The 60948-nt window shown below is 37.3% G+C and overlaps 1 protein-coding gene across 1 annotated transcript; it reads left to right on the forward strand.

Moving 5' to 3' along the window:
• Window positions 1-28990: 28990 nt before the first annotated feature.
• Window positions 28991-57484, forward strand: TMEM26 (transmembrane protein 26). The gene is made up of 6 exons (XM_053450311.1): window positions 28991-29381; window positions 42055-42130; window positions 50312-50410; window positions 50668-50882; window positions 52120-52196; window positions 56761-57484. The coding sequence occupies exons 1-6, from the start codon at window positions 29191-29193 to the stop codon at window positions 57186-57188; spliced, it is 1086 nt and encodes a 361-aa protein (XP_053306286.1). The 5' UTR covers window positions 28991-29190; the 3' UTR covers window positions 57189-57484.
• Window positions 57485-60948: the final 3464 nt, after the last annotated feature.

A 60948-nucleotide genomic window follows, 5' to 3' on the forward strand; every position in this document is an offset into this window, starting at 1 on the left:
AATAATAGCCGCCATTCTCGGGGTGATCCCGAGGGGACGGCGGTGGTCCTCCGGTACCGATGGGCCGAAGGGCCCCCCAGCGGCAAGAGTTCAAAGTTTTCCCAGGACGGACCGCGAGATAGCCGGCGTGCGTACAACAACAACGGTGGGGTCGATGGTGTCCAGGATACCAGGGATTAAAGTCCGGGGGTAGGGCATGTGAAACACGGACAGGGTAGGACGTGAGGGAGAACAACGCACAAACAATAATCACCACATATACTGAGAAATACAGAAATCAAACAATAACTAATATAAGCAGCACTTATTAACCCAGGATTGTCAAAATAACTACTACAGACGGCACCTATTAACCTATTAACCGTCACAGAGATCCCCTTTAAAAAAACCAAATTTTAATAGAAGAATCCAGATTACTAGAAGCTAAAATATTGTATAGTGAAAGAATAGTAATACCACATAGTGGAGTTGTAATACACTATGTACATTTTGTGGGTGCAACATTTTCTATCTATGTTACTATAACAATGAGTTTATTTAACCTGGAATTGATTACTTTAAACTACAATCTGGCATTATGTTAAATTATGTACTGGAGTATTAAAACACTATGGGAATTTTATAGCTGTAACATTTGTGTTTTTACAACAAAGGGGTTTATTTAGTTTGGCAAGAAGTTTTGCAACTTCTGTTATACAATATCGTGTCTTATTGACTGGTCTTTCAAGAATGGTAACAAGAAACTTTAAGCTACAAACAAAACCCTTACATAAACTGAAGGAAATCCAAAGAATAAACAAACTATAAAATACAGATATTTATATTCCATGAAATATTCCAAACAAAATAGCCAACTACCCACAGGCCCTAAACTTCTTTAAACTCAAACAATATCAAGCTGAGAAGGTTAGGTATTTCATTTCACTTTTTTTGTCCCCAAGGTAATAACTACTTGGCACAAAAAACTGTGGTTAATAATATGGAGGACAAATCAAATGCACACAAATCACAACATCTGTGTCTATGCTAGATACAATGATCTGTATTTTTATGGCAATACAGGGTAAAGTTCTACACACCGCTAACCAATGGAACGGTGCTGCTGCATCACCAGAATTGCCCATTATGTTTATATTGGTCCTTCTGAATCTAGAACAATGAAGTGGACCTCCGGACCGTGAAGTCCATACAACCAGGAAATTGCTACATCCTGTCTTGAACACAGGTAGTTTAATACATTTAATCATTGTAGTTGAAACCCCTGTGATCAAGATGGCATATCCATTCTTACTTATTTGCAGTAAGACACCTCTGTTCCAGAATAAAAAACCCATACTCAGAACATCATATTCCATCACATTCCACAGGGTTGTACAATGGACATTCTTCACGTAACAATTTGGATTTATAAAAATAAAAAATGAGGAGGACCAGGTCCGAAAAAGCTTACAGTCTAGAAATTTAAGGATTCCTGATTCATTTTCTGAATATTTCTGTGGGACTAATGATGTAGGTTTATGACATCTGGGGCGATAAATATGCTGTCACTTGTCTCTGACGCATTTTCCTGAGAGATAACAGCCAGTAAAGTATTGTTATTTCAGTGTGTTCTGTATGTCCTCAGGGTTGGCATTATAATCAATAGCAGGACAATGGTATGACCTTCCTGTAGAATGTAAACACTGTTATCTTTGTGACTTCCAAAGTAAGGTGTTCTTGCCACAATGATCACACTCTTGGACCGTGAGCAGGTTAATCCCAACCAGGAAATTTCACTTGCAATTCCTATAATATTCTGTAAGGATGGGACGGTTCTTTATTGCTTTTGAATAGTAGTGCTTAGAGTTTTGCTTCATTATAATTTGTGAATGCCAAAAAAGAACCCTTACGAAAAATTACTGCAGTTTTTCTGAAGTAATACTGCAGTTTTTTGGACATGAAAAAACTGCAATACTGCACTTTTACTGCACATTTACTGCATTTGTACTTCACTGTACTGCAGTTTTACTGCACATTTACTGCACTTTTTTTATTGCAAAGCTACAGTTGTACTTCAATGTACTGCAGCTTTATTGAATTTGTACTTCCGTACAAAAATAACTGCAGTACAACTGCAGTACAGTGAAGTACAAATGCAGTAAAACTGCAGTAAATGTGCAGTAATACTGCAGTAAAAGTGCAGTATTGCAGTTTTTTCATGTCCAAAAAACTGCAGTATTACTTCACAAAAAGCTGCAGTAATTTTTTCGTAAGGGAACTGTAGCTAAAATACTAGTTTCATCTCTGGAAATATATTGTAACCTCAACAAATGTTCCTTTCAATGGTTAAACATGGGAAATGTTATAGTGCATTTCTGTTTATCTGCTGGTTTTGGAACAGATGTCATTTACAATTCTTTTATTAGATTTCAAAATAGAAATGTACTAAAATACAATATAACAAGAATTACAAAAGATATACAATGTATTTTATATGAGATATAAAAATGTTAGGATCAGGCGTCTTTTAGAAGGCTGGACTGGTGATCATGAGGTAGCCTTGACACTTTAAGGTCAGAGGTTGTCTGATGACGTAAGTGTGGCTGATGGTTGGATATGCACAGCCACACGCTACATTGTTATGCTCATGTAGCATACGGGCATATGCAGCTGCTGGTCGCACGGCGCACCACGTGGTCTGCAGCGTAATCAGATCTCCAGCAGCCCAGTGTGCCGAGCATTTCCTGGTGTGCCAAATGGCTAGCCCCGGCCTGTCTTTCAGCAGTTGGGATACCTTTGCTTTAGCAAGAAAAAATGTTTTAGTCACTAATGATAATTCTTTTTAATGACTAAAACAGTGGATTAAAGGGACACTTTTGTGAGTAAACAATCATGAATAGATTAGGACATAATGATGTTGGTTCAGACAGTGTACTGTACATGGCTTCTTGCATCATTACTTTGTGTCTGTTGCAAACTGTGAGAACAGTCACACGCTTGTGTTTTCTGCACTATTCACAACAAACAGATGGTGTGGGCTAACTTTAAAGCAGTTTATGGCAGGAAATTATAACAGAAACAGATCAGATTGTTTATATGTTCATCTAATCATACTCGCATTTTAAAGTTATTGTTGTTCAAGCATGATGAGTACCATCAGACACATAACTAACCAGGTTCCCCACTGGATGTGCACTTTTTTTGTATTAAAGTTACTGGTAAAATATGACATCCTCACCAATACCAATTAAATGGTGTTGACCCTCTTGCATGCAATAGGCGTATAGTGGCGCCTCATTGATAAATATGCCTCAGGTATATTTTACTAGTATTTGCTGGGTGTGTGACGATCTCTTGCTTTGTTGTGAGCACATGTTGGTCATTTCAGCGCACCCTGGAATCTGAATGTGTATGCTTTTTATGGTGTGCTCCCCTTTCTGCCTATTTTCTAGGCATAAAGGTAAGAGAGGACCAATTGCTATGTTTCTGTGTTTTTCATTAACTTATTTTCATTGTCCAATTTGCTACTTTATTCTGTGCTAAACTAATGTTTAAGTTTCAGCATTGAGGCAAAAATTCCCCATTGCATGGTAATTATGAAAGCTGTAGGAAAGCTTTCTGAATCACATATTACTTATAGACATTCTATATTAACATTCTGAATAATTAAAAAGTAAAATCTACTAGAATGAATAATGGTTTGTAGTCACCCACTGATACCATTAAAGCTGTGAATAATACAGCATCACAATATTAATGAATATTAGGTTAAGTGTAACCTATAATTCTAAAATGTATTTTATTACAAGAACGTTTTAGAATTTTGATTTACAAAGATTCGATTTTTCATGCTTTTTTTCTGGAGTATTGTGTCGTTCATTCAAACCTGAGATAACAAATCACAATCTACACATTATTAAACCCCTCTGGAGTTATTACCATTCATGATAGTCACATAAGAATTTGGAAGCAGAGGTACATTCTTTAACACGTGTATTTACTCCTTACTAGGGTGCAAGGTACAAAAGGGAATACTGGAAAAACCCACATCATCCATGATTAATTTGCGCTTACAAGCCACATTTGGTCCTTAAATATCATTACTTAATAGGCTAAAGCCCATCGCAGTATATTCAGAGTATATATATATTCAGATTACATCTTCTTTTTCTCTTGATCCTTGATGCTGTTTTTTTTACCTCAGTTCTTTCTATCCCCTTCCGGGTTTCTCATGAGGATTGAGGTGATAAGTAAAGCAAAGGATTACTAAATATAAGTTTTGACAAGATTATTTACAGAAAAGCCCAGAAAACATATAAAGCCATAGTGAGGCTCACTCCTCAGGCTATCCACTTGGGAGGGCCCCATCGTGCCGCTATTTACCTCACCTCTCCCTTATACTTGTGGTCTTTGAGGCAGATCCCAAATTCGAGGGACATCCAAAACCCCACTTGCCCTTTCCTAAGAAAGAAACAAAGGGGGCCTGCAAAACCCCATTGCCTCAAACATCACAAAACCTTAGGGCAGTCCAATACACAATATACAGTTTTGAATAGTTTACAAAAAAGGTTAAGCTTTCTAGTGTAGGTTGCGGTCATGCTCTGAAAAACCCAGGAAGCTCTGGTGTGTGCAGGGTGCTTGGGTAGGGGTTCTTCAACATATTATGTAGAATTTCTATTTTAAGTCAACAAAAATACTGTTAATTTAAGTGCATTCTCATTAAAATGTTTGACTGAAGACATTTCCACTGAGGTGATATGAATTTTATGAATTAGTGCGACCAAGTAAGTATGACTCATGAACTATTAAGGTAATTAGTGGATTATATTTTTTCATTGTTAGGTTCCCTGTTGGCACATTACATTTGAAAATGATTGTCATTTGTTTCACTTTTAATATCTTATTAAAATGCCCTTTTGAAGTACAATGTAAAAATATGGGTCCCATGCCAACCAGTCTCATTAAAATGCTGTTTAACTATTTAAAAAATGTAGGTGAACATACTGTTAACTTGTTATAAAGATAACTCACCAGTCACCACAAAATTATTTATATATAAAGTACAGACACTTGCTGAATTCTCATTTTACAGAGCCTGACTTGGCTCACGGAGTCCATGCTCAAGCGAAGCTGCTTTTTCTCCAGAGCCACAGGTCCTGGTTTGACATCATTTCTTATTCCTCACCTTCTGTGTAGCCAGGTCAAGCTAGGCATCAGAGTGGAACATCCACCACCAATTCTAACTCTAGGAGCTGGATTAAAGCACATGTGTACGTCTGTCTCTTCTTCAAAGTCTAACAGGTAGGGGTCTATTGGAATAAATGAGACCATCCACATAAATATATTTACAGAACCACCTTTACCTTCAAAATCTCTTTTGTTTGGTATGATGGCTAAATAACCTACCAATTTTAGGACAAACGGCCGGGGAAGGCAGAATTCTTCTCAAAACCATGTATCAAATGATGTTTGGTGGCAGCCCAAGCCACAAGTCAACCCCAGGTCAAAAATACAGCTAATCAGTAAGTCACACCCAAAAGATCACTAAAAACTCACTACATGTGCAGTTATACGCATTTAGGCAATAACATAGGGTGCAAAGTGGTAGATGTCTGCATGGAGCGGGGCCAGAAACCCGAGATCCAGCCCTGGCTATGCTATGTGTCTTTCTGGGTATGTCTTTTCCTTTTGGTTACCTGACCTTAATGCTATAATTAGGATGAAATACGTTGTCCTGTTTTCACCTCACGCTATGAATGAACTGCATGATTTGTGCAAATTTCCATTAATAAACAGGTCCATAGAACGGACTGGAATTTGTAAAACGGAAACAGTAAATATATTTCTGGTATATGCCATAAACCAGTTGTATTGATGTTCTTTGTTTAAGAATATTGTTCCCTTTCCTACTGAAATATGTATTACTTTCATTTTTCAAATCTATACACATAAAATACTCATAAGTTACAGAAAGTGACAAATGAAGTGAAGAAATGTTACTGAACAAAGCAATAATTACTTAGTGTGAGAATAATGGATTGTCAACAGCGGTTCAATGACAGTACAAGTCTATTATTTTCAGTTCAACAAATCTTATTAATATCCTACCAATGGTCAGTAAAAGTACTGACATTATAAAAGGGTAAATATTTTACGGTGGAATGTGGCCAATGCTTTTAGTGCAGAGCCATCCTTATATAAAAAATAAATGTCAAATGCAAACCACTGAAATATGGTTCAAAACACTATGAGAAATTACAATGTGTACAATGTAAAGGAATGTCTGATCACAATTTTTGATGCAAAGAACAGTGTTGGTGCATTACATGGCCTGAGAAAATATTGTTACATACTGCATAATTTTCTCCCAACATCGAATGACATCATGCAAAAAAATCATAATCATTACAGTTGTCACTGGTTATTTGGAGCATATGTTTTTTTGGCATATGGGGTAGGGGCACCGATGGTGGTGGGAGGGCCTTACATATTTTAATATATCAATATTTTATGCTCTTATGCTCTAGGTTACCCAGCCGCGGTCATGGAACTCTGGTCTGGCTACCACACAAACTATTCCTGGGGAAGTTTCCGACGCTGTTCAATGGTACCCCGGGATTGACGCCTCTGGTTCACCCCAAAATATTGACTCTTTGTCGGATGGGCATTGCTGGCCATAGAACTGTATGGAGGCGCCGGGCTGTCTGGGAGGTGTCTGTCTAGTGCTTGGGGTAATATGAAGGGTTAATCCCTTGAGCAATTAAGCTTTCAGCGGACAGGGAAGATCTCTACGGCGGAGCTACTCAGTCCGAGTACGGGTCTCCATCCCACAATGTATGCTAAGTAAGATATTACTTAAAATAGAAAAGTGGGAAAACGCACAGGTAAATAACTTTCAGTAAATACGTTATTAGCTACAGCTATGTGTCTCCTTTCTGAAGGAGACTTTGGACAAGGGATGACACTAGTCTGCACTGATGTCTAATGCCTGATACGCAAAGTCACATAGTGTACAAAATAAAGCCGCCATTTTGTGGCTTTTTTCCATATTTGTGTAAGGAACGTTGGACGCCATCTATATTTACATAGCTGCATGTTAGTTGCATGTGATATAACGATCTCCAGAAGGATTTTAAAGTCGTGAGGACTGGCTTCAAAAGTATAAGAGGGTTATGGATAGGTGAGTATTCACATGAAACAAAAGTAAGTGATAAACATTAAATGACCAATGATAATTGTAGTAGTTCTAGCAAAAGCATTAAGTATGTCTTAATAAAAAATCATATTTAAACATTTTTAATGTATGAATCAATTCTTGCCCCTTTTTAACTGAAAACAAGTCTTTTCAGGTCTAGTATGATTCTTCTTATTTACAGGTATATTTTTTTGTTTCTCATCTGCATTGCAAATTTATATTAATAATATGGAAAAAAAACCTTAAGCCCATCGAGTTTAACCTCTCCAAGAAAAGTAATTAATTTATATGGTAGCTGTTAGCTGTTAATCCCCAATTAAATTGCAACAGAAGGGTTTATACTGTAAAAACACATTAGTAAATAAAAGCGGCCTTGTATGTCATTTCGATGAGAAAGCTTCACTGGGCATTTTCTTCTGACATTTTCTAGGTGCCAGTAGCAACATGACAAGATGAATATACCAATAAAGATTAATGTACTGTATCTGTAGTGTATATGACACGCTTTTTGTGTTTGTATGAAAAATTGTGTTACATATAGTATTGTTTATTAAAACATTTTGAGTCCAATTTAAGAGAATAACTGTGTGGATTCTGGACTATATTCTATTCAATTTTCTTCAAGGGAATTATCTGCTAATATGCACTTACACTTTTAGAATTGCTGAAGTAGCAGCTATTTCTTAGCAATTGTAATTACCACATAGATCTGTCTCATTAAAGCTAATTTAGCATTATACAAGCGTCAATAAGTCATACAGTATCTGCTGCTTTCATCATTAAATTGCACACAATTGTGTGTTACAGCAAAAAAAAGACTATCTAGCAGGCTTGAACATAACCACAAGGGATACTACCATATTATTTATCAAGTATTTAAAAAAGTGCCATTCTAATACCCGTCTGCATGCGTTTTACTATAATGAATATAATATTCACACATATGGTTAAATCAGAAAAAGATATATCAAGATAAATATTAGTATTTTTTAGATTGATCTATAGATCTATAGTCAAATAAGTTGTATGCAGTATCCTATAAACATAGAACTTGACAGCAGATCTGCCCATTTTCCTGATGTAAAGACTCAAACCTTAATCAGTTCCTTGGGCTTGTCTTAGATTCAGGATAGCCGTATGTCTACCCCATGCATGTCTAACCTCTACCACTTCTGCTGGGAGTCCGTTCAACTTACCTAACATGTATATACATGTGACAGGTGAATGCATCGGTGCCAGATACCACAGCACACCTTCTAGCGGAGTCCATGCCTCGTCGAGTGAGGGCTCTTTTGGCAATATTAGGCAGGTGGTCATAAAGTTATGACTGAACGGTGTATGTATTGTATATTATATGTATAATATTCTTAATATATTCAAATTGGGACATGATATGTAGTAATTGCTGAAATTAATTGCCATAAGTAATTGCTATAGCAATTATATATCATAGCAGAGCAATATAATGTTTTTGCTCATTTGCTATGCCCAAAATGTAGAAATAAGCACCCATGTCTGCATATTACTAACTGTACTGCAAGTATTTTCTGTATTTTTTTAAACAATAAATATGTTAAAAATCTCTGTACAAACAGTCTTGAAATATGATTTTATAGTATTTGAGATATACATGGGGTGATACTACCAGGTATCCTCTACTTATCTTATGTATGTTGTAAAATCTAGCTTTGCAAAGACTATTAGTTAAAATATTCCAAGTGTGATTTAAAATCAGCTGTACACAATTTGTCAGTTGCCATTAATTACATTTCTGAGGTTATAGGCAATTTAAAAGATATTCTTATGATTGCATAAAGTACTCATAACATTTTATTTTATTTATATATTTTATTTATATTGAAAAATATATTTATTAAAACTACCTACAGTTTTTGGTGTTTGTTGGTCAGTGTAGCTATTTTGGAGAATCAAAGGTTGGTTTAAAAGTAATAGGCTAGGTTACTTATCACATATAATTAATCGGTGTATGTAAAAAAAAAGATGTGCTTTCTAATATAGAACCGAAGATTAGTAAAAGATAAAGGTAAGATTTTTTTATATATGGCAAAACACATTATAAAACCAACATTTAAATTGCTTTTTAGAATTAAAGATGCACAAGAGAAAACAAAAAGACTAAAAAAAATAATAACAGCAGGAACAATTTTAAACGTGTAATAATATATGATTGTATTGAAGGATTGTCTTCATTATTCTGCAGCATAGAGCAGTTCTATTAAGAATACATGGAATTTCATTTAAATAACAGACACATTGTTACTATTTTGTTTACACAATACATATAATTTGTTAACATATTCTGTCCAGTTAAAAGAAATCTACAGAATAATGCTTGACTGATTTGCTTTGAAATGGCCCATAACAATGGCATGGAGCTGTTCTATTCCAGTAGAAAATTATCCAGCCTTCATTGCTACAGCTATCTTTTCTCTGCAACACCATTTGTGTTGTTATTATTCAAAAGCATTGAGTGAACATTCTTCCTCAATATAATTTCCCATATTGTTTGTAAAGTGCCTTTTTTGTGTTGCTGTCAAAGTATGATGAACATGGCAATAAAAAGAATTGTGTCTTGTATTTTTAATAATGTTTTTAAAACCTATATTAAGGAAGACTGGATGTTGACCTCCATAGGGTAAAGCAACGATCTTTGATAAATCCTAGATACAAGATATACAAGAAATGTAACCTTTATTAATAGGAAGTAAGTATTCAACATTCAAGTATAATTATATTATATATTATAGTCCAGAGCAAGACTGAGCAAATGTATGGTGCTCTACAAAGTCAAAGAGAAGAATAATAGAAGGTTTAGGTGCAACAAAGATCTGACCCACCCATCTGACCTGTACTGTGTGAAGTAACCATATGAACTGGAGCCAATGAAGTATTTATGTTGCCTCCCCCTTTACTACTATCCTTACTGCTGAATGCCGGGATATGAGGTCATATTGACTAAGTCTTTTGAATACTTTTAAAGTCTAATTGTGCACTGATTCAGGGCTCCATTATGTAAATTAGACCACTGAGTAGTAGCACACCGGGAAGTCTGATCACCCATATGCCTGCTTTTGTGGCTCAACAGATAGAAAATGCAAGTGATTGCAGCTAGAGTTGCAGATACATAAATTTCACATATTCTTGGGCAGGACATGTAGCAAGTGAAGGCTTGCATTATGCAAAATAAGTACACTCACAGGAGGGAAGCAGTTACTCAGTTAAGTATTTTTCATCTTTACTGGCCAGCAATGTGAAAAAAAGCTGATTTGACAATCCTAATTGCAAGAAATGCATCCATGATCAGGCCCAATTTCCAAAGGGGCTTGGTCACTTTGCATCCTCTTGGACCCATGTGCCCGGTGGTCTAGCTATAAATGAGAGTGATTTGTGCAACAGCTCAGACAGATCTCTTTTCATGCTCTATGTGGGATGCTGGAGACTCAAGTTACCATAATATCAGCAAACTCTATATTCCAGGGGTGTCCAACGTGCAGCCCGATGGACTTCGAGGTGTGGCCCGCGTGAGCAGGGTGGGAGTGGTCCCCGGGACATTTCTTGATGGGCTGGTTGGTCCGTGGGCCCGGATGTTCAAAGCAGCTGCCGCGCAGCCGCTTTCAGAGCAGCAGTTGTGCGGCTGTAAGACCGCCTCCGCCGTCCTCCGTGCCGCCCAGTGGCAGCAGTGCCTCAGCTCTTCCTCCCGCCCCTTTTAAGACGTGATGTTCAAGTAAGTGATGTAAGTATTACCAAAAAAATTGTTAGGGGTTATAGGAAAGTGGGGGTAATACACATGGCAGTGGGGGCATTAATAGACAAGAGATTGGTTGGGCATCACATTAGCCAATACAAAAAGGGGACTGGGCTGGGGCATCAATACACAAGGGGGCAAAAATACAAAAGGGGCACTTAATGACAAAGCAGTGTAAAAAATATTTATTTTTATGCTTCAGAGAGGCAGAGCCTGTCCTGGTGTGTATGTTTGGGTGTCGGTGTGGCAGAGCCTGTCCTGGTGTGTGTGTGTTTGGGTGTCAGTGTGACAGAGCCTGTCCTGGTGTGTGTGTTTGGGTGTCGGTGTGGCAGAACCTCTCCTCGTGTGTGTGTGTTTGGGTGTCGGTGTGACAGAGCCTGTCCTGGTGTTTGTGTTTGGGTGTCGGTGTGGCAGAGCCCTTCCTGGTGTGTGTGTTTGGGGGTAAGTGTGGCAAAGCCTGTCCTGGTGTGTGTGTGTTTGGGTGTCGGTGTTGCAGAGCCTGTCCTGGTGTATGTGTGTTTGGGTGTCGGTGTTGCAGAGCCTGTCCTGGTGTATGTGTGTTTGGGTGTCAGTGTGGCACAGCCTGTCCTGGTGTGTGTGTTTCTCCCTTTCATATGGCCTAAGGAGTGGTGCTATAGGGAGCCTGATCACCTCTGTTATGTGGCAAAGGGGCTGCCCTACCACAGTTTTGCTTAGAAGGCGAAACTTAACTAAAAGTAAATTAGATTAGGACCTAATTTAGAAAGAGGCTAAATGTTCAATTGCTTTTTAACCATAAACAATTTTACTATATTTGTAATGAGTACGTAAAAAAATGTATTAATGTTGATTAAAATGTAGATATTAGCCACACAATGGCTCTATTGATATGCAAATTATTATGCATACAATAAGCAAACTAATATTATAAATATAAATATTCCAAGGGATTATTGTATTGAGCCACATATGTGAAATGACCGAAAACAGATAGCACGTGCTTTATACTACTTATCATTGCAGACTTCTTACGAAGAGATTTACTACAATGTTATCAAGGATAATTAACATGTACCAGAAACAATTTCTAACTCTTTTAATAACAACTGGTTACAAAGATAACCCTATCTATCTAGTTTTGAAAGATCCATAACCAGGAAACAGTCTTTGAATGTGATATCTTCAGATGTCAGCTGTGAACATTTCTCATTTTTAAATCCATTTTTTTCTTTTGTCTTTTGTTTTAAGCCACCGATTCATCACTTGGCCATATCAATTACTAGACAGCTTCAATTCTTCTTTTTTTGAAGTTGTGTTGTTTTAATTTAACTTTTTTCCTGTGCATTAAAAAAAAGGTACCGTAATTAAAACAGAAACCAGAGTTTATGTTGAAAATGTTTATAGTTTCACAGAATTTGTCATCTCAGTATTATGCAACTATACTAATATTTAAATACAGTTACAATGTGGCTAACTATTTAACTAGGGATTTAACTACTTGTTAAATCTCTAGTTAAATCTTCCTCTGTTAAAAGTTCCGTATTACACTTTTTATCCTAAAAAGTATAAACAGGCCAGCTGGCACACTGGACAAATGCCAGTGGACTGCCGCTTCAGCTACGTGAGCATAAAAGTGAGCCTTAAAGTGCCAGGGCCACCAGTCCGGCCCTAAGAATAATTCACTTTGTTATTGGTAATTAGCATAATTTTGTTGTGGTTATCCTAGCCTGTTACTTGATGGCTTGGTTTGTCTCGTGTTTCTTGAATAGATATATAAAGGGTTTTGAGAAGGTTTGCTCCCTTATATCTCAATTAAAAAAACAAACAAACAAGGGGAACAGTTTGTATTTGAACAAAATATGTCACTAATGTTTTTATTTTATGCATACCCCTATATGATCTGATGTTAGATAAAAACGTTTAACTTTGTTAATATTTATCTAAAATAAAAATATTAAACTTTGTTAAATATGAAAATCTCTCCATCCTTATCATATGCATGCCTATCTGCAAACAGTATGCGGCTACCCAAAAGGTAAAACACCTGGAATGTTTTGTTGAGTCAGTTACGGATTTTGTTTTTTCCCTTCATGAGAATGGGTCATTGGGTTTAAAAAATGGAATATAAAATAAATATTGGGAAAGGAACACAAGTAATGTTTGTTTCTCATAATGGAAAGATTGCTGTTCTATTTCTTAGTGAGTCATAGATTCAGTCAATGATCAAACAAAACTATAGGGAGTTTCATGGATTGTGACTTTAATAATGCATTAGAAATATGTTTTAAAATATAACTAATAAAAAATATTGGTAACACATTTTGTACAAGTATAAATGGCCTCCTTCTTTTTTGAGAGAGATATAAGGGAGCAAATTGTCTTAATTTATTTGTCCTGTTGTGTCACTTTTTCCTGCTTGTTCATTCTCATGGCTGCCAGCAAGTTGAATGTGTGTATTTACATAACTAGTCATTAGCTGTGTTCCAAACAATCTTCCACAGTAGAACAGCAAGCAGAACAGCAAGCAGTGTTAGACCCCAGTAAACCTATAGCTCTTTTACCATTGACATCATTTATATGTCCTGTTTCTCATACTCCAATGGGCTTGTCCAAGCATTGCATTCATAAATTCTTAGTTACAATCATATTATTCCAGTCGATCACACTGACCTTCCTGCGGTATGTAACCTGGAGCAGAATATGATTGTGTAATAGCAACTTCAAGATTTGGGTCCACCACTAGTATGACAAGATTCAGGGCAACCAGTACCCATGTACGGAACCTGGGCAAGCCAGGGGCTTAGTCTCCATCTCACTCTGAAAAGATTTGTTGCTCGTGATTAAAATTAGTCTATAAAAGTTCATTTTGTTGGCAGGAAATGGGCTAGATGCGGATCTCCAGGGATTCTAATTGTCCACAGCTTGTTTAAAAATAATCTAGCACTACTGATCCAATATGTATAGCAAAATGTGTTGTCTGAATTTTCAAGCCATGGGTGTGATTTTGCCACCAGCCAGCTCCCCAGTGCAGAGTTGGAAAGCACATTTTTTGATACTTATAATGCATTTCTGACATCACCTCACAATAAAGTGCTGTTAAAAATGCTTAATGTTTTTCCGGGAAAAAAACAGGAAAGCTGCTTTCCTCTAATATACAGAAAGCAGATTTACTAATGTGGATATTATTTTTTTTACATTTCAATTGGTTCGTTGGGAAGGCATACATTTTACTAAATAGATAAACAGGCAAACAAAAGTCATCCTGCTGAATAATAATTTCATGGATCTGACTGGCGCTTGTTTAGCTTGGAAATGTCGACAGCTATTCATGTGACCTAAATTATGACAAAGTCTGCTGATCCTGTGACTCGTTAGCTTTAGAAGCTTTACAGTCTTTAGATGAATAGATATATAGATAGATGATAGACTTTGAAGGACATTCAAAATTTAAAGCGAAATTATTGATTCAAAATGTTTTTCCCAAGCAGCTACAAGGATATTTCATAGGACCAACAAGATAAATTTATGTATTTTTTTAACTTTTATTGCTATGTAAATGAGTTGTTTCTTTATGAAAATAAATATTTCATAAAGCATAAATAAGAATAAGTGTGTAATAAAGCAATATGGAGTAAGCAAATAAAATAACAACAATATCGAATCAAACAATTTTTCCCTATTGAATTTTCAGATATCTCTAGCAGTCCAGGATGTTGAGACATAAATTATCGTTTTGCTTACGACAAATTTATATTTATTATGACCTTTTTTTGGGCGGTGGGCATGAAAGTAAGCTTCCTGTCATATTTCTGGCACCAAGTAATGTGAACAAATATGTATATATATGTACGTTTTTTGGCAAAATCTGAAAGATAGGATGTTCTAAGTTTCCTGTCCTCCTAACGACAATCACTTTAGATTTTAACCATAGTTCTGGTCATTCAGGCTCCCGAGATACAAAGGTTTAAGCATTGTTTCCAACAAAAATCATGACAAAATTTGGTAAGTATAATAGTTGAATATTATATGTAGTGATATATCAGAAAACCCTGAGATGTTTATCCATGTGTGTGAACCGCTGTTTACAGCCGAGGATGTTTTTTTTTTTTTTTAGGGAAAACTGTAGGGTTTTCCATCTTTTTTGTACTAAATGTTGGTTTACCTATATACACATGGTTTCAAAAAACAATCCCTACTTGTCCTGAAAAAAGCAATATATAATTTGAGTGAGTAATTTAAATGAGAGGAGGAATTATGCTTAAAAACAAGATAGCAAAAGTGCTATTTATTTACTATTTAGATTTTGAAATTGTTGAAGCATTATATAAGGAAACAGGGTTCTATCTATCTATCTATCTATCTATCTATCTATCTATCTATCTATCTATCTATCTATCTATCCTCTACTCCCTGTCTACACAAACATACATAAATAAAAACAGAAGTTTATCATTAGGCCAAAAGAAAAGACAATTGCATGTTCACTTCTGTAAAAGTCCTGATGATTGCTCTGTTGCTGGACTCCTGGTTTTTTTTTTTTAATAATTTAAACTTTTCACATTACATGTTCTCACTTGCAACACAATTTAAAGTTACAGACTCATGCATGCCCTTGCTAACAACACATTTCACTTCTCGCCTGCTCATGTGGCTTGGGTCAGAATCATATATATTTGGGGATTGTGTTCTCTGTATTAACACAAGTGATAAAAGTTGAGATGTTCCAGAGTCATAGGGCAGAGGGTGTTAAGTAGCTGTCTGTTCTTGGCTGAGATCGTGTCATATCCCTTTGTATGCTATTCACCTCAAGTGTAGCAAGAAGCGCAGACATGGACCTGTTTGTTCGCTTGTACCTAAAAATACACCAGTCGCACCCCACTCACAAGGATCATTGGGGCCAAAATGTATGTCTGGAAGAGTCTGAAATAGGGCAAATGGAACTTCTCAATCCCTTAGAACTATAATAATCACTTGCTTTAGCTGTATGTTACAATGTTTGTGAGAGAACACCAACTAGAGTTAGTGAAACCAAACATGTAGTCCCTGATCGTGATCAATAATCTCATCAGAGCCAAAAACATCAAAACGCAGATTCCAGGGCTCCCTGAAGCTAAGCAGAGATTGTTTGGCTGTACGTTGCATCAAGCAGTTTCTCCAATAGACACAAGGACATGGTATGGATGGCCATACGGGATGCCCGTGCATGCTTTCTGTACTGTTTATTTTATATGCCTTTAGGTTACTGTTTTGTTTACTACAGTGTCACACGCCTTAGTATATGACCAGTGCCCTACTTTTAATATAGTTAATGTGTAAATGGATTAGGGCCCTGGTTTGTTATTCTGCCTAGGGTTCCATGGGGCCTTAATGTAGATCTTTCTCTTTATCAATATTATTCAATGTAAAATATGCTTAATGGAAGCATGAATATTATGTATTATTTTTCTGCAAACCAGACTGCATTTTCTCTGCTTTGCATTATTTATGTCATATGTCTCTACTAGTTTGAAAAGGTCATTGCTTTTTTAGCCTGATTCCAGTAATATGAAACATAATGGAATGTATTCATATGAAATAACTTTTTCATTTAAAAAAAACTACCTGATATCCATGAATGTAATGTGATTTCACTGTAAAAAGATCAAATAATGTTTCTATAGTAATATTTAATTCATTACTCAGAGCAGGAGCTCAATATGAACATCTAAATGTGGATTATAAAATGCCAAATTTAACTTGATATTAATCAGCAGGCTATTGGAAAATACCTATAAATTGTGTTAACATTTTTAACTTGCCATATGCAACCTTTTAAGTATTTCAACACAGAAGAAGGTTTGAGTTGGCCCTGCATAATGCATAGGTAGTGTGGATGACTTCGTTAAACTATTAGCACTGATTCAAATGGAATTATACATGCGATATCAAAAAGCTCAAATGTTCTTCTTCAAACTCGCTCTGTAATGAATTAACCCGAAATTCGTAATTTGTGTTTAATATCCAAGAAAATTCTCCATAAAAATACAGTGTAAATAAAAGAAGCCTTCCAGATGATTGTTGGTTGACATGAGAAGTGTTTCGATAATTATATGCATATGTAAATATGCTCTTGCAATGTAATATTTACTCATATATCAAATACATAATTATATCATCATAATATTCCTCAGTAACAATATGCAATATTTGGCAAAACTTAAAAATTGGCTTTCGCTCCATAGGCACTCGGTTATTTCCTGTATATTCTGTCTGAGCCCAGCGGAATTTAAATATGTAGGAGAAGAAGAATCTGATACAGTTCAAACATCTCAATATATCACTAGATACAGTTTGAGATCGCGTTTGAAGTTTCTGTCTCTGTTCCTTTTGAACTATAATTGTTACAACATGTCCATTGGATATTTAGTGCCACAAATGTCTTCAGAGTTTTGTATTAGTAACTTGTATTAGGTTTGGTAATTCTGATTAAAGGCGAATTTCCACAACACTTTTATATCATTGTCTTATTGTTCTATGGTTGTCCCAAGGAATAAGTATGTAATACTTGTTGTCGCAATTTGCATCTATAATACATTTATCATTTGTTTGTACATTTCATGTGAATACTCACCTAATCGTTAACTTCTAGTATTTGAGAAGCTGGTTCTCGTGACCTGATCATAGCATGTCACTTATTGCATCATGCACAATGCAGAGTTTAACATAATATTTATGCTGAAAATGATGTCAGAAGATCTTAAAAAAAAAGTATTTTTGCAAAATAGCAAAATGTGTTTTTGTCACTATACCCTGGTCAAGTTAGTTCTGCCGCTTATTGCCCAAAGTCCAGCGAGGAAAGCCAGCGCACAGCTGCTGCAGACACTGTCTTTAGTATTACCACAGGAACTAGGGGACATCAATGCAAAACTTCATATACGTTTTCCTGCTCTTCTGCTTCAGTTGCTAGGTACCATACTGATCAAACACCTTTGGGATGAACTGGAATGTAGATTGTCAATCAGGCCTTCCCGTCCAACATCCGTGTCTGTCCTCACAAATGCTCTACTGGATGAATGGGCAAAAATTCCCACAAAAACACTTCAAACTCTCATGGAAAGCCTTCACAAAAGAATGGAAGCTGTTATAGCTGCAAAAGGAAGGGGGCCAACTGCATATGAATGTCTATGTATTTAAAAAGCAATTTCATAAAAGTCCCTGTTGGTGTAATGGGCAAGTGTCCCAATACTTTTGTCCCTATAGTGTACATTAGCATTCATAGCAAAATGAATACAGACATAACATAGGGATCATGGCATATAATTGAGGAGCTTGTGATGGTTTTCACAGTTCTCTTGAGGAATCCCTCTGATTCCTGCTCCAAAAAGGCAGGAACAACAAGTCTAAATGTAACTCCTAGGACACAGTGATAAAGAAATCTGTCCAGAAGGCCAGCAACAAGAATAGACACTGATGAGGCACAGCAGGATGAAGATTATTTTTATACTTAATGAAACAAGTAAAATATGATCTGTGTATTCATGAAGGCAGGTAAAACCTGCACAATTTAGATGTTTATATATATATATATATAATATATGGTGTGAAAATACAACTTGTGGCTGATATGCACACAAATAGAACATATAATTCAATGTTTTTATCTGTATTCTACTCTTAATGTTGTTTGACAGATTATTGTTATCACATTATATGCTTCTTTATAAGGATGTAGCTCCTGATAGTTTGTTATGTAACTCCATGATGATATCTAGCATGAAGTATTCTAACTCCTGACATTTATGCAGGATGAAGGGAACAACCTTATTTAGAAACAAATAAAAAAAAGGTCACGCTAGGGCAGGAAAAACAGGCAGGTGTGATGAGTCATCTTCTCGGCCATTGCTATACTACTAATTAACCTTATTGTTTGGGTGCACTTTATTTAGACAAAATCAAGTGATTACTTAAAAGTCTTATTATAGACTGTCTCTTAAAGGGATCATATAATGTCTGAGACAGCATCCTCAAAAAGGAAAGCTCAGCTCTTCTGCACTTGCACTGGGGGCTGAGCTAGCACTGGAGTTGACTAGTGGTAAGTGTATCATAATGTAGTGGGGGATGCATATGGAGGATTCCGTAGAGTGTCCATTTGAGAACTTTGAAAAATAAATCACCTTATTCCTGATATATAGCTATCACATATTTATGTGTGCAGTGTATATGTTTCTTAACAAAAAATGTGAATAGACCATGAGCAACACTCATTTTTTTTCAGTAAAACCTTAAATAAGAAGAAGATAATTCTTAAAACTGTTTTAGAAACATAGAAAGTGACAGCAGATAAGAACCATTCGGCACATCTGGTCTGCCCAACTAGATTTTGAACACCATTTGAACACAGGAAACAAGGAACAGGAACACAGAGCAAGGCATACAGCAAAGCACACAGACAGCATCAGAATAACGGAACGTCACTTTCAGGGAACTGGGAGGTTCTATAGGGTTGCTGGGGGCGACCTCACATATGATGCTGCTGACCCCACCCCCTTGGACTTTTTACTGGATACCGTTGTCAAGGAGCAGTGCACCATGATTGGCTGTAGGCCATTTTATTCAGATTAAATATCAATGAGTTCTAATTTTGGACTGTATGTTTTCAATGGAGAGCATGTTACAGTTTTTCTAATTTGGGCAATACATTTTTAGTAAATTTAATTTTTACAGTTTTGGGGTTGTAGCGGTAGTCGTTTTGCGCATGGGGGGGTTCAACGAATAAGCCTGCAGGCTGTTTTTTCTGTTAACCATTTCACGCCTACGTCCTCTTCGAGGTGGAGCAAACAGGTAGTGGCTCCCTCCTGTGGGTCTCTGTGACATCCATGTTCCCATGTCACCTCTGTATGAAGACCCCTCCATCAATCTGCAACATTTTTCCTCTCCCCAACCAATATCACACTACAACTCTATGGCTAAATTATGTTCTCTTGAGATTGTTCTGAGCCTAGGTGGCCACTGCAAGTAATATGTAGAGTTATTAAACTAAAAAAAAAAATTAACAGACTTGACATTTCAGATATTTAAATAAATCCATTATTATGTTTCTAAGATTATTTACAGACCAAGCAACCACAAACACATAAAACAGGATTCCCAGGATCATAACTATATTCCTCCTCTTATTTAAGCAATGTGTAAGACCCACTGGTGGGTAAGTAGGGTTTTGTTATTTTGTAACTGAACTCTCCCACAGGGCACAACATGGGGTTTACCTTATTTTTAACCCCACTCACCCTAATGAGCAGAGGGTAGAGGGGGACAGGTGTCATTTTAATGGTAATTTATTTTGGTTTAAACACCCATCCCACCACAAAAATTATTGGGATTGGGGGGAGAGGCATGCTTGGGATCGTTGCCTCAGATAGCGTTTTTTTATTATTAAATTGTCCATCCCCATGAGAAGGGGCTGTGGAGAGGGGTATGTAGCATAATATATCCTTTAATTACCCTTCACACCACTGAGATTATGTTGATGAAGGGGGGGGGGCAATTTTCAGCTCTCTTAGTTAATAGGGGGTCCTAGGGACCACTGTTTATTTTTATTTATTTAATTCTAGTAGTGGAGAGGTGTAATTTTATAAACTTTGAGTCAAGGCATGTGAGTTCACATTGAAATTGCATGCCCTTGTCTGTAACTCACAAAATTTAAAGTCACACAAATATTGCCTTTAAGTCAGGATCTCTTGGGCAAAGGAGGGAGCAACATCAAATCGGTAAATGAGAATATCAAATACATTGTTAATATTATTAAATGCAGTTAAGTTGAAATGTGAAATCATAGTGTTGTTTTGGAACTGTGGCTTTTATCTATAGTTGTAATGTGAAGAAAAAGGAGACAAGAGTGGTTTTCCATTTTCCTTTACAGAATTCTTCACATTAAATCTTTAGTAATCTCTTGTCCAGGATGGGAGTCAATCTGTTTCTATTCCTAGCTATCAATAAGAAACATGGAAAATTCTGTGAGAACAGTATATATACATAATCCCAACATTTCATTTTGTTCACATCATACTTCCCAGATTTTTATATCAAACTAATTGAAAAGTAAAAAACAAAAGGCTAAATAACGTATATGTTACTTTTTTCACCAATATACTGTATATTTTACAGTTACTTAACATATCTTGGATGATTACAAGTTAAGGCACAGGACTCTGAACCTTTTCAGAGCTAGATGAAAAACATTTAAGTGTAACAATAAATATTAAAAATGATTTTTAACTGCATAAAGCCAGAGGTCAAGTGTAGGCATCACACTGGAAAAGCATGCCAGCACACAATAATACGTCTCCGGGTGGTTACAGAGGAAAATGTTGAACATACATTTTGATTTGAGATGTAGGGTTATTGATTAAATACTATATAAATTGAAACCACCGTTTCCCATACAGGGATTTATATAAGAATGTATACAGGAGGCTGAGTACTGCACATATATCAGTCATTACAAAGTCTTATGTAAAAGATACAATGGACAATGTTATACATACAGCCATGAACTTAAAAGCTCTAATTATTTAATCAGGATAGCTTTGAATATATCATATTTATGAAAATAGCGAGACCATTGATTATTTATGCTCAGACTTCTTAGGGCAGGGGCAATATGACGCTTTACTCCTGTTTGAGGTGTAGCCTGTAAATTACAGTTTGTATGTTATGTGAGATGCATCATAAGTTAGTTTCATGTTACAATACACACTTTTAATGATGTTAATAAAGTTTATATTTATAAATAAATATTTAAGAGCAGAATCATCTCTAAGTTGTTTTTGCTTTAAAAGAAAATGTGGACCATGAAATCACTTCTAGTTTTTTTCTCCTCTTGCAAGTGCTGAAACACATGGCAGGGTGTGGACTGATTTAGTTTAACCTCGGGAGATTTGTTTATTAATATTTTTTTTGCATGAAAATCTGAGATTCGAGATATTCTGATGAAAAACATACACTCAATTCTATTAAATACGTTGCTTATTTTTAGGTTAGCTTTATGTTATGTTTTTATGCAGGTTACTGCATACTGAGCCTTCGTAAGTTTTACTTATTCTTGCTGTTAGGGCACATGCCTAGGGAACTTAACTGACAAGGGGCATTGACATGAGATTGTCTTTTACTTTAGCAAACAAGCCCCTTGCCAGAGGGGCATCAGAAATATAGTTTACTTAGGGCAGTCAGACCAACTAGCCTAACATCCATCAAATAGGAGGAGCAGGGCTTATGTTACCTAAATAGAGTTTCACATAAAAGCACTCTACAGAGAAGTGGATGATGGACTGTGAGCTATCAGATTATTGCAAACAGAATAGTCATGTCCAAAGAAAATGGCATGATTGTTATTATTATTATTTATTAAATTATATAGCTCCATCATATTCTGCTTTAAACCTTTGAGTGCCATGAGTCGACGTTTTATGAAGTTTCTATTGTCATAGGTGACAATTTTATGATTCGTTTACCTTTTACATAGGGAAATATGACCAAAAGTATGTGTACTTATAATAATAATAATAGTAATAATACTCTTAATTATTGTGTTTAGGTGGTTCAGCCATACCCAGTACTAGAAGGTGTATAAAATCAAGCGCATAAGCTTGCCATCTGCATTGACAATCTTTGGCAGTAGAATGGGTGTAGAGCTCATTTACATTAAATTTGGCAGTGGAGCTCATTTACATTAAATGTGGCACCGTCATAGGATTCCACCAACAAGCCAGTTCATGAAATTTCTGCCCTGCTAGATCTGCTCCAGTCCCCTGTAAGTGCCATTATTAAGAAGTGGAAGTGTGTAGGAGTAACAACAGCTCAGGTGTGATGTGGTAGACCATATACACTCACAGATGTTTACAGGGGTCAAAATCAATGTATTTATTGAATACGGATTGGGTGGAGGCCAGTCTAAATAAGGGAAAAAGAGCAAAGAAAGTATTTAAAGTCATGTCGGGGTTTATTGACCTGCTCCAGTAAGTTAACAGGACTGACGAAGTCTGATTTTCAGCTAGGTTTTATTTTTGTTCTGGTTTTGTTGGGTTCAATGTATTGAATGTTAAAAGGTTTCTATCATGAAGACATAGGCTCAAAGGAGGATGATGTGTTTCAATCACACATAACTGGCCTTGACATCTGTTCCTACATTCGAGTTGCAGAAGACCTGCAAGTGAAAGGAAAGCGGCAGTAAATATTATGGGACTATGGAACAAATTGTAGGCCATGATCTGTTTTTTGTGTAATAACCAATTTCTTAAATAAAAGACATGGTGTGATGCGTTTGGGGTGGAGGAACCTAAGTGGCCTGATCCCTACCTCCAATGAACACCTTTAGGATGTAGTGTGTACAACATTTACAGTATATACCACTAATCACCTGATTACTATCAAATAGGTGATAACAAAGCAAACATTACTGAACCAACAGACAGGTTTACCATACAAACAAGCCATTCTAGTGTGTTTGGTCACATAATTGCTTTACCTCTTTCTCTATAGCAAAGGCAATATCCTCTATATGTTTTATAAATAATTATCACATTTCAGTAAAAGGTCCCTTAGTCTATAGTGACCAGAGCTTCTTAAGTGTCGTGCAGGGGATTGTGTTGTGGAGAGCACCTTGAGGACTACATGATAACTTCCCGCATAGCCTGCATCAGAATCTACCACTCTACCACAACCAAATCATTGTCAGCACATGGTGTGGCCCTTTCTTCATTTTGTGCTTCAAAAAGATTAAGATTTTCCTGACATCTTCAGCAGGGTCTCATCGATATTAGTAATACATATTGCTGTAGGAACACTTTTGTAATCTATCATACTCAAATATTCAGAGCTATGTGTTCATGATGTTCCGTGTCCAGGTCATCTAACCCATTCTCTAAATTATTTAATGAAATAGTTGTTTTTTTAACATTCTTGCCTAATACAATTGAATACTTAAAATCGTATCTTCTCCCAAGTTTGGGTTTAAACACTTTCTGCGGTGTTGTTTGTCAAAAAAAATCATTATCACTTAAATATACTTTGTATATAACATATATTTTCTCAGCACTCTTAGTAGAGTTATTTTTTTGTGCATCCTTTTAGTTCCTCAAAGTATTCAAAAGAATTCAATTTAGACTTCAGCTAAACAGCAGGATAAACACATACAAAATAACATTTTGTGACCTTCAGAGATATGTGTCATGTCCCTTAATGTTTAGGAATTTTCTTATGTGTTTGCGTTTATGTACGTGAGTCAAATGCATTGCATGTTTCTGAATCAATTGTGTCCATTCACCAAACATTAGGCTGTGGAGGATGAAACATTTCCTGTCAGTGGTTTAATTATGCATGTCCGTGGAGCCCTTCTAAATGTGTGGTTAATGCTGCGGGATAAAATATCTCACAAATCAAGGGTGCAATGAATCCACTGTTGTTCCTCAGGTCTTAGTTTCGCTGCGGCAGCTTGTCATTATTTTTTTCACAAACTAGATAGTTCTGTGAAAGCTTACTGTATTTCTATTCAGTATCCAAAAATATAGCTGGTCAGTTGGCACGAGCCAGGCTCAAGAGCACTGGCATTGAACCAGTGTAAGCTCTTCCTCTAATTGAGAGCTTTAGTGTTTTTCTCAAGTGGCTTATATGTGGCCCGACAAGCCAGTTCTGGGTTCTAGTTTACCCCTGGATCAGTTTGTGCTGTGTGACACAGGCAGTGGTGTATTTATCTTTGGGCCGCCCTAGGCCTGACCTTTGAGAAATGAGACTTCGAGATATGACATCATCTCTTGGCGTGACATATCTTTAATGAGGTCTGTGGAGGCTGTGCTGAGTGTAAGTAGGCCCGTTTGAGAGATGAAAGATTTCCCTTGTAATCGGCTTGATTGGCCGAGAGGGAAGTCTGCTACCCAGTTTTGAACTCAGTTAGCCTAGGCTGAAATACGTCACAGGCTGCTGGACTTCTAAAGAATGTAATAGGGCTCCAGCAGCTGCTGTGATGCCATGAAAAGGCTCTCCACAACTTATACTGAGGAAACATTTTCCTCAAATTGCTTTAAAATGTACATACACTATAATCCACTATACCAACTTTAGCCATCTCCAGACCGCCACTGGATATTCTTTGTACACAGCAATAAATATAATGTCATATCTCAATGCTCCTACAGAAAAGATGCAAAGGAGGTCTGCAGCATAAATGGCCCTGTTTCACTTGAGCTTTTTGATTGCTTTTGATAAGCTTCTACAGTCTGGTGGGGCTTATCATCCAATATGGAAATCGGCAACCTGTCGCCATAAATCTAACTGGCCTGAGCCAGAATATGCCACTGCCTCCTTCATATGTGGAAATGTTTGATGATGATTGTACAGTTTAAGCTTCATGTACATGTAAACATGTTTTAAGAAAGCTCTGCTTTACTCCTTGAAACGAGGTTCTTATATCTGCATTTATTAAAGTTCTTCAATAAAAAAAACACATAACAGGTGCGATGTGAGGATACCTATTATATTATATATAACTTTGAAAATTGAAGCTTATACACTCAATTGCAGCAACCATAGAGACAGAGTGGGAGATGTTGTAATACATGTTTTAATGTACTTAACTTTACTAATCCATGCCATGTTTACACTTGGACTATTGAATTGGATTCTTGCCATGTCTAGTTAAATCCCCACAGACAGACTAGACACTCTAGGGGTTTTCTGAGAGGCCAAACACTTGTAGAAATTGATTAATAGCTAAACTGTCAAACAATTCTACTTCCAATAAATAGGACAAATGACTTACTAGAACATTACCAAATATTATCTCCAAATAAATATTCATCTGCAGTCATCATATTTTGGTGCACATGGGTACACATGATATTCTCAGAAGTTAAGTTCCTCTGTGGCAGATAGTATAGTATACATTTTGAAACATATTTACTCTTGCTTCCCTATTCACTGTATAACCTCCTATAACCTCCTCAGTATAAATTAGAAAGCCTATATTGGCTTATTTAGGATAATTCACTGCCAGGCCCTCATTCATTGCCAGGTCCTCACAGTTACTGTGACCGCTGTGAAGTTTAATTATAACGCATTGCTAGTGATGGAAGTAACTCATTTTGACAAACCAATAGACACAGAAGTGCATTGGTATCAGAACATTCTGAGGTTACATATATACCGAGTATATTAAAATATAAAGGGTGGTTTTCATAATATGTAACATATACAAACCAGCTATTTTTTTCATTAGATACATTAAATATAGCACTTATTATACATGATTACTGATTTTCTCTGTCTTCCAAGTTTACTCTTACGACATTAATTATAATGAGTTATCTACCTTTCCTTGAACAGGAAAAATAGAAATGAAAACAGGAAACATGGAGGAAGTATGAGCAGGAAATAGGGCTTTATCACTGGTTTTAACAATCTTTACAGCATCATAACAGTACTTTCAACAAAGATGAATGTGATCATTGTACAGCAATAGGAAAGGTAAAATACTTAGGTTGGTTATTATAATAATCAAGGAAAGTGATTTGGAGGACCATTTGGTATCATAGTGAAAAATCCTAAATCGTAAAATCAAATTTACATTTTCTTACTATAAATGTTAAAAAAGAAAAAGATTTGCATTTTATATAAACCTGCTGGTTACGTCTAGAGTGAACATTGCAGAAGCTAAATGATACAGAAACTAAATATTTAATTGTAAGTTGTCCTCTGTGTGTCAGGATTGGGTTTGGAGCATAAGAGGATAGTCCAAAACAATATCAGGAACAGTCCAATAGGTCAGGGGATGGCAGCAACGGTAGTCCAAGCTTGGGTCAGGAAACAGACAAGCGGGGTAGTCCAATAGGAGAGCCAAAGGTCAAATAACAGAGAATTCAAAAAGGGTCTGTAGCAAGGCGAGCAGAGAAGAGAAGAACAGGAATCTGGAGTCCAAGGACATACAGGAACCAAAGTTGTGGAACACTGGAGTAAAGGGGTTTTTATAGTGCTGCAGGTATCTACTCCTCCCCTGTGTTGAACAAGCTTCTCACTGATTGGTTGTCAGAGAGGAGGGATTCCACAGCACCTGGTTCACTGTTTATGTGTGTGAACATTATTGGTGGATAGTTGATGGTGGAGGAAGACTTCACCTCCCCTCCACAGGTGTGCAACAATATGCTGATGTCTAGGCAACACCTGGAAGTCCTCCCTGGAACTTTAGGCCGCGGTTTTAGCCTACCGCGCTACCGCGATCACGGAGCTTTTGGACGGCCTGCAGTGACAGATGACACCTGGGGAGAGCAGGTAAGGGTGAGAGGGGCATGACACTTTAGGAGATATGTTTGGTCTTCTAGTAAACATCACATGCATCCGGTAATCAGTTGACCGATAATTATTTAAATAGATTTAAAAGTTTTCACTTGTGTCACACAGGACCAGTCAGTCACACCAGACAAAGGCCAGTGGGCTGTGCCCAATGGCAACTGTCACATATCTTTCATGTGTCCTGATGTTTTTGGACCATTTGGACATTTGAAATGTTGGGGGTCTATGCACTGGCCTATCAGTGTGCTTAGGAGACAGATATACTCCTTTAGCTTGTATTCTGCAAATGTGTTCAAAGCTAATATAAAAGTGTAGCCTGCAGCTGTGTGTATTCAGCAATCAGCCGCACAGCTGTGATTTATGGGCTTTTGGCATTAAAGTGCCAAGGATTTTTACTGCCAGACCGGTGCTCGTGTCACCCAAACAGGGTGAATATATTAATGGTTGCACAATGGGCAGTGGTATGTGGTTTAACCATATCAACAGATTAAGTCCTGATTACATTAAAGTGCCTCCTCCCACAATAAAATGAAGAAACCTATATATGTGTGATAGAAAGTTCCGGTACACAATTATACTCTTTTTCAGACAAACTTGAGATAATTAAGGTTTTTGTTTCTTGGTATGTGCATAACTGTTGATTTGGTACATGGGGCAAGATCCATCAGGGAATAGAACATGAGTGAAACCAAGTTTCACATTAAAGAAGCGCCATAACCCTACATAAAGAACAATTTTATTAATCAGTAATCAGCTATTTTCTTCTATAAGACCAGTCCTTACATTGCATAAATATAGTATTATCACACCAGGTTTTACTTAAATTAATATTAGTTAAAGGGGAAGTTCCATGGAAAAAAAGATTTCACTGACCAGAAAAAACAGTGCTCTATACAGTAATGTAGGTTCTCACTTTGTTCCAAGAAGGTTTATCTGCAGACCTGGAGTCTCCCATTGTTGTCAGTCATAGGGTACTTTGAGTAGTTTTCCCTGTTCAAACACCACATTGAGCTTATTCTTTATGGCAATGCTAACTAATGATGTCCACATGCTAATGTATTTAAGCATCAGAAATGTTCAGTTAGTTTTTTCTTATCTGTAATAACAAATAAAGTGTCATAGTTCAGAAAACAAGTACTTGGAAGGGAGAGGCTTTTCAAGTGGGCTTCAACTCTTTGGGGATGATGGGCAGCAGTTAACCCTCCAGCTGTTGTTGAAGTACAGATCCCATGATAGCCTCCCCTATGCCAAAGACCTGCTAGGGTTAATGAACACTAATTCAACAACATATGAAGGGCTTCTTTGTGGTTACTGTAATGACATCAGATCTTGAAACTGCTGAACACTGTGTTTGTAGTTGTACCCAGATACCACATAAAGACATCTCTGTATACTTACTGGTTTTTAGAGCCACTATATAGTGTGAAGCTTAAGCATACCACTTAGAGTCAAAAAAACCCTTCCTACCTACTGCTAAAACATTCTTACAAGTAAATCAATCAGGAATATTTCCAGTGTTGTCTAGAAGTATATTTCCCTTAATGAATTATTAAAATACAAAAATGTATTAGATGTTTGCTTTATGGAAGCTGGAAATACAGGCTGCTGGTCAATGAATATCTTGCCAGATCTGTGTATAACATATTTGATTTCTTCCTAGAACACAACTGTTTAGTATGTGAAAGAATTCTATAGCTTAGTGGCATGCAGTGGAGTTTTAGGATAATGTGCTGCTAGGGACACATGCAGCAGAGGGTCAGGAAGTTTGGGGGGAGGTGCATACCGAAAACTGCTATATGCTTCTTTGTTGCAGAAGTAGGAAAGTGCATTCACAGATCTGGGTCTCACATCCCAGCATCAACTTTCTCTCTGGATAGTAGAAAACTTGCAAAAAAACAAAACAGAAATCCAAGCAGAAAAGGCACCAAAGCAGAAAAGGCACAGCCAAGAAACCATGGAACTTAAAGTATTTTTAAGTGCTGTAATTACAAGGCTGTTTTTCATCCTTCATTCTATAGTGGGAGTTTGGAGAGTTACAGATATTAAGAAGGACAGGACGTACTGGCTGCTGGCACTTCTGAACCTCTTTTTGTGCACAGAGATGGTGCTGACATTTAAATTTAAGAAAGGCAGGAGTTTAAAATGGTAAGTACTCTGTATCATTGCACGAGGCTGTGGAAGACATCATCATTTCTTGTTTGTTATCCTTAATATACTTCTTAGACTATTTTATGCTATGCATGAGTTCAGTGATACAGGAATTTACAGAATTTAGCATCCCAATGCATAAGTTGACTTGTTTATATAAATCTGTGGTAAATCAATTATGAAATATCTTCTATATTATGCCCAGATGCTATTAGTGTGATTTTTTTTAATATAATATAGGAATTTATGTTGACTACTGCATTGTTTTTATAAGGTCCTAATATAACATGATCTTGTATCAACAATATTGATACAGGATCATGTTGTAACATTGCTGTTACAATGAAGTTGAATGCAAATACAGAAAAAATGTATTTTTAATCAAAATGTCACTATATATAATTATGGCATGTACATTCATTTGGTAATAATATTAACCTCTTGATTGCATAGAGATGTGCAATGAAGGGTTTTTCACTGTGCTCTGTGTCACACCCCCTATGACACTCAGAACCTGACCCCTTTAGTAAGTTTAACTGAATCACATTGGAAACAGGGAAACACTTTGCTAAAGACAAGAGCTATTAAGTAGACACAAGTCATTAAAGAAGGAAAATATTTCATGCTGTAGAAAGAAACCACTGGTTACTTCCTATACAGCAGGCTTAGCTAATTTTATTACACCTGTTGCTGTATAAGATTGTAAAAAGGAATGGTTGTGTTTAAGCATTGCACTGGCTGCATAATCCAGAATATTAGGAATTATTATTATTAGGTTCAACTTTGAAGCTCAATTTGTAACTTCAATTGAAGTAATAAAGATCTGAGAATGCAAGAGACCATAGCAAGTTAATGTCATGTTATCCTTTTAAACACTTTGAAAATTATAAGAGATAAAAAAAATACTTTGGGGTGAGCCCTTGGCCAACCCAGTTGTCAGTGAATGAAGCCCAAGTGATCTGGTGCAATGGTACCTACAAATTGTTAGGTTTGATTATATTGAGGTGGAATCAGTGTATGTAATGATACATTTTGTATGAAGACTCTAAACATATTTTTCATTAATACTGAGAAATTCTGACTCAAAAAAGATTAGTATTAACACCCTCTATTGTTTGTCAGCAGAAGAGCTAATACTCTAGAGAGGTTTACTGAGTAGTGTTAGTATTTTTTTTTCAGTCTCCACCACATGGAAAACTTGCATCCAAGAATTCAAAAGTGTATGTAAACATATTGAAGTGTAACACTTGTAAACATATACTGTATATACTTTATAATACAAATATAAGTAAAATGTTGTAAAATATATGTTTGTCATAATGATCTCATGGTAAATTTTAGCATAGATATTGCAGAATGTTTTTTTTTCCATCTAGGACAGAAGCTTTGATGACCAAAACATCATTAAGGCTTATATTTGTAAGAAGTGCAACCTGCTAATTTATGCACCAGGGAACATTACAAATTAATATTACAAATTAACATTAAACACAGCAGAGTGGATAAAGGAGGCTATTCAGTTGATCTAGCCTGATCAACTTTAACTATGTTCAATATACTGTAAGTGTACAGTGAAACACTAGTATGTAGCCCTGTCATGCACTGATCAATAACTTAGTGTTTTTCAGAATTTTAAGTTTGAAGAAACAACTCATTTTGCACTTAGCTGTTCAGTATAAATGGCCAACTATTCCCTTCTCAGTAGGATTCAGTTCGACTGAAGAGGCTTGACTTTTGTCACAAACACTAGCAAAACAACTTGTATATCCACTAATGTATGAGTTGTATATAAGGACAGTCAAGTGTGTGAAACATTACATTTTGCAAGCTTTGGTAAAGGGTATGAATGGGCGTTTTTGCTGTGGAGCACAAAAGAAAAGGAAAGATTTATGTCAACACTGCGAAGTGGCATATCTTTGTTCACCATTGATGATAGAGACTATGATAGCTGATGATGTAGCTATAATAGGTAATCTAAGAGGGTTTTTTAAGTAAGTTTCTGAGTCTTGAGTTATGGACTTGGCATCCTACAAAAGACAGCTTTCAGACCACCAGAGACTTGCCACTGTACTTCAACTTGGAGAGAAGGAGTAAATAAATAGATTTTATAAGATATAAGAGTAATAGTTAATGCCAAATAGTTTCATAAGCTCTCCAAGGAAGAGGGTGTAGCGAGAAAAGAGGAGCAGACTCAAAACACATTGAGGAACTCTAACAGATAAAGGAAAAGGAGTGGAGCTAATTTTTACATAGGATACTGCTGGAAAAGGTCACCTAAAGGAACTTGTTATTCTGGAATATTATGTTAGAAGAGGGAAAAAAGACACAAATATAGAAAGCACAACATATTCTGATGGAGAAAAAAATTGAAATCTGCCTTTTTGTAGATACAAATAAACACTGAGGGTGTGGAATAAAATGATTTGGGAAACGCAATCGATTTACCTCCGCTGTACTATCTGTAATTATGCTGATCTCTGCCTACCCTCAGCTGCTGCTATCACTTGGCCATATTTGTTTGCAGACTGCACTGAAGTTTGTTAGTATCTTATTTTTGTTGCACCTGTGTGTGCACCTTTGTTGCAACCTAATCTCATCGCATTCAGTTCAATAACCCCCACAATGTTAGATCTCATGAGGTTATTGCAGGATGCGATGGAAGCTCAAGAGTATCAGTGTGGTAGAGATATGTTCTGGGCAATCACTTCCAGGCCCAGGATGAGCACGGTGTGTGACTGTGATACAGAACCATTACAGTGTCCAAAGAACACTAAGCCCACTCAGTCGGCAACAGACTAAGTCAGAATTCTGAGTCTGGGTAAGGAAGCACCTTTCCTGACAAGTCAGGGATAATAGAGAAGTACCAGGAATGTCAGGACAAGCCAATGTTACCATGGGGATCAATGAGAGTACAGAGGCATATTTGTATTTAAATTGAAGGAATATGTATATATATATATATATATATATATATATATATATATATATATATATATATATATATATATACAGTAAATTGCCTAAATGTGACTAATACATGTTCAGTAATTAGGAAAAAAGATGAAAAAGATGACGTAGAAAGAGTTCTCAGAAAATACTCTAGAGATTGGCAGGGATTATTATTATTTATCATTAACCAGTCATGTCACCTATTTTGTTGGTTTTTTAATTTGTAAAATGGCCATATGTATTGAGACGTGTCATCAGCCTAATTAGTTATTCCAGTGTATTAAAAATTGAACCTATGTTTAAAAGGTCATGTAATATTGTATGTGTATATAATTCCTTTGTTTCATATATCTCAAAGATGAGAGGTGTGAGAGATGGTGGATCAATTCTGTACTCACTATGCATTAGAGGTAGACAGACAAAACTGTAATCATACTCACTAGTATGTTAGCACATAAAACCTAGCAGATCTTTTGTTTTATTCTTTTCTCTGAAGGTTTAATTGCATAAAATCAATACAAGAACTTCTAAGAAGCTTGTTTCAGTTTCTGTAGCAACAACAGGAAATAATTAAGTATTCCTAGGAAAGTGATTAACAAGACAAAAATTTGCATGATTATAGAATTATTTCTGGGATGGGTTTGTGTATTCAGCACTATTAGGAATTATGTTCTTAATGTTGTATTTCTTTATAAAAGTGTTGCATTCAATAGGGAAACCTTTAAAGACAAGGTCACTGTAGGATTGCCAAATTTAAAAAAAAAAAAAAAAACAATCTCTTACTTATTATTAGTAACACCACTTCAGTGTCTCACATCACAGCCATTGGTTTAACTACATTATTGAATCATTCACATGCACTTTTTTCTCTCCAGGACCAAAGAGGTTAACTGCACCCCTATTAACCCCCCTATGGATGTACAAGAATTTCTAAATGTGCCATGATGCCATTTAGGACATACCTGTACATCCGGCAGTGGTAGGGACACCTACAAAAGGTGGTCTAATTACAGCCTGGACTCTCCCAAGAGAACAGAAGCCAGAATCACTGGCTTATTGCCAACGGATAGGGTGTAAAACCAGTAACAATAAGGATGCTTCTTCCTGCACATTTGCCTTTTGTGGTCACTGGGCATTTCACAGACAGTAGAACATGAGAATATATGATTGCATCTTGCACTCTTAGCTGAGTGAGCATATGATAGAAGAGGCACACGTCCTATGGATGGAAGGAAGGAATAAACAACGTTTCAGTGGAAGACGTTTGTTGTGGGAAGCGTTTTAACCAATGGCAGCTCCACCAGCCAACCCCTCAGCCAGTCATCCTTATTTTGAGCAGCAGTATACAATACCGCAATGCCTTTTAGCAACCATTACTATATTGTGTCTGTCAGTGAGAAGCCATCTATGCTTACATCTACACTACTCTAGAAAAGGGAGACCAGACAGTCAGAATACTGCCTTCGCCCTGCAACCTGCTATCTGTAGAGCCTATGCAACCAGCAACTGTCTTGACCTTTTATGAAACAGTCAACCCAATTAAAAAGAGGCCACCTGTTAGCCGTATATTGCTACATTTTTTTTCTAATATAGTGGGCTCTTGAGCAAGTACTTACCTGACCTTTGTAGTGCAGCTATGAATTGGAAACTATTATAAATAAAAGCACTGTAGAGCAAAGAACATCATGTATCATAATATGCAAGATCTGTTTTATATAGAGAAAAGTAAACTAGGTATGGCACCATATTTTACCTTAAACCAGGTACCTATGCATAACGTATATTGCAGGAACCATATGGTCACCCTAAAACTGACATTAATAAAATCATTCATAATAAGACAATTTAATTTTTTTCATCAATATGAGATTTCTCATTAAGGACAAAGGGCATTACATGGCAGCAACACACATCTTATATTTATTGGGGCTTTGACCCTGCTGATTAGGCAACTTTCTCATTCAAGATTAAAACCTCCGGAGTCCCCTAGACTGGCACACACAATACACACACATACCGGTATATAAGGACATATCATATTCCATAATACTAGAATGCCTAATGTAACCCCACTTCCCAGCTACAGCAGTATAGTAAGAAATTGATATTATCTAAAATATAAAATTATGAGCGATGGCAAATGTTGCATTTATATAGTAACTTTAAAAAAATGAAGTATGACTTTTGTATTTGGGTGAGAAATGCTAAAGACTGTAATGAGAAATGACGTTCAATTGTATTTTGACTTCCTTGAGCTAAGTATAAGTCTATAGTTTAGGAATTGATTTATTAAATATGAACACAGTCTTTAATAAAAATGATTTATTTGTTTATTTGAAATGACAGAATATATTTTAAAGATATGTTTCAAGAGAGATGAACCGTTCTTTATGTCATGCAATAGAGATCACACATTTTGATAGACCAAATAAAAAAGTCATTGTCTCTTACTAGAGAATACATTTATTTCTGGAGAGTTTCACCGTATGGCTATAGCTAAAATAATCTATTTTAGGAATTGGTTTTTGAGTTTGATAGAGGCAGATATTACATTGTTTTATACAGCATATATTTTTTGTTTCCCTAGATATTTTCTGAACTTAGGGTACCATCTAAAGGACAGCAACTGTCTCCTAAAATAAAATAACATCGGTATATTTTTCATTATTTTTTCTACCATCTAGTGATCATAGTATGCCCATAGTAAGCGCCGAAAAATGACAGTTTTGAACTGACACAAAATAACCAAAGGTCAAAACTGCTATATAGGTGGGATTTCGACCTATATCGCTTTCATTTGTTTAATGTATTGATTTTTATAATGACATCAACTTCTGCAGCTCTGCACAATGGACAAAATCAAAAAGAGGGGACCCCGTTGAAATTAAAATTAAATTAAAAATTGAACCTTAAATTTACATTTAGGACGTCTCAAGGGCATGTTGGGTCGTAGGTGCAAGGCGCTGTTCTACCAACCACTTTTCCAAGGCGGCATTAGAAGCATCATTCCTAGTATTGTTGAATATCAACAATAATAGTTATTATTTTTTGCAGGGAATATGTGACACAAAAGGAGGCACAGATTATTTGCTATAGAAAAAAAGGCTTCTTAAAGATTTCCATGTTGTTTTATGTGAGTAGACCTTTAGATAAAGGAATAAAATGACAGATCTGCTACTGTCTATTGATCAGCATACTGATGAGTGCAATTAATGTTTTGTCTACATGGAATCGCACCTTTAATTAAAGGGTTTGCAGAGCCTTTGCTTAATTGAGGATACCTGCCACCCCGCTGACGTTGTGGACAGTCCTACTGACAGCGGTGAGTGGTTCTGCCGGCATCAGAGGACAAGCAGGTGTGTTTAAGGAGGAAATGGGAGAGGAGTGAAGCGTGTCAGAATGCCGCTCCTGTGACCTGGAGAAGGGGGTTCCCAGGTATTTGTGGTTACCACTTTTCCTGGTTGTCTTGTGGAGTAGCAGAAACTTCTGCCTCCACTGTACAAATCTCTACTCTGTTTACCAAGAGTGCAGCTGCACAGTGGGAACACGGGGTACTGGTATCTTACACCATAAAAAAATGAATAAAGAGTATAAAGCTGCTCTCCGGTGAACAAATGTGAAATCTCTGTGCCCTCTTTAAAGACACAGAGACACTGGCCCACCTTAACACTGCAGGTTATTCATCACTAGAGGAGAAGAAGAACAGCCATTGGTGAGGACTCCAAAACCTTCAGGACACCGGGTTCATCACAACATAGACATCCCACTTACGCTACACTGTGCCATGTATTATTATTATGCAGAACGGCTCTCAGTAACTACAGCTTCACCTGGAATGTGGGTAGTTGGTACAATGCATCTAAAAGTAAAAGTTGCCCCAGAACTCCTTTTCTATTGTACATAATATACTACTACAAATTTCTTTTTTATCACTTGGATTTTGTTTTAATTTTTACTACTTTCCATATGTTCAGTGCGATTTTATTAAGGGGGAAATGGCAAAACATATTTTTTTAATTGACGCAAATGGAAAATGTAAAAAGAGAAAATGATGTATACATGTATGACTGCACTTGGCTAGTGCACAAGTTTAATAAACTATACATATTCGAAATGTTCAGTTTTAAATCATATTAGGGTCATTATAACACCAGAACATTTGTTTTACTTATAGTTAGTAAGAATATTTCTTGCAAAGAATTCAAGGTATTACTCTATCCATGTTAGCTAACCGTAATAAAATTTCCCCATGTCTCCAAGGACTTCATCAACTGTTTGGAGAGTTGGAAATATTCCATTTCATGACTACATCTGTAGGTCTCCAAATAAGTTCTTCTACCTGAATGGTTTTGAGGACAATAGAAATGTTATATGTGATTTTGACCTAAGTCCAAGTAAAACAATGCTCAAGCAACGCACACTGGAGTAACACACATGCACAAAACCATATATACACATTACACTAATAAAGAGTGCAGTATTAATTTGAGAGTTCCTACCATCAACTAAAAATGTTTCTTTATTAGGTTGTAAAAATAGTATTTTTAGTTGGTAGACAATATCGTTTCTCGCTAGCTGTCATCAAAGAAGCATTATGCAGCAATTTTTTATGGTTTTGAGCAAATAACAACCTTAGCAATCAATTTATTTAGGCCAGTTTTGCCTTTTTATAAATATGTTTTTAATATGTTTTATAAATAGGCCATTCATTTCTAGTAGTGAGAAATATAGGCACAGTTGTAATTTTAGCTTCTACTGCTATATATATATATATATATATATATACTCTGTATATATAGCACAGAAAAAAGCTACTGTGTGGGGAATGGGGCAAATGCATATGATACTTCAGAATCCCCCCATATGTTTGCAAGGCAGACCTCAGGGAACTTATAGGTAGGGCCCTGTTTCAGATTGAATTGAATCACTACTATCAGTTTAAATGCCATTTCAAATGTCTTCAAAGATGAAATACTTTAACATCTCATGGGTGGCTTCCTCACTCCATTGATCAGTCCCTCTGCACACAGTAAATACATGGAGGTAGAGAATGATAGAAATTAGTGCAGCGCTCTCCCATCAGGCAGTGCTCAGTCCCAGTATGCAGACAGTGAGTGAGGACAATGAGGGAGCGGCAGAAGAGAGCTGTCAACGGCTGCTGGATGAGCCTTAGGAGCTTGGTGCAATTCAGTCCCCTTCTTATCCCAGCTAGAAGACAACTGGTTCTTAGAAACTCATTGTGCTTTAAATTCACTATATATACCGGTATATATATATAATAAGATTCAAATTTTCGGTTAAAATTTGATTCAAGATTTGATTCGACCAAAAAGATTCACAGGGCCCTATTTAAAGAGACCTCTCTGATAGTGATGTCCGGATCATGAACGAATCGTTCATTTGATCCGGTTCTTTTTAGTGATCCGGATGAATCGGTTCACTAGACTGAACGATTCATTTGTAGCGGTTCAGTCTGTGAATCATGCAGCTGTAACCTGACCCTAGAGCTGTGAGTCATCTGCAGAGCACTCTGACACAGACTCTGGGGTCAGGTTACAGCTCATTAATTCACAGAGGAACGATGACTCATAGAGTCAGAGAGTCGTTCAAAGATTCGAATGATCCGAAGATTCGAATGATCCGAAGATTCGAATGATTCAAATGATTCGAATCTTACGGGGAACCGGATCTTACAAGGATCCGAATCTTACAGAGATTCGAATCATTCAGAGAATATTACTGATACCATACTTTTATAAATAAATACATTAATAATGTTCACACTGCCCCCAGGATTTAGATTCCCCTGAGTTTGCCCCCCTTTACCTATAACTGCACCTACAGTTAACTTTATTAAATTAATTAAATTAACCCTCAGTCATCAGCATAAAATTAACCCTTATACCCCATCAACCATAACTGCCCCTGAAATTAACCGTAAAGATCCCATTAACCATAACGGCCCCTGAAATTAACCCTAAAGACCCCATTAACCATAACGGCCCCTGAAATTGACCCTAAATACTCCATTAACCATAACTGCCCCTAAATTGCGTGTACTCCAGATAAATTACCTAATAAATTGGTATGCTTAATGAGGTGTTTAGGGTTAATCTGGGGGCAGTTATGCTTAATGGGGTGTTTAGGGTTAATTTGGGGCAGTTGTGCTTAATGGGGTGTTTAGAGTTAATTTGGGGCAGTTATGCTTAATGGGGTGTTAAGGGTTAATTTTAGGGGCAGTCATGGTTGATGGGGTGTTAAGGGTTAATTTTAGGGGCAGTCATGGTTGATGGGGTGTTTAGGGTTAATTTAATGGTGAGGGTTAATTTAATTAATTTAATAAAGTTAGCTTAAGCTGCAGTTGCAGGTAAAAGGGGAATGTAAATCCTGGGGGCAGTGATTATTAATGTATTTATTTATAACAGTATGGTGATATTCTCTGACTGATTCGAATCCCAATGAAGGCAGAGAGTCGTTCAAAGATCTGGATCTTACAATGATCTGGATCTTACAGTGATCCGGATCTTACAATGATCCGGATCTTACAGTGATCCGGATCACTGTAAGATTCGGATCCCTGTAAGATCCGAATCTTTCAACGACTCTCTGCCTTCATTGACATCACTGGAGTAGGCAGGGGGGAGGATTCATTGAGTGTAATGAAAGGGGCGGGGCCAATCGTTAGTGTGCCTGCACGGAGTTACTGGAAAACAATAACTCCTGTGAGTCACACTGAGTGATCCGAAGATTCGGATCATGAATCTGATCATTTCAGTGAACGAGTCGAAATGATCCGATTCACTTTAATGATCCGAACTTCCCATCACTACTCTCTGATATCATATGCTTTAAAATGCATAGGTTGGTGGGAGTGGTCCTTTAGAATCACCAAAAGAAATTTGGCTATTGAAGTCAGTGCTTGTTAGACATAGACGTGACCTTTAGCACTGGCCATTGTGGCACTATTTTGCAGATTTTAGCAGATTTTGCAGATTTTGCTCTGAATATAGTTAGAAACTTACAGTACATATATATGACACCAAGAAGATAGCCTGCTCTTCTAACATATTCATGTGATTAGTGCCGTAAACAACATCAAACTGATCCAGACAGATCATCACAACAGAAACAATTGAAATTAAGTGATATAATTTACTAATAATGAAAGAGACAACATTACCCAACATATTCATCTGTTTAGTAAATTGGTTTTAGCTTATTGGTTCTTCATTCTGATTCATGAGTGAGTGATTTATATTGCGTGTTTCAATGCCACATGGGAACCTGTATCAAGCCCTACACACTGGGGCATTGATTACTCATCAGACAGGAACATTTTTAATGAGAGAGAGAGAGAGAGAGAGAAAGAGAAAGAGAAACAGGAAAAGAAATACTGTTACACTTCCCTTACGAAAAATTACTGCAGTTTTTCTGAAGTAATACTGCAGTTTTTTGGACATGAAAAAACTGCAATACTGCACTTTTACTGCACATTTACTGCATTTGTACTTCACTGTACTGCAGTTTTACTGCACATTTACTGCACTTTTTTATTGCAAAGGTACAGTTGTACTTCAATGTACTGCAGCTTTATTGAATTTGTACTTCCGTACAAAAATAACTGCAGTACAACTGCAGTACAGTGAAGTACAAATGCAGTAAAACTGCAGTAAATGTGCAGTAATACTGCAGTAAAAGTGCAGTATTGCAGTTTTTTCATGTCCAAAAAACTGCAGTATTACTTCACAAAAAGCTGCAGTAATTTTTTCGTAAGGGCCCCCCCCTATGGTCTACTAACATGTAGTCTAACATTAGTCTAACATGTAATCTAACATGTAGACTAACATTAGTCTACTAACTAATAAGTCAGCCCCCCCCCCTCCAGCTACAGACATTTTCCCCTGGCCAAACCTTGGAACTGATTTCGACCAGTAATAGTGAAGGTTGGGACCCAATTGTATTGTTAATCCCTTTACTGACCCCGTTGTCTCTAGGAGGCAGATTAGGGGGTAGTTGTGTACCTATTGTATCACAATATCTTGATTTATGTTAAGGTGTGATTTGCTGGCTATATCCAGCCATGTGCTTATACCCTCGGCTAGTGACTGGGAAACCGGGGAAAGAATGTGTTGTGCCAGGCTAAGGGAGCACAAGTCAGCGGAGGTAGTCGGTCAGACTATCCAGCTCTGTGACAGGTTGTATGCAGGAAAGTACACACAGTTTCTTTGTAAATACTGTGGAGCTAATACCAACATACAAAAAGATGGAATATTACATACGGTTTACTTCAAAGTAAATAAAGAATAGACCTCTAAGGTCCCAAAAACGTATGTAACTTTACCTCTTTTCGCATGTTGATCTTATAAAAGTTAAGCCTTGAACTGAGGTCTTCTTTGAAGTACTAGGGTATTTTATACAACCAGGCCCATGCTGACAAATAGCACCTTTCACTCTTAGTCTGGCTACATATGTACTCTGTAAAGTGCGTCTGTCTATCAGGTGGCCTCACAAACAGGCAGGAAACCTCTAGCAGACAGATGAGTCATGGGTCAGTGGGTCATAAAAACTAAGCAGACGAGCAAGCACTAAATATTAGAAGTTAGAAGAAGGCAGAAATACAACACCGCTCTTATATAATTTTGTCAAGAACCCCCTTAGAAGAAAATCTGCCTAATTAGTCATTTAATAGGTGGTAGATATATTTAACAGGGATAAAGATGTGCTAGTTGGCCAACAGGTAGGTCTCCAGGGGTTGCTGAACCACTGGTATGCACAGTGTTGCTAATTCCAGTGAGTCTGAATGTCCCCAGACCAAGTTGTACAAGTAATGATTTCGATTCCACGCTAAGGTGCAAAATATGTCAAGTGTATATCTCCCGCTCTGCTTCATTAAGCCTATGGCACTTCAATAAATATACTTCTCACCAAGATTGTATTACAGTGATTCATTGATTTGGTTTGATTGATTTTGTTCGCTGCCATGTGCACTTCTCGGCCAATGTTGGCGGTGATATCCTGGTACCTGTATTGTATTTCCTCCCTCAGAGTTTTGTTTCTCAGGTAAAGACAGCCAATACAAGGAATGCTGATTTTTTATTCCCTTGGCAAAGGTGTTTTTCTCTGAAATGTCAAGTAAAGACCATTTTATTAGCACTTGCACTTGTATATTTATTGTTGTGTTTATGTGGTATCTTTGTATACTATTTATATATTTTTTTACAATATATTTTGCGTGCAATACTGGTTGCTGACCTTTCTTTATACTTTGAGTTATTGATTGGGTTGAATTGTAGGCAAGCAACCTGATTCTATTGGGTTTTTGTCTTCTCATTGTTGTGACTTACTTTATTGAACTGAAAAAAATATTATAAAATATTGTTTTATAGCCTCGTATCTTTATTAACATTCAAGATGAGAGATGACATATGCACTTTTAAAGCCGTTAAAATGCTTGTGATTATTTTTCTTTTATGTTTTTTTTTGTAATTCATGTGTAACGTGATTTTGTAAGGCATTTATATTAAAAATGGCAAACCATAAGCATAAAAGGCAAAAATGATATCAGTTTAATAATCCATGCTTCAAGCTTAAAAGTAAATTAATAAATAGAATTTATTTAAAAAACAATAGATTTTTTTTCCATGATCTAGCTAAATAGTCAGTGCATCACTTATTTTTGATAACCAGTAGAATTTTATAAAAATATCATTTTTCTCTGCAGGTTTTCACCAGCAATCTTCTGCTACTTGATTAGCATAGTACCTTCTCTCTGGCTCCTTGAAATGAACCACTCCGAGGTAATGTACACAGCCTCAGATATGATACAAATACTGTTCAAGTGTATATATGCGTTCCTGGAAACTTCCCAGGGCTTGCTGCTTGTAGTTTCCCCTCTCCTTAGAGGGGGTAGCTGTGACCAGTTGTGGTTCCAGCCCTAGTGGGAAGTGGTTGGAAAGTAGAATATATACCGTATTGGCTCGAATATAGGCCGCACTTTTTTCCCCCACTTTAAGTTTTTAAAGTGGGGGTGCGGCCTATATTCGGGGTCTAGCGCCCGACGCCCGGGACATGCAGTCCCGGGCGCCGGGCAGGCAGCGGGGTTAAGATACAGATCCCCCGCAGCGGTGCAGGGGACCTGCATCCTTCTCCCCGATACGCTCAGACAGCCTCCCCTGCCAGCACTTCCCACGGGGGGGGGGGTGCCGGCACGGGAGGTTATCTAAGCGTTTTACCTCTGCCCACCCCCGACTTACCGGAGCAGACTCCCGGGTGTCTTGCGGGGCCGGCGGGAGACATTTACGCAATACGCAAATGCAACTTCCGGTAACGGTACCGGAAGTTGCATACGCGTATTGCGTAGATGTCCCTCGCCGGCCCTGAAGACACCCGGGAGTCTGCTCCGGTAAGTCGAGGAGGGGGGGGCAGAGGAGGACAGCGGCAGCGGATCTCGGGGAGGGAGGGCAGCGGATCGCGGGGAGGGAGGGCAGCGGATCGCGGGGAGGGAGGGCAGCGGATCGCGGGGAGGGAGGGCAGCGGATCGCGGGGAGGGAGGGCAGCGGATCGCGGGGAGGGAGGGCAGCGGCAGCGTATCGCGGGGAGGGAGGACAGCGGCAGCGTATCTCGGGGAGGGAGGACAGCGGCAGCGTATCTCGGGGGGGAGGACAGTGGTAGCATGTTTTTTTTGGTGCTTTTTTAAAGAAAAAAAACTTTTTCTTTAAAAAAGCACCAAACTTTTAGGGTGCGGCCTATATACGGGGGCGGCCTATATCCGAGCCAATACGGTATATGCATGTGGTTGTTTGTTAAGAGGTACTCTGCTGGAAAGGCAATCATTACATCTGTCTGATAACGAAGACAAATACAAGTAAGATTGGGGGACTATATAAACATATATAGATGCTTTGTTAACATTTTGTAAAATTAATTTTACAGATACTTTTGAGACCAGTTTAACCCCTTCGTGACAAAGGCTGATTTTACTGTTTGTTCCCCTGGTGACAATGGCCTTTTTAACATTTCTGCGCTGCTCGCGTTTAGCTGTAATTTTCTTCTTTCCCGTTTACTGAACCCACACACATTAGATATTGTTTTTTTCAGGACAAGAAGGGCTTTCTTTAGATGACATTGTTTTGATTGTATCATATTATTTACTATTAAAAAAATTATAAAATATGGTGAAAAATTTAGAAAAAAATGACTGTTTCTAACTTTTAGTTGAAAAATCTTTTACTCATCTATAAAAGGTAATGAAAAAACCTGCTAAATAGATTCTACTATTTGTCCTGAGTTTAGAAATACCCAATGTTTTTATGTTTTTTTGCTTTTTTCTACCCATTATGGGGCAATAAGTACAGGTAGCGTTTTGCTATTTCAAAGCCATTTTTTCCAAATCTGGTAATTCTTCCCCCCTTGTGCCATTTCGGGTATCTTTGAACCCGGCCAATGCAATTTACCCCATCAAGTCATATATTTTTGAAAACTAGACAGCCCAGGGTATTCCAAATGCTAGTATTTTAACTCTTTCCATGCACCATATCTACCACCAGTCTTTGTCAAACTTTGTGGTAGTCATTTTTTTGCATTTGGTTTTCCACACACATTTTACTTCAGGTATGAATTAAAAAGTTCTCGTATATGTCACTATCATAAAACACCCCAATATGTGTTCAGCAACATCTCCTGAGTACAGCGATACCTCACATGAATGATTTTGCCTGGCTGTTTGGGGGCAAAAGGGCCACATTTGGGGCATGCACATTTTTCAATGTTGAACTTTGGCATTTGGGGATCCACTGCCCATGCCCTATTTGGTACATCTTTGAGCTGGGCCATTTCAGTGTGCCCAATAAACCCATATATTTTTGAAAACTAGACACCCCAGGGTATTTCAAATGCTAGTATTTTAACTCTTTCCATGCACCATATCTACCACCAGTCTTTGTCAAACTTTGTGGTAGTCATTTTTTTGCATTTGGTTTTCCACACACATTTTACTTCAGGTATGAATTAAAAAGTTCTGGTATATGTCACTATCATAAAACACCCCAATATGTGTTCAGCAACATCTCCTGAGTACATAGATACCTCACATGAATGATTTTGCCTGGCTGTTTGGGGGCAAAAGGGCCACATTTGGGACATGCGCATTTTTCAATGTTGAACTTTGGCATTTGGGATCCACTGCCCATGCCCTATTTGGTACATCTTTGAGCCGGGCCATTTCAGTGTGCCCAATAAACCCATATATTTTTCAAAACTAGACACCACCAGGTATTTTAAATGCTAGTATTTTAACTCTTTGCATGCACACATTTTACCACCAGCATTTTTTCAAAGTTTGCAGTAGTATTTTTGTGTGTGTATTTTTCCCACACACACCTAATTTATGCATGAATTTACAGCTCCTGGTATATGCCGCTGTCACACGACACCCCATAATGTGTTCAGCAACATCTCCTGAGTGCAGTGATACCCCACATGCATGGGTGTGTCATTTTTTGGGGGAACTAAAAGGCCACATTTGGTACGTGTGCATTTTTCTAATTTGAAATTAGATGTGTGGCCATCCTTACCCCTGTGTTAATTGGGACGTTGTTGAACCTGGCCCATTCAATTTACCCCATCAAATCATACCTTTTTTAAAAGTAGACACCCCACGGGCATTTAATATGCCAGTATTTTAACTCTTTCCATGCGAGAATTGTTTTAAGCTAATATGCAAATTTTAGGACCTGCTCACAAACATATATTTTTTATATATATATATATATATATATATTATTATTTTTTTGTCTTTTTTTACATTTTTTTAACATTTTTTTTCAACTTGGAGGTTCCCCTGATAGTGACATCAGTGGGAAATGATTTTTACATTTTACTAGTTTTTTACTATTTTTTTTCTAATTATTATCAATTTTATTTTATTTTTTAATTTATTTTTACTAATCACACTGTGATTAGAAAGCTGGGCTCCATTGACTTGCATGGTGAATGCAGTACTTGTATTCAACCTGCAAGTGGAGCCAAAGTTCACTAGATGGTCTGGACCATCTAGCGAACTTTGAAAATTTGTTTGTTCCTGTTAAAGGACGGCGGCCATCTTACTTGATGGCGAAGATCACCGGCAGCTGCGGCTGTGACCGCTCTCCGGAGCGGTCACAGCCCATCAAAAGGTAAGTGTTTGGTGTCGCTGGATGCCTCCTGATCGAGGCATTCCAGCGACACCATCTAAGTTTAGGAGGCGATCGTCGATCGCCTCCTAAACGCTTTTAAAACGGGCGTCCGCCGCCATACAAAGTATGGCGGTTGTTGACGCCACGTGGAGGGGCCAGAGATGACCCCTTCGTGCCGATCGCGGCGTTGCTGAATGCCTCGAGGTCGAGGCATTCAGCAAAGTTTTTTGGGTGCAGAAAGCGAAAGTAGATCGCTTTCTGCACCCGTTTAAAGACGTGCCGGTCCTGGCACGTCAATTGTCGTAAAGCACATGCTTTTACGTGCCGTGCCAGGACCGGCAATTGTCATCAAGGGGTTAAACAAGGCAGAGGGCTCCCTGTTGGGGGCTAATACCATATTTGCTCGATTATAAGACAAGGTTTTTTCCAGAGCAAATCGGGGTCGTCTTATAATCGTACCTCAAATAGTTAAAATGCATTTCATGGGGCACAGTGGCATATAGGGGGTATAAGGCATTTCTGGGGCAGAGTGACAAGCCTGGGGGCAGATGTGCATAACGGGGGGGGGGCAGGTTGGAAAAAAAGGAAATAAAAACAAAATATTTTTCTCAATCATAGCTTTTATTTTAAAAAAAATAGTTCACTTAGTTTACATGAATTAACATTTACTGGTAAAACTTTTTTCCTATAGGGTCGTCTTATATTCAGGCTTTTTCTTTTTTTCATAAATTAATATTCAGATTTTGGGGGTTCGTCTTATAATCAGGGTCAACATAATCGAGCAAATACGGTAATAGCTTTTTACACATCCCCTAATGTGTTGTCTAGGAAAATACGGTATTTATGGAAGTAGAAGGAAAGTAGAAGGTAGGAAAACAAATGAGATTGAAATTAGGATCACCTTTTATACATTGACTTCTCCAGGTTACACCATGGATAAAGTGTCTATATGAGTTTTCCCATGTGTTGAATTTTTTCCATAAATGTTTCAACTGTATCTGATAAAACAGAACACTTAGTACTTTTACAAATAACAGGAGGACCATTGTGAGAAACCAAAAGTATCTCAGAATGGAATGTTAGCAAGTCTAAAAGTTAACATTTGTATGTTCAAAATGTAGCAACTATTAATGTGTGTGACTCACATCTATGCTATTTGCCAATGTGGACATTTTTCTGTAGTAAAACCTAAGAATTACTGCAATTGGTTGGGCTCTATACTTGTTGCATTTGGTTTGTCCTATTTTCCTTGTAATTCTACTTAGTTGAACAGTATTTGCATTGGTGTTGTTTCTCATATTAAAATAAGATAGGCGCCAAGGTCAAGTATTTCCGTTAATGATGTTCTACATGAGATACCATGCCCTTGGTGATCCTTTTAATACCATTTAAATAATTGCCTTGGACTTAGTAGCCATTGCTACTTCATGAATTCCAATAATAATCATGCACAGAGCCTTCCCTCGCATGTGAGGGAAGGTGCTATGGGGCCCAGACAGCCTTTAATGGGCAGGGGAGTGTTGTATTTATAAGACATTTATTTTTTACCCCTTTGGGACCCTTAGGACATACTATTATAACCTATAAAACAGGACGTAATAGAACGTCATGCTGACTGATCCAACGGTAGAAGCACTGGTTACACTGGAACAATGTTGCATGCTGTAATCAGCAGCAGTAGGGATCAAAGTGTAAAGAGTTTATCCCCCTTTAAGAAAATCAAAAATAATGAACTAATTAAAGTTAGCTAAAAACATAAAAACAAATACATAAAATTAATACATCAACAGACTATAGTGATGTCACCATGGCATTATAAGGGATGCCATCCAGCTCTGAGATCCTTAGAGTCCTTAAAAAACAAATAATACTAATAATAACAACATTAATAATAACAATAATAATTACAAAATATATATTAAAAATATACATTAAGAATAACCTCTTTGCCTCCAATCCAAAGTTCATGTACTATATATAGTATAATGTATTATGCAAGTGAGCATGTAGGATATAATTCTACTCAGGGAATGTTGTTGGACATAAATAAAGGGTATTTTTTTGAAAATAATTTTGCATATTATTCATACTAAATGAAAGACTAAAAGTGTGTGGGTGCACTCAACATGGAAAAGGGGAATCATAGTTGAGCAATGATATGGTAAAAATTGCAAAAAAGCTTCAGTCACTAATGGTAGTAAAATCCCTGATTGTAAAGGAGTTAAATACCCCTATCTTATTCAGAAAGCTGAAGTCACTGTGTAATCTGTTCACTTTGCTCCATATACTGTAGAGTTTCAAAACTGAGTTACTGAAAAAGGAGTTGAAAACCGAGTACAACATGTGCTGCTTAATGTTTACTGCTAATATAGTTTCTTTGTGTCTGGCTCTGATTTTAAGAGACTATGAATTTCAGTTCTGAGAGGCCTCTGGTACATGTTCTTCAAACATTTGCTTAAATGGTTATGCTATCTAAGCCTGTGTTATACATGTGCCTGTTTCCTGGATTCATTCATAATACCGTTTCGTAATTTATCAGCTTGATGATGAGACTTGACTGCGTAAACTGGTAGTGGTGAGTTTGCTGTTATGGTTTTTATTTGGTCGGAAATCAGACTCCAAATGAAAAATGTATGTTTTCAAGTTTGGCCTTAAATGAGTCATGATGAATTTAATCTGGTTTATTTCATATCAGCATAGTGGGATTATATGGTGACTGTTGAAATAATGCTGTATGTTTCCATCAGAGTGCCTCATAGCTGGTGGTATGTATCACCGGCCTCTTAAGTAGCCAAGAACATGAGTAGTTGAATACAACAAATGTTCATGCATTTATTTATTACATAGTGACTATATTACTGAGCTTCATATATAATCTTGTCAATTGGATCTTATTTCAATATTTTTTGCAGCCATTATTTTTAAATAATTTGATAAAATTATGATGTGCATGATGCCCCTTCTAGTTTACAACTCCTTAAATTATATGTTCGGTCAATTGAAAATCATAACATTTGTATTTCCTGACTCATACACAGACAACCACCCTGAGCAACTTGGCCTGGGAGAAATTGGGGATTTTAGTCCCTCTACTGTATGTTCTTAGCTCAGTTAGTCTCACCTTCTTCTCCATATATTATGAAGGGCCAATAACATGGGAACTAGGATGGCTCTGTATAATGCACAATTAAATCAGTAAAGTGACTGATTTATCCTTTGAATGTCTTGTGCAGGACCATCTTAGCCTTTCCTACTGGAGACACTCCTCAGGTTTAGTCCTTAATAACGCGCAATGTAGTTGGTGAGTTGCAATCACACCTTACCTGCATACTCTCTCATTAGTGAATAAACCACCAATAGTTCACAACTGGATCTATTCACCAAAGAGGAAGTTTTAGGGAGAGTTGACCAATTTTCTGATATACACATTATGAGGGACCAAGTGATCTTCTCCCGCAAGAATAGCTGAGCTGGCCCTGAATAATGAGGGTAATGCGGTGGATTTCTTAAATCTCTTGAGTTAACTGAGCATTATACAGGGATATCCAGGGCCGGCCGAAGACTTAACGCCGCCTGGGGCGAAGTTTAAAACGCATTTTAAACTTCGCCGACGCCATAATCTACGATCCCCCCCCCCCGGTACTTACCGTTAAACAGTCCTGCGGCGAGTCTCCCTGCCACGGTGCCGGCTTGTAATGCTGAGCGCCGGAAATTGACGTCACTTCCGGCGCTCTGCATTACAAGCCGGCACCGGGACCGAACAGGGAGACTCGTCGCAGAGGAGAGAGAGAGAGGGGCGCCGAGCAGGTAAGCGAAAACCACTCGGTGCCCCTCTCTCTCTCCTCCGCTTAAAAAAAAAAACAAAAAAAAAACGCTTGGGGCGGTCCCCTTCTAAAGTGCCGCCAGTCTGCCCCATTATAGGGCCGGCCCTGGGGATATCTCAACCACTTATTGATGTAGAGGCTTACTGGGGTTAACTCTAAATACGGTATAGTGATATCAGGAGTTATAAATGTTCAACTTCTGTGTAAACTCCCTTATTAGTAATCTACACTTTTGTGGGGGTCGCTAGAACAACACGTAGACTGAATGACACTCGCCGCTATATGCAGTTTTTCTTGTGCTGCTGTATAATTGGAATACTCTGCTCCCTCGTTCCTCTTTTTCTTAAACTTGGCATTTAAACATAATTTGAAGGAATATTGTCTGTGAAGCATGATTACAAACACAATTAGAAAACATCTGGACGTGTGCAGATGGTTAATGCCTGGGAACAGAAGATTTTTATGATACTGTGATAAAGTCTTTGAACATCTACATAAAATGCACAGGAATTTCTATAAAAAATAAAATAAGTCAACTACTAAAAATGAGTACATAAAAGGGACGTAAAATAATATTACATTTATAGCACCATTGCAAGTCTATAAAATATTTTCTCCCTAATCGTAGAACCTAATCCTGAAATGTTATTTTTTGACTGCAGGAAATGTCTCATTTGTCCCTGCTACCCAATTTTTAATGCCTTTTCTCTTATATTACATATATATTGAATTAAATAGCCTCTCCTTGATTTATTGAAATATGAGTACTTCTCTAAAAATACAGTTTATTTTTCCTTATGTATTTTGTACATGGGTGGCAGTTTTAATTTTTTGTTTTGGGTTTTAATAATGTGTATCTGCTTACAGAAAAAAACTGATGGGGGTGTTTCATGTGCGTCTATATAACAGCAAATTATATCCCCAAAATATTCTTCTTATCCTGGTTAACAGGTTGTATTATTTCTATGTATTTATTTTGCAGTCATGTCGTGAAAGTAATTCGTCTGAAAGTACACAGGGCATATTAAACTATACAGTTGCCAGTAATACTGGTGTCCTTCCTCCTGATGTCGTAAAAATGGTAAGCTATATAATACCTTTAAAACGCTAGCTTATATTTTCAGCATGTTATGGCGTGCATAATATTAAACATAAAGCAACTTTAAAAAATTCATTTTGTTGTAAAAAAATTTATTCAAGCTTTCATATTTTAATAGAAATAAGGAAATATTAAATAAAAAAACAATCTTAAATAAAAATAAACACTTGACTGTTGATTTGAATTTGCACGTGTGAATTGAACAAATAATTAAATGAATCTAATTTATTTTAATACAGGCGGTGAAAATAGTGAATAAATTGAGCAGCATATGTGAAAGTACTTGGACTCTAGCACTTCACCAGACTTTCCTGTTGCTTCTAATAATTGGAAAGTGGTTCCTCCCGATTGGAGTGGGAATTACCCGCGACCAGCTTTCTCAACTTCTTCTCATGTTTGTGGGAACTGCAGCGGACATTCTAGAATTCACTAGTGAAACTCTGGAGCATGTAAGGTAATGTCAAATCACCAGCGATAGCTGCTTTCCGTAAACACTAAGGAACTTCACTGTGAATGTAAGATAATGTCAGACTGCAAAATAAAATGAATACCAATAAAGTGGAAGGCAACATTGGAACTCAGTTAGTGGCAAATGTTTATGTAGAAAACCAACCAAGTGGAAAAAAATACCTAGAAGTATATTAACTGTAGCTGTGAAGAAAACCCATTTGAAAGCAGACGTGTAGAGGGAGGTTGCGTGTCATGCATTGGGGTCATGAGCAAAAACGACAACATGCAATTTTCCCAAGTTTTAATTAGACGTTTTACAGCTTTCAGTCTAAAGTGTCTTTGGTGCACACAACTTCCACAGGAAGCTGAGCTTGTGAGCGCTGGGTTATGACATCATATACTAGAGATAAGTCTCGGGGTGGGAAGTTGCCTTGGTCAAGCCTAAGACAGGCCCGCATAAATAAGTTGCGGAATTTGTCTACACATTGTCTACATTGATTGTCTACACGTTCAATGTTCTAAGTCTCCAGTAGTGAAATAGATGTGAGCACATCTTTAACTACTTTTTAAATAAAACACTTTTTATAATTTGCACTGGGTTTACCTATAAGATACTTATTCATTAGACCACATAAACGTTAAGATATTGTTCTCGAAAGTATTCTTGTTGATTTAAGTCTAGAAATTAAACAATGGGATCATGAACTTCATATGTTCTTATGTCTTCCTGTAATCGGGCTTTAATGTGAATGCTGCACTTTGAAGTTTCAAATAAATTACCCCAGCAGCCAAACGTCTTATGTCTACATCATTGCCCACTGAGATCCAGCCACTGTTTATATTTCAGAAAAATAAGCTATTTAAGGCCACACAATAAAATGTTATCTGACTATTGGAAAGAAGCCACTATAAAAATAATTCTTCTGCTTAACTAGACAAGTTATAAACAATATAATATATTATGGTAAAGGCTAATGTAATGTTTTGTAGACATTGTTTTTAAATAAAGTAAACAGACACTTATTACAACAGTCAAAATTCGGCAGATACTCCTTATAGCATAAGTAGTATAATAATTTGCGCATTGATGTATCCTAAAAAGATCATCAACATGAAAATATTTTTTCGGTTCAAGAAGGGTTACCATCTACTAGAAATGCATTGCTCGTTTGTGAAATATTAAAAAGAAATACGATACACCTTACCAACTCATCACCAAACTATTCCATTTACTTTTTCAGGAGTAACATGATTCTAGTTTACTCAATCCTAGCTGTATGGACCTGGAGCATGATACAGTTTCCTCTCGACCTTGCTGGTAAGTGCCAAGTACTAGTAAACTATCAATATTGCAATTTCAGCCACAGATTAAAGGAAAATAAACATGCGCAGGTTTAGATAGCAACATGCTACTGACGTTTACCGTATTTGATACAGACCATGCTAGAATATGATCCATTCTTTAGTATTTAAATACATTATTTAGACTTAGTAAAAACTATTATAGTTTTACTTTTTAAAAAATATATTAAAGAAGTAAAATTTGTTTTTTTTTCTCAACTTTCCTAGATTTTTATAATATTGTGCACTAGTATAGCATACTTATTAATTAAACATATTCCTTTTCTTAAAATAACATGCGATTTTGCTGTATTTTCTTGTTGAAAACATTTCAACAGGGCTTCTTTATCCTGTCTGTCTTCACTGCTCAGCCTGCCCATCGCTGACATCACAGAAGGGGAGTTATCTTTAATGTCTTTAAGCTACCCCACTGCCTCACATCAGTTACACATCACTCTCATCACATCTATTACACACCTTTCTCCAGGGCCGGCCCTACAATGGAGCCGAGTGGGGCAATTGCCCCATGCCGCACTTTTGAAGGGGCGCCCCTCTCTCTCCTCTGCGAGCCCTCTAACTCGGTCTCGGTGCCGGCATGTAATGCTGAGCGCCGGAAGTGACGTCAATTTCCAGCGCTCAGCATTACAAGCCGGCACCGTGGCAGAGCAGGGAGACTCGCCGCAGGACTGTCTAAAGGTAAGTACAAAGCGCGCGGGGGGGTAGATAATGGCGTTGGCGAAGTTTAAAATGAAGCCCCCCGCTCCGGCGTCGGCGGTGGGGGGGCATTTTAAACTTCGCCCCAGGCGGCATTAAGTCTTGGGCCGGCCCTGCCTTACTCAATCACGCTCACTCCCTATCACTGCAAATCAGTGTGTATTATGAGTATGAAATGGCTGGTGGAAGTGGCTGTAGGCGGTCAGGCTGCTGTGACGTAATACATAGGAGAGGGCTTTGGAGGAATCACTGTTAACATATTATATTTCATAATATTACCATTCCACCCATCTAGTCTGCCCATATTTCCTGATGTAAAGACGTTAGGCAGTCCTTGGTCTCATCTTAGATAGCCTTATGCCTATCTTGTGTATGTTTATTATCATTGGAGGTCTTTGCTCTCATCTATCCCACCTTGTGATGCTTTTATGTGTTGTTATTGCTATTTCAGATATACCACCAAGAATTCTAAAGTTATGTCAGTTTTGGGCAGTATTTTAGAGCCTTTTAACCACACATTTGTTGTTGTTTCAGATTCTACCATATAGCAGATAGAATACTGTCATTGAAATATATCTCCATTTTATTGCTGTTAGATGTTTGATGCACTCTATAATCAGATGTTTGATGCACTCTATAAAACAATTTGGTAAACTTTGGCCTCTTTTCCTTTCACAGCACTTATGTTACTTACACTGCACTTAGTTTCTTACTTATTCAGAATTCTAATTTGTTGTCACGCACAGCGTAAGGTAGAACCTGTAATCAGGTAGAACAGCGTGTGCAAGTCCCAAAGACAGAACACCAGAGTCCAGTATAGAATAGCCAATGAGCAAGCCAGGGTCAGGAAGCCAGAAGTCAGGATCGTTGCAGGGTAAGCCGAGGTCAGGAAGCCAGAAGTCAGGATCGTTGCAGGGTAAGCCGAGGTCAGGAAGCCAGAAGTCAGAATAGTCGTAATGTAAGCCGGAGTCAGATGCCAGGAATCAATAACAGGAACGCGTACTGGGATGACACTATACAAGATAGGTACAACCATCAGAAGGCAAGGTGAATGGTTTCTGAGGCTCTTAAATAGAAAGAGGAAGTGCAGACTTCAATTAGCATTCTCCCGCCATAAATTCAAAATGCCGTTACGTCACTTCCGGTCCGCGGCCATCTTGGGGTTGGCGAGACCTCAAATTACTAAAAGGACCGGTAGTACCGGCTGGCGCCACTAGGTGGCGTGCGGAAGAGCACGTACGCGCGGCAGGACCAGACCAGGATTCAGAAGGCGGCGGCTGCCGTGTGGAGTTGCGGGGTCTTCCCCGTCCTCGCGGCGGCAGAAGCTGTCTTGCGGAGGAGGGGGGTCTTCTTCTCCTCCGCGGCGGTTGAAGCTGCTGTGGTAGGGCGGGGGGTCTCCCCCTTCTCCTCGGCAGCTGTGGCTGTTGCGGTAAGGTGGGGGGTCTCCCCCTCCTCCGTGGCGGCTGAGGTTGCTGCGGCAAGGTGGGGGGTCTCCCCCTCTTCCGTGGCGGCTGATGCTGCTGCGGCAAGGTGGGGGGTCTCCCCCTCTTCCGTGGCGGCTGAAGATCCGCGGACCTGGAGGGACCGGCAGCCAGATACGTTACATTTGTTTCTTTGATTTCCACTTTCCTTTAGCCCTATACACCCACATAATATATATTTAGCAGGTGATGCTTATATAGTAATTAAGGGCTAATCAATGCTGTTTGTTTTAATTTTCCCATCTCACAAGAGGGGTTTGTTTATGAATCATAAGTACATGACCCCTGTTTTTAAGTATGTTTTTTTCTTGCTTAATGATTTTAAGAATGCCCTAGATATACACATGTTGGACTGTGTGTTTTTGTTTCATTATGTTTATATTTTTGTTGGCATTTCAAAGTATATTAACTTTGGTTAATAATACTTTTAGTTTTTTTCAGTGTTTTGTTTTCTCACTTCTACTTTTGCTGTTTTTCTTCTTTGAAGGTGAAGAAGGTTAAACATAAAAACATAGAATTTGACAGCCCTTCTAGTCTCCCTCTTTTTTTACTGTTTGAAGGACTTTAATCGGCAACTTTAGGATAACTTTATGCCTATCCCAAGCATGGTTAAATTCCCTCACTGTATTAGCCTCTATCACTTATACAGTGAAAGACTGTTCCACTTATCAACTAGACTTGTGGATTCTGTTTCGTACAAATTAGAATTTTTATGAAATTTGGCAATTTATATGAAACCCTGAAAATTATGAGGGCTCACAATGAAACAAATGAAAACGAAGTTAAGAGCTCAAAATTTTTGTTTGAATTTCATTGCTGCTTTCACTCTCTCACATGTTCACCCACTCACTCATTCATCCCCTCTCATTCACTCTCTCATGGTGTGTTCTCCGTATACCGCTTCGTGTCTCCATGTAGTGCAGTTCTGCTTCTTATGTGGCATCTTCGTGGTCTTCTGGCTTTTGTCTTACATAGTAACATAGTAATTTAGGTTGACAAAAAAACTTAAGTCCATCAAGTTGAACCCTTCTACCTATCCTTAATGCTTTTGGTTCAAAAGAAGGCAAAAAATTAATTTTCCCACTTAGAGGGTAAAAAGAACTAGAGTGGTTGAAACATGTCTGTCCCTGGGGTGAAATGAAAATCATCAAGCTTGTCTGCCAACTGACAGTGTGCTGGGTGCATTACGTGTTCCTGGTTTTTAAGGCTGACCCCATAGTGTTGCTTGTATCCCTCGCATAGTATCTCTCGCATGTAAAATAGTTTTTAACCCCATCCAGTTCCAGGGGTTTTTATAACCTAAGCACCAAATGTTTTTGTTTCACCTTTTCCATGAACCCGTGCAAATTATACATGATTTTGTTTGGGAAAAGCAAGGCCTTCTTTTAAAACCATACAAATACAAAAAATTTAACTTATTAGTGAAAATAAATTTTAACATTTTTTCTTGCTTAAAGTTTCTTCTATAGCTGAATAATTACCCAATTTATGTTCAGCAACGTTTCCTGATTATGGTCATACCTCACATACAATTTCTTTTTTTTTTATGTTCAAGAGGGCCACATCCATTCTTTACAAATTACCCCATATTGTATATTTTTATATTATTGGCCTAATAGGTTTGGGGTAGTAATTTATTTTATTCATATGTCTTTTTTCCCTTAATTTTTGTATTTATTTAGTTTTGTTTTCTTCATCTTTTGGAAGGAGTAGAAACATTTTTTTCCCCTCTCCTCCTCCTGATCTGTAAGTGCTCAGCAAATAGGGCACTTAGCCCTGCTTTGCCAGTTGCAATATATGTGATCAACCAGCAGAGGGAGCAATGAGCGAGCCCAGCAGGGTCTAGAAAGATGCTGGTCAGGCTCTCCTGCCCTCAAGTGAGTTTCCAGTGGGTGTCAGCAGTGCCATCTATTGGCCCGCAGAATGCCCGGTTTTAATTTAAATAATGATGATCCATTACAGAACAGTCTGATCCTCAAAATTAAATTTTTATTTTTAGTGTATCTTTGCCTCCATTTCACATGTACTTCTTTGCATTTTAGTGTATGTAAACCAGACACATACAATCTTTACAAAATTAGGCTTCTGTCTCCTATTCTCCCTCTTCTGGCTGTGTCTGCTGAATCCGGAATCTATTAGTATGTAAACACATGCTTGGTAGTTACCTACTGAAGTCAACAACGCAGCAGCCATTCATGTGTGCTAGCAAAACACTAGAGTAAAAGTATACAAGTGATTGGTTGCTTCTAATTGTATTGATTTATTTTTACATAAATTATTACATCTTCTGTTGTTTTAACTGTTGTTTTTTTTATCTGTTTTTATTATTTTCTCCTTTCTCTATAGTGCAAAATATTGGATGTCAGCCAACAAAGTCGTCCAAGAGACCTGTGTGTTTATTGCTCCACAGATACAGTGCTGACCTTTGGAATATAGGAATAAGCCTGTTGATTCAAGATGGCCCGTTTTTTATATGTAGACTGATTCTTATGGCCCATTTTGATGTCATCAACCAAATGCTGGTGTTTTTCACAGCAAAGAATATTTTAGTGGTGTTATTACAACTTTACCGACTAGTAGTATTGTTAATAGACTTTTATAACTCTTTGGGGAGTCAGGAAGATAAGACAAATGGAGCACAGGGTTATTGCGCATGTGGACCCACAGATGAAGACCAAAACCAAGCGGTTAGTGATGGTGAAAGTGAAACAAAGAGTACGGAAGATAACAGCCCAGTCATTCCACTACAGGATACTCACATAGAAGACCTATGAACAATGTTTTCTTGAGTACTTCATTTGTATGTCTATTGTTTTCTCTGTTTAATTTTATAAAAGTAAGGATGACCTAGAGGGAGGGAAGCACAAAACTGTTGCGAGTGCATTATGGGTTCAAAGCCTAAAACCTAAGATGTTTTCAGACAGCTGAATGTTAGTCATTTGTAAATATACTAGCTTTGTCATGTGTAAGCGGGGAACGTCACCTAAATATCGCCAACACTAAACAATTCTACTGCAAACAGCACTACATTTAATGTTCAAAGAAAAATATTAATTTTTCTATGGGACTTTCCCATCACTTTTTATTGAAACTGTCATCCTTTTCATCTTTTTTGCGATCTTTTATATTTGTCACTACAAAGTTACCGTTATAGTCTATAGTTTTATTTTGAAAACAGTGTAACAGTGTAACAGTGTTAGAGATGTCAGAGCAATGGAGTATTTTATCTCCGCAAAAAAATCATTTCTTTTTGCTTCTTTTTGTAAACATAGCTTAATTATAATTACCTGACTATGATTCCCATATACTCTTCTCCTCTTGAGCTGCCTTGACATATAGTTTTCATCAAAGGAATGAAGTCAATCAATGATAGAATAATCATGTCATCACTGATGTTTCCACAGTTTTGGGGAAATGTGTGTGCAAGCTTTTGAATAATGTCATACATTTACATTTTGGATAGTTTGTGTTTTTAGGAGCAAAATGAACAACAAACATTTTTTGTACTTACAAAGAAAGGACTTGTTATGCTCATTCGCATATCCTCAGTTTTGGAGCCTAATCTGTAATCATGAAATAAATATGTATCTTGGTTTGTACTGTATACATTCAGAAGAAGAGTGTTATTGTATTCAATGAGAAACGTATTTAATATTATCACAGGGGTAATAATTTTTAGACCCTATGTTCTTTATTTAAATTCACTTGAAAATGTCATACTTAGAATAGTTTTTTTTACATTATTCAGACTATACTGGTGCTCTCCAGGTTGGCCCGAACCCATCGGGCCACAGTGATATAACGAACTGTGTGTTTTCACATCCATCTTATTTATGATTAATGTGCTCTTTAAATATACTTTAAAAATGCATGGTTTGTCCCTATTCTGAACAAAAAAAAATGGGGGCTTTACAGATGTGCTGTGTTCTCAATAATGGCACCATGACATAAAGGACTGGTATTTAATTATTCTCAGGACGCGTTTTTAATTATTTCAAGGGCTGGCCCTGCTTCTTATCAACTCAAAAGCTCCTATGCCATGGGCCCAGGGTCCATCCAAGTAAACAGAGGATGTGCCTTTATAACATCATATATCTGATAATACCTCCATATTTTAGCAACTATAACAGATGCAGTTTCTCTTTTGCACTTTATAGGCAAAACGTTGAAAGTGTGGTAAACCAATTAGACATTGCCCCTGTTACTAATTAACACATACATACTAACACACTTACAAGCAAACACACACACACACATACTGGCAAACAGACCAACACCACACTCTAACACAGACACACACTCTAACACAGACACACACTCTAACACAGACACACACACAAGCCATGTAATGTAACCATACATGAGCCCATGAGTGGACTGGCTGAATTTGGACTGAGCTTGGCCCAGTGCCTGGGAGGCAAGAGACCCCCATCCCCCAGGCCAGCAAAAATAATTTGTCGCAAAGTATGAGGCCTTTGTCTAGGTGCCAAGTACATTTTGATAAAGCAATGAGTGCAAAAAAAAGTACCTTTAATAAAATATATGACCATGTTGCATTTTCTGTTGAAGAGATTTCATTAAATACAACGTACAACTAAGACAGCTTAAACATTTAAGATGGGAGGTACAGAAAAAAAAAAAGAAAACTTGGCAGAATCTGTAATGCTTTTCGTAGGAAAGAATATGTTAGAATCAGCCAAGAAATAATTGTTCTTGGTCGTGTTATAGTTTTATCTTTAATGCTGTTTCTTTCTAAACATTCTGAAACAAAAGGAATGAGACTTGGCTTTATAAAATAATGTGTAACTAATTTATTCTTATTTTACATTTATTATGCATTTTTACAACGTTCTTACAGAACCCTTTTCACGCATTCAACAAAGTACCACTGTGTCTTATATAATATAACACTTTGTGTAGTGATAGGCTGGCAAGTTTTTTTCTGCAAGTTAACCCTTTTAAAGATAACAATCTGCCATGCTTGTTTTTGGAACAAATGTGTTATTTATTGAGATACAAATCCCTAAAGCTTGTTCTGAGTTGGAAAAACCACTAATGATCATGGAAAAACATAGATATCAAACTACAGCTCATGATGTTTTGTTTTTACTGGGATTATCTTTTCTCTGCGTAAAATAAACAGAAATAAAATGTGAAAATCATGCAATTTAATAAGACATCATTTTTAAAGCCTTTCTAAAACAGACGGAAATACTTAAACAATCTTTTTTAAATTATGTTATGCACCTTTGCAGTATTTAACAGTAAAGTGGTATTTTCTGTCTAACTGAATACAACTCTAATTGGTGTTTATTGCCTGTAAATAGAGTTTCTTGTGTTATTCGATGGTCTTGTATGCAAATTGGTTTATAATATAGTATCCTGCTGTTTAACCAAATGCTATACTTTTATAAATTGTATGTATTTATAATGCAAACATTTGTTTAGCGCATGCTTTTACAAAATACTAAGAGTTCATGTAAAAAAAATATTACAGAACGTTGCATGTTTTGTTAGATACTCACTCTATCAGTATATCACAACAGTACCATATTTATCGTCAACGCTGCCCTAGGGCCACTGCTAGGCCCGTGCCGTCGTCCATACTCCTGAGTGCTGGGATAGGACATCATATCCCGGTGCTCCAGTATTTCTAATGACATGTGAAGCCGGGCAGAAGAAAATTATGGAGGCTATGCCTTTTGGCAGCATGGAGTCTTAACTGAAATTGGAACTTTTATTGGGCCCACATGGAAATAGATGTAAAGTTACATAAGTTTTTGGACTTCAAGAGCCTCTTCTTGAGATGGAAAAATAGTTTAATCCATGTAACGGCTAGAAGATTTAGATTTGTTCTTCATGGTGCAAATATTGCTTTAAGAAATATACACCTACAAGTCTGGATCTATCACTGTGAAGCCCCTTGAAGCATATTAAAGCAACACTGCATAGGAATATATTTTCCGCTGTATTATGGGTACGTTATATAAGCCATAGATCGTGCCAAATTCAGCTGTTTAACATCTATAAAGACGTTACTCCACTTGATTCAAGGCAACACAAGGTGTTGATTTATAAAATACAGGGGAGCTTTATTCTTGTAGAGAAACTGGTTGACATATACAGGGAAAAAGTTGTTTTAAATGGAACCTTTTGGAATTTTTGTAAGGATTTGTAATATCTTCCACCAATCCTTAATAAAAATTCAACGCTTGCATGTGCAATGCTACAAAAACATTTACTTTAAAACTATGTGACTTCAGATTAATAGATACATTACTTTGCAGAGGAAATAAGACGTTGGACACTGTGTGGCAGAGAAGCCGGTAATGAAGCTAGTACATCAGAAAGAACTATTAAGGTTTTATTTATACCGCCTACAGGTAGGCAAGCCAAAAGAAATGAAGCTAAAGCCAGATATGAACCAGAATCCAGTACATGGCACTATATTCATGCCAATTCAAATGCCCCATAACAACTCCTGCTTACAATTCTTCTACTTTCATGAGGTAGGATCCATTGCTTTACTGTGCA

This window comes from Spea bombifrons, chromosome 11, assembly GCF_027358695.1.
Source record: "Spea bombifrons isolate aSpeBom1 chromosome 11, aSpeBom1.2.pri, whole genome shotgun sequence".
NCBI classification, from domain to species: domain Eukaryota; kingdom Metazoa; phylum Chordata; class Amphibia; order Anura; family Pelobatidae; genus Spea; species Spea bombifrons.

Excerpts from the sequence above, each read along its gene's own strand:
- TMEM26 (XM_053450311.1), top strand. The coding sequence starts at position 29,191 with ATGGAACTTAAAGTATTTTTAAGTGCTGTAATTACAAGGCTGTTTTTC. Across the intron at positions 29,382-42,054 it reads AAAGGCAGGAGTTTAAAATG|GTTTTCACCAGCAATCTTCT; the intron begins GTAAGTACTCTG and ends TTTTCTCTGCAG. Across the intron at positions 50,411-50,667 it reads CTCCTGATGTCGTAAAAATG|GCGGTGAAAATAGTGAATAA; the intron begins GTAAGCTATATA and ends ATTTTAATACAG.